Here is a 72,089-nt window from a genome sequence, read left to right as displayed (position 1 = left end):
CATTCAGGCCACTCCTAAAAAGATTTTTTCTTTATGTTTCTTAGGTATCAAGACTGAAGGAATGAGCCCCTTAAATGTAGGTCACATACTAGCCAGCAGGAATAGAGAAAATTAAATATAGGCATGGATGCCAATGAGTTGTTTCTGCTCTCCACTCTATCCAGTTAAAAAATAGTAAAGGATGAAGGGAAATGGACTTAAATCAAATGGACTTGCTAACATGCCCCCATTTTCTCCATTTCCTAATCCTTTTATAAATTCCATTGAGATGGAATTTGCTTTTAGACTGATTATGTGGCTTACAGATCAGCATAATTACAAGATATTTGTTGAAAGGAAGTTCCTCATCTTGGCTGTTTGGTTTCCTTTCCAGTTTTGAGTGGTGGATGACCTGGCTGAAACCGGTTCCATCTGGGACCTTTCTCAACCTTCTCAGAGGTAAAAAGAACCTTCCCCATAACCTTAAAGGAGGAAACCTGGACCCAAGAGAAGGCAGATGACTTTCCCAGCAATTCAGTGGCAAAATCAATTGGTGTGTTTTTGTTTTTGTTTTTTATGAGGTTTTTTTTTTATGAGTTCATTTACTAACAGTAATTATTCTTCACATAAAGCTAGGAAATGGGATCTCGAAGAAATCAAATTGAAATATAATATCACAGAGCCAATTTTTTTAACCGTAACATGAATCAGGTAATAAATAGCTTCCTTTGATCCAGAATGGGGCTCTTGACCAAAGAATTTTTGGATATGGAAAGCATAGCCTTCCTCCATATCTCCACCTCCCTTTTGGCCTCAGAATGGATCTTCTGGGATGTTCTAGGACAGGATTTTTCTTGTTCTTTTTTTGGTCCTCTAAAAATTCCAGAATTTCTAGCATCAATCATCATTATATTATCAACAATTATCACTTGTTAATTATCATAAATGACCTTTGTAGGGGCCTGAAAGAGGAGCAAGATAAAGTCTGTTTTCACAAAGCTTCAGTTTGAATAACATGATCTAGGATTAAGGAAAACATTAATAATAATAATAATAATAATAATAATAATAATAAATTGTACTGAGCCAAATGTTAAGTGCTTACTCATTTGTCTTTTCTAATTCTCACATTAAACTTCACATCCATTTTACAGATGAAGCAACTGAGACCTGCTTACAGGTAACAGCCTTAGTGACGACAAATGTATTTCATTCCATAGTGCATGCACTTAGAAATGAAATGGTACTGTTTCCCATGGGAGAATGGGTGGGAGAGTGGGAATATCTGAGAAAAAGGAATAATAAGCGGTCTTTCCTCAAGGAGGGCCCTAAAATGTTATGCATACAATTTTATAGTTCTTACAATAATTATACAACCTAATCTTACACCCCAGAAAATAGGAGCTTTTCTCAGCAAACACCCTCACTAGAAGACAAAGCCCTTTTTCACAATACCTTTTCGAGCTGATTGACTATTTTAATGTATTAATGTTCCCTTCATATCCATCAAAGAGGTTTTTAAATTTTTTAAATGTTCTTCTTATTCTTAAGTAATTTACTGAATACATACAACATTTCTGAATACCAAGCATGCTTCTAATCATATAATCCTTACAATGATCCGAAGAGGAAGGTACTATTATTATTATTCTCATTTCACAGATGAAGAAACACAGAGACACAGAGAGGTCAGACAACTAGCCCAAAGGTACATACCTAGTAAATCATGATCCCAGATTCAAACCCAGACAGTCAAGCTGAGTCCAGACCTTAACAACTATACCACATTTCCTCATACGTACAGTACAGCTAGCTGTCCAGGAAATGTTAGACTCTAATTCATGCCTGTGGGAAATCAAGATGCTTTGCTTTGTAGAGTTGTGTAGAGTTGTGCAGTTGCTTATAAAAAGTGGCACACAAGGGCCATTTTCTAATTGTTCTCACTCTTGTTGCCTCCTCCATGGCCCTTTATAGAGTTTGGGTGTACAGTTGGTTCTTAATAAAGAGAAGCTGAACCAAGTGAGTCAAAAGGTTTGTGAAGGTCAATTGTTGAAAGAGGTGCCCTTCAGTGTTTCCTTTTGCTTGTTTCTTCTGGAAGTAAACAGACATTTGGATCACCAAAGCAGCTGAGAATGTGAACCAAGGACAGTCAGGGTGCATAGAAAAACAGCATTCGTGAGTGTTTTGGGTTTTTTTCTTTTTTTTCTTTTTGAAAGGAAATTTACAAAATAGGTTAACGTATAGTCAAACAGAACGATTTTCTCTTTATTCCATTGTAATGCTTCAAATTTCCCAGTTGGTTTCTGATCATTCTTAAAGGTTTAAAATCATTTAATCTTTATGGAAGGAGATTTTCTTATAAATATTTTTAATCATCGTGACTAATTTATTTTTATATCTTTAGAAAATGGCTTTACAGTGTAAACCAGCTTTACCAACAATTAGTTGACTGGAAGATTTTGTAATTATCAGACACTCATCAAACATTGGAGCAACATTTAAATATATTTTCTTTACATTCTAAGTCAACTAAGAGAGGCAGTGGGGAATCAGGAATGGCTGGTTTTCTTTCTAACTAAGCCACAGACTCGCCAGTACCTCAGGGATAATAATTCTTACCTACTCCCTGCTTTATTCCCAGGATGCTGGAAATGACTAAGGTATCAGACAGTAAAATACACTACTTGGAAAGTTAAACAGTGACTTGTATGTGGAGACTCTAATGAAAAATGGACAGAAGCACCTGAGAGAGAATCTACTAGGGCAAGGCCTCACCTTTTTATTGGCTTTTCATGAGAAAGGTGTGGAATGGGGAGAGGTTTTGGCTTTAAGTGGATGCCTAAATAGTTTTAGCCTCAGCAACACAACCAATGGGGAATTGAATAAGGAAGTGGGGTGAAAGAAGCTCAGATAATAGTGTACAATTTAATAAATATGAGGAGGAATAATATTTTTTGTAATATGTAGAATTGTGAGGGGAAAGATGGGCTTTGTTCAAGACTATGGTTGTGGTAGATTGTTTGCAAACATGGCTGAGATCATCTCTCCCTCTCTGCTCATACTTGTCATGTTAATTTGCTACTCCTCTCATTGAGAGGTGAAGTGTATTTCTCAACTCTTTGTATCTGGGCCAGACTTGTGATTTGCTTTAACCGATAGAATGCAGCAGAAGTGACTTTGTACAACTTTTGGGTCCAGGCCTTGAGATGCCTTTCAGTTCCCCCTCTTGCCCTCCTGCAATGCTGTCCCTCTAGTCTCTTTGAGCCTCAGAGACTAGAGGGACAGCATTGCAGGAGAGAAGGACCCAGATGCTAGCCAACACCAGTCCCAGGCACGTGAATGAGGCCATAAGATTGAACAGTCCTAGCAAACCTGCCATCTGACTGCACGCAAATAAGTAAGCTCAGGTGAGACCAATAGAAGAACTGCCCAGCTGAACCCAGCCCAAATTGCTGACCCACAGAATTGTGAGCAAATAGATGGTTGTCATTTAAAGTCACTACATTTTGGGGAGGTTTGTGATGCAGCAATGAATAACTGATATAGAAGTTGGTACTAGAAATGGGGTGTTGCCATAAATAACCCAAAACAGGTGGCATTGGCTTTAGGACCAGGTGAAGGGTAGAAGCTGAAAAAACACAAAGAAATCGTTAGTGAACTAACTGTACTAGAAATGCAGTAAGGAAACTGCTATAAGAGACAGAGGGGAAAGCAATATATTTGATGTAGAGACATAAAAATGTTGCCTGCAGTAACTTGGAAGATAGAAAATGTACCCAGTGAACTATGAATCTGAGTAAGGAGAGTCTGTCTTGGAGAAAGATAAGTTCAAGAAGGAGCTATTCAGTCTGCAAGCAGAATTTAGAGGGAATATAGAAGGCCTAGTATGTGCTTGATTAAAAAATAATGTCATTTTTTATTTTCAAGTCTCTCCAGCGGGCGAAAGAATCTCAGAGTAAGAAATACCTTCAGGAAAAGATAAAACCAAAGGTGTAGCTCAAAAACCCTCTGTTAATACTTCAGAAAACGTAGTAGACGCTCCTTGATGGACAAAAGAATTCTCCGAATTTTAAAGGTACTTTCCTACAGCTGCTTGACTTGCTGACCAAAGTAAAGAGGGGTCTATCATCCACTGGAATGGACTACAATCTGATATATTAGAAATCCACACAGTTTTTAAAGGAGTTGTACTGTATTAGACTAAAAGGAAAAAAGTCAGTTCAAAATGAAAAAAAAAAAAAAACCCTTATGGGTCCCCAACTTTCTATGGGCAGAAAGCAAGCTAAGAAAGCTATTCAGCTGAAAACCCGGGCAATTCTTAGAGAAAAGGAAATAATATCTGAGAAGGTGGAGCCAAGAACCCAGAAGTCAGAACCAAGAGTCAAGGAGAACAAGGGACTAGAGAACTCCTTACGGGGAGCAAAACTGGGTTCTCATAAGGAAAATTCCATGCCCTTAAAGTAGAGGGACCTGAACATATGTGTCCAGTGGCGTTTCAGATTGTCATGGACTAATGACTACTACGTGTCTCCAGTTCTTCCCCTTGCTAAATTTGAATGTCTACAGTGGTTATCTGGTCTCTCTGTCATCATAGTGTGTTTAGGGTAAAAATACAAATGCTCTGCACCATTCTTCCTTAAACATATACTGTGGTGCTTTTTATGATGTACCAGAGGAACCTCATCCAGAGGTGGACCAAATTTTAATGAGTGTATCCTGGATATACTCAAGCCTGATGCCCTAATGGGGTGAGCCATTGGGGTGAGCATGTGTTTTTTATGGAGAAGGGATGTGAATGGTTATGGTCATAGATTATTTGCAAAAATGGACACAATAATTTCCCCTATCACTGTATGCACATCCCTTTGTGGTTAGACTTAGCTCTTTTTCCCCCGTCAAGAGGTAGAGCCTAAAAAATAAAAATAAAAATAAATTTTAAAAAAAGATAGAGCCGATTTACCCACATCTTGAATCTGAAGAGGACTTCAGTAGCTTGTGACAGAAATGCAGCGTTCAAACCTAGGCTTTCAAGATGCCTTGCAGCTTCTGTTCTTGGAACGCTCCCGCCTTGTGAAGAGTCCAGGCTAGCCTCCTTCGGATGAGAGAACACATGAGCAGAGATGCCCAACGAACAGCCAGCACCAACTGCCATACACATGAGTGAAGCCAACTGAGACCCCTCATCCCAGCTGACCCACCAGTGGACCAAGTCAAGACCAGCAGAACAGTGTAGCTGAGCCCAACACAAATCACGGATCTACAGAGTTATGAGTAAATAATGTTGTTTTAGGCCATTTTGGGTTAATTTGTTACACAGTAGTAGGTAACTGATATAAGGGGAAAATGTCTATCACAACAGTAAATGTCTTTTCTCCCTTTCCTGCAAAATAGCTCCTGGCTCACTATGAAGTAGGCAAAGTTAGGAGGGGCTCGGGCCTGGATAGCAGGGCGACCACTGTGTGTCACATGTGGTTCAAGGTTCTCTGACTCTCCCTGGGGGAGGGAGGAACATATGAACATGTAGGTCTCTGTTAACTTCTTTTGGACTTGCGAATTCCTCAGTATTGGGTAATGATAATAATAACAACCTGAGCACTTATTAGTGTCAGACAGCACCAAGCGATTTCCTGAATCATCCACTTAACAACGGGTCTGGGTTTACTTCAGCAGCACAGATACTTTAACAACAGGTCCTATTGTACCTATTCTCAGTTGAGGTAACTGCACCTTAGAGAGGTTATTTTTCTGGAATTCGAACCTCGTCTCACCCCAGAGTCCTAACCACTGTGCTAAAGCCCCAGCTTTGCTGAAACACAGACACAAGCATTAAGGCAGATAGGAAATAGTGATTGGTGTGGGGTTCAGAGGTGCTGAGGGTTTAATGTGGAAAAAATGTTTACATGGTTCTTAACTTAGGTCTTAGGTCTTCTCCTTCCTCCAGACTGTTATACTTCCAATCTGGTTGTTTTGCCAGTTTTCTGCAGCTGTGACATCTTTTGCAAATTACCTCTAAAGATTCACTTCAAATTGAGAAACTCTGGGGATCCCTATTATAGCCACAAGGTAAAGAGAATTCAAGTCAGCCTGAATTGTGGAAGGAAGATAACTGCTCATTTATTTCTCCAACACAACCTCACACTTTTGGTTCTTTTGCTCCTTGCCAACTTACCAAAAACTAGAATGACAGCCGCCTCTATTTGATTAGCAGCCATTAAAATCACGTGAATTCAGAATTCAGAACAAAAGCAGAGGCTTGGGCACATGTACTACACAAAACTCCACACGTCTCTCATGCTGGCAGGCTTCATTTTAAAGAAACATGATATAGAGTATAACTGATGCTTCTGGCTGTGCTCTGGGTCAAGTTTAAGTTCTCTGACTTAGAGCTCCAGGAGAGAGTGACTAGAGAAAAATGAATAAGAAGGAGGAAATTTAATAGTTGAATTAGGAGAAATAGAGAAAAATAAAAATTAGGAAATAGAGGAAAAGGAGATGATGGGAGAAAAATTAAAGAAGATGGGAGCAGAAAGGATTGATTGTTTTAAAAAGGTAAAATTAAGAAATGAGAAAAATATGGAACACTAGAAGGTAAGGGAAATAAAAACTGGGCTTTGGTAATGTGACAATTAAAATATATTTTTAGAAATAAGTCATGACGATGCACTGTACAGCATGGTGACTAAAATTAACAATACTGTATGTATATTTGAAAGTTGCTAAGAGAGTACATCTGAAAAGTTCTCATCACAAAAAACAAAAATTTTTGTACCTATGTATGGTGATGGACATGATAGACTTATTATGATCATTTCATAATATATATAAATATTAAATCATTATGCTACACACTAGAAGTTAATATAATAAATCAATTATATCTCGATTTAAAAAATATTTCTAAAAACTCTCTTTTCCACATTTCTTCCTTCTACCACAAAGCATGAGGCTAATACAGATCTCTGCGGAATCAACATCTTCCGCTACCAACACATACATACTCATGCACACACACCACAAACCATACACACGCCACACATACACCATGCCACACATACACAGCATGCCCTATATACACCACACACACACACACACACGCACATCATATACACATACATCAGATCACACACATACCACATATACACTCCACACCTAACCACATACCACATATGGATACCAGCTACACACACACACACAGCACACAAAACACACCCAAATACACATATACACAGAGTGATAGGAAGGGGTCAACAAGCCTATATTCTCTGCAAACATATTTTGTGGTCTACTATACCCTGGTATTCCCTTTTCCTCCCAGAGATCTATAGCCTTCCAGGTCTCCTTAGCAAAGTGCAAGCACACTCATCTCTGCTGAGCCTTCTGATGCTGCCACCACCGTATACCTCAGATCTTACCTTTCTGAGGCTTAGAACAAATGAGAGAAGATTCTACAATAGCTATAAAAGACTAACAATTATTTTTTGATAGTTTTAAAAAGCTATTTTTGTCTTTTCTCCTTAAAAAAGTGTTTTCCCAAAATAAATAAAAAAGAAATACAAAGAGTTATATACTAAGCTAGAGAGCTAAATACCTGCATCTTCATCTTTTGACTTTTAATGCTGGCAAAGTTTATATACTTTTCATCGAAGTGTAGGTTGTAAGATATTTAAGTTACATACATTTTTTTAAAACTCCCCAAATGTCCAGAATATACACCAAACAAAATAAGAAAAAACTGCAAAAAGCTATAAATTTTCTTGGTATCTATTTCCTTTGTCACACCACCATTTCCCCTAACCTCCATCTCCAATCCTGGCTTCACTATAGTAGACAAAGACAAAAACACAAAAACAAAAATAAAAAAACAAAAAAATGGTCTGAGTGTTGAATGAGATTCTGCCTTTGCGATCACAGCAAATAGAGAAACACCAGCACCATCTGGGTTCTACCCAGAGTCATAACTTGAGATACTTATGTGATCTCTAGGTTCCCACTGGCCTCAGGAAACACCATCCTATTCAACATCATGCTCATGTGAGCAAAGGGAGCAAGACCATAAGGATCCTCTTTTTTCCACAGTTGGCAAAAGAAGACAGAGTGGTAAGGAGCCGTATCAAAGGTCATGCACACAGTTGGAAGCCCAAACTAGTGTCACTCTTAGAGAAGCTATGTGTCCATGACTCCAGAGTACCTGGCACTGAAATGAATGATTGCTAAAAGAATCAAGGTCTCCTGCTACCTTACAACAAATCCACACCTTAGGCCTCATTGCCTGTTTCATCTCTTCAATGATAAGGTACTATGACTTCAGAGTGTCCATTAACTTAAAAGTAAAAAAAGAAGGAAAGGAAGAGGGGAGGGAAGAAAGGAGGGAAGACACTGACATTTTTTCTGCAAGGCTTGTAAATTTTCCCATGCCATATGAAGCAACTGTTTTGTGTAATTTTCCAATGACCTTGATTAAAGATGTTATGTAATTCAATATAACTATAGTTTGAAGAAATTAAAGGCCATTTCAGGCTTATCAAATGTTTGGACCCAGCTAGAGATATAGAAACATTAAGCACTCAAAATGTTGCCAGCTTATTTCTGTGGAGTCTGTTTTTTTTAGCGTCTCCCCTCCTTTGCCTGGTATGTGAGGCCTTTTATAATCTATCCTGAATTTAACTTTCTCACTGTCAACTTGCACGTATCATTCATTCCAGCTAGCCTGCTAGTACAAGACCACCACAAAGCTTCTATGCAGTCTTCTCACCCTGTTTTCAGCTCTCTCACATTTCTTGTTTATCTGAATCTGCTCCTTCTTCAGAATCTGTGGACACACTTATTCTTGGAGAAGACTTACTTTACCATCCTAGTCCTCTAAATTCTAAACATTGTCCTAGTCTGGGTCAATCTCCTGACAGAAATAGATTCAGGCAGTGTCCCTTTGCCAGCTGGTAAGCTGGGTATGCCCTTGACCTCTCTCAGCCCCTATTCCATAACACAAAATCACAATACCCTCCTCAATGAAGTTTTATGAAGTGTGGTAGTCCACGTAAAGTATCTAGCACAGTATCTGGAACACTGGTGGGTCCCCCGTAAATACATTTTCTCATCCCCTATGCCAGGCACAGGGAGAGGGCAGCATGGGGCAGGGATGAGTTTCCAGTATGTGCCCGAGATTGCATATGGCCGATGAATGAACTCATGTGACTTTGAGCAAGTTTTTTCATTCCTCGTCTTGAAAACAAGTTATTGATAGTATCTTCATTATAACCTATATTATAAGCTTAAAAGAGTTGATGCCTAAAAGGGCTTAGAAAGTTGCCTATCTGGGCCATACTAAATATTCACTAAGTCTAAGCTATAATACAGATGTGGGCTGAGGGAAAATCGTGATGAGCAAGACAGATGTGGTTTCTGTCTTCATGGAGTGAGTAGAAGTTAAGGCATAAATACATTTGTTCATAATACAACTCCTTTGGCATTTGGCATATGTTATCTTGAGTTGCTAGTTATCTACTTATATGTATGTCTTGTCCCCTATCAAGACAGTGAATTTACTGAGGGAGGAGAGCCTGGATCTGTTTCTGCTGCATCCCCTGCACCTCCCAGAGTGTCGTGTATATGGCAGACATTCAATAATATTTATTGTTAATTGCCTAAAAGATTGATCTCTCTCCCACTATAAAAACTTTATTATGAAGACCTTATTCATCAGTGAGGATCTATGGCTTGTTCTCAGTATGTTCAAAGCAACGCGTAAAAAATTAACACTTAACCACCACCTTGTGGACACCAGCACCTCCAAGTCTGTGAATTTATTGTCATTTGGTTCACACTCATTGAGCTCAGACACCATTAATCTACAGCTAAAGTTAACCATTAGTCCCCCAGAACCTCATTTTTCCATTAAGTAACAATAATGACACATTATAGCATTTAACCCTGACAATACACTATGAAGCAGAGACTCTTACTACCCACATTTTATAGATGGGGAAACTGAGGTTGAAAGAGCTGAAGTTATTTGCCCAAAGCCACAGGTGAGTGGTGGAGCTGAGATTCAAGCCCAGGAAGTCTGGCACAAAGTGGGGAGCATGCAACCTTATGCCAAACCACCTGATCTGGTAAGGAAAAGATAGCTTGGCCTCCTCTAACAAAAAGGCAGTGGCACATAAGAACTAGTAGCAGGGCATAGGCCCAGCTGCAAGCCCCCAAAGGAAGATCTTTATGGCAGAGACTTCTTTTCTCACAGCCATGGTGAGAGATATAGCCTATGTCTATGGGTGGCCGTTTTCTCATGGGCTTATAGTAACTGAGCTGCTCATGCTTGTCTGGCGAACATTAGCTCCGGCTCTCGCCCTGGGCCCTCCCGAAGGGCCCTCAACCTAAAGCCTCCTATCCAGTGTCCTCTACCCAAGACCCCATCCATGACCCCCATGCAAGGCCCCTCACCAAAAGCTGTTAGCCAAGACCCTTTACCCAGGGCTTTCACCAAGGGTCCCCACCCAGAGTCTCCCAACCAGGGCCTCTACCCAAGACAACCACTCAGAGCCCTCTGAAGCAAAAACACTGACCCACTTCTTCCCTCCTTCCTCTTGTTCGGTTTCTTGTTGGTGATTTTTTTTTTTTTTCAATTTATGATTTTCAGCCCAGCCGGTTGTTAGCCTGCTGTGTTTGGAAATGGTAGATGATTAAACCTCCTAGCCAGGTGTAAATGCAACCTTTGTCATCTGGAGGCTGGGAGAATTACCTCGTTGGGCTGCAGCTCTCTGGCTTCGAACTTTTTGCTCCAGCAGACCCTCTCACAGGCCTGCAAACCTTAGGCTCCCAACAAATTTCCCTGCTCTGAACCCAGCCCAGAAGCCAGAAAGTTCAGATATGCCAACATAGCCACAAAAACCTGAAAAGACTCTAAAATTTAGTAGAAGCATCGGTCTCTCTCTCTCTCTCTCTCTCTCTCTCTCTCTCTCTCTCTCTCTCTCAGGGAATTTTTACCAGGTAAATAATAAAAATATATAATCATTGACTAGGCTTTAAAACTGAACCAAAGATATGTTTGCATTTCTGTTGCCAATAAATATCACCCCTAGTTTCTTACTTTGCCTCAGTAGCCACCCTGTGGCCCTCAAAGTCCACCCGTTTACTCAGACACAGTGTTTGTCTTCAGTCCCAGGGAGACACGAGAATAGCCAGATAGAGGGGCAAGAACCAGCCCCAAAACAGCAGCTGTAGGAGGCCACTTCTAGAAATGGGCTTACAAGCTCCCTCCCTCAAGGAAGCTGCTACAGTTAGCACCAAGTGCTGACCACACACAGGCCTGTGAGAGGGAGAGGCAAGCCAGGACTTTGTGTTCCGTGAAATCACTAAACTGAGGGCAGGAAGTTCTAGATCTGAGTTCAGGGCACCAGCAGCCCAGTGCTCCTAGAGAAGCAGCCAGAAGCCTTCTGTTGACTTTTTCAGGCTGAGTTCTCACCAACAGACATGTGCTTCAGAAAGGTTATTGCTGAACAAACAGCACATAGCAAGTGTGCTTTCCGTGTGCGTTTCCAGTGTGCCGAGCTTGGCCACTGCTCTGAGTGAGCTGTAGGCAGCAAAACCTGTTCTCAGGCTGCTCTTTCAGGCCTGGGTGCCTTACATCAATTTTCAGTGTCATTTGGGCAGAGAAATAAAAGTCTACTTGGGAGTTCTCTGCAGGCAGTAAATAAATGTTTGTCGAAGACAGAATGAATAAATCAATAAATCAATAAACGTGTGTTCAGCAAGAATCACCCTGAGGCCCCCTCCCCCATTAACTTGCCGTGGGAGACTGATGACCCTCCAGCAGCAGCAGACAGATTAGGGAGACAAAACTAACATCTATTGGGTCATTTGGAACAACCCTTCACATAGAAATTTGCTTTAACTTGTTCTATTTTGAGTCTTTGACATCTATGTACTACAGATTACATGGCTCTGTGACTTTTGCAAAGTCTTTTGGTGGAAAGTAAGACAATTTTAACCAGGAATAAGATGACAATGTTCCGCAGCAATGACAGGCATGTCTGATATGCAAGCAAAAAAGGAGACATGAGGATGGGTTAGATGGCTTGTTAGTGGATGGTAAGATGCAGATAAATGGAGAGGAGAAAGGGTGATCTCAAGCAGTTGGGAGGAGAGTTGGAGGATGGAGGCTGCCAGAGACTGGAAAAGGCTTCGCAAACTACAGTGAAAGGTTTCTTTCAGCACGGAGTGAAAAACAACTATGTAGAGTAAGGAGGAAGTGCATCCAAGAGGCCCTAAGGGGGGCCTCTTTAACTGGAAAGATGTGTTACTAAAAATGTGTATTCGGAGGACCAGACTGTGACCTTATGCAGAATGCATTATAGAAGAGAGAGATCAGTCTTAAGGATGTAAAGTGATGGGGTGGAAAAGAAAGGGCCGATCTCAGAGATAGTTTAAATAAGCAACAGACAGAATAGTGACAGGCAGGATGTAGGAGATAGTGGCAAGGGGAAAGAGGATGACACACTGACTGTCCTGAGAGATGGTGGGGGGATGAATAGAATCGGGAGTGATAGAAAGGGATAACAGCAAGCAATAGTGGACGCGTCACTAGCCATCTACTGAAATCTCCACCCTTGGTGGCCTCTGAGCGGCGAGAAGCACTCTCTACTCCTGCTTTCCCCTACTTTTGGTTTCAGGATCTCCTTTTCTCTTGGTTTTCAAATTTGCCTCATTTACCCCAGATTTCCATCCTACTCAGTCTTTCCTCCTCTTCAAATGCTTGGTTATTTATTTTTAAGGAAGAGATGATATTGCTGAAAAAAAAAAAAAAAGGTACAGTCAATGAGATTTGTTCTCAATATGGAAAACTTGGACACCACAGGGAGGTTCGTCTTTGAAAGTTTCAATGAGTTGTCTCTAAAAGACTACCCCATGGAGCACACCAGATTTTTATACAGGGGAAATTTGAATAAAAAGATAGACAAGCGTATTCTAAAGAAGGAAAGGGAAGAGGGGAGAAATAACGTAAGGTTGTGTTCAGGAAGGAATGTGAAAGCATTGACAGCACTCGAGAGAGGAGCTAAGACTTTATGCTTGGTACACTGCCCAGGTACACTGCCTGTACTAGGAGCATGTAGTTTAGAAAAAAAGACACCAGTCTGGTAGTGGCTGATTGGATGGATGGATGGATCGATGGAGTGAGAAAGGGAGTGGCTTTAATGCTAACACTTTTATATTGATTCAGGCATATTTGTGTCAAGCACTGTGCTTGGATGGAGGGCATCTATGAAGAAAAAGAAAATACAGTCCATGTATTTTGGGGACCCAAAGGTTTATGAAGAAACATAAAGACAGATAATCTTAACAATGCGAACTGTCCTGTGAAAGAGGTATGGTAGCAAGAAACTAATTCTTCCTGGAGGAGCTGGGAAAATTCCATGGATGAGGAGACATTTGAGCTGGATCAAGAAGGGGAAATACATGTATGTGCACATGCCTGCACACTCACGAACACACACAAAAACACGTGCATACACACAAATTCGCATGTGAACACACAACAAAGATGCGCACACACATGCATACACACATAAATACACATGCACACACAAACACACACATACATAAATACACACAGGAAAAAGATGTATGCAGAACACGCCAAGTCAAGGGGACATGGAAGTACATTACAGGCTCTGGGCTTGGCATGTACAAAAGCAGAAAGGCACGACAGTCTCTATTCACCACCTATCTCTTCATCCTCCTCCCAAAGCAGCTTGAAAGACCCCTCCACAGCCTTGTCACTCAAGCTACATTTTCCAGAGAGCAAAATGGACGATAGAGCATGAAATAGGATTATTCCCACAAGAGGGTTTCAGATGCTTGGCATTTTAATTTACGGCCATCCTTCATCTGGAAAATGACTCCAACGTGGTCAGTATTCACTACCATCCTTAAACATGGCACTCCTTATCTTCAATTAAAATTATTATGAGACTCTGGCAAAGGGGAAACATTATATTCTAATATATACTATAAATTCGATAAGTAATGGTGGACATTAAACAAATATTTGTCAAATGAATAACTGTAATGACTTCATGCCAGGCCCTGTGTGATACGCTACAAGCAAAATACAGGCCCTGCCCTCCAACACTTCTCAGTCTAGTGAGAAGACAGGTGTGTAAACAAATTGTTACAGTGAAATTGCTGCCATATAGGAGAAAAATAGACATATAATAAGAGCTCTTTATTGCTAATGTACAAGGGGCATGTGGCCCAAGCCTACAAAGGGACAAGGGTGCCAACCTGAAGAGTCTGATCTTTTTCAGGGAGGCAACAAAGCCACAAAAGAGTTTTAAGTTGAGGAGTGACATTTTCAAGGCTGCATTCTGGAAAGATCGCTTTGGAAATGCAGACAATAGCTTAGTTTAAAAAGACTGAGTAGAAGGTAGGCCGGCAGGAAGGATATTTCAAAAGTCCAGATGATAGATGTTGACTTTCTGAAACACGGGAGTACTAGGAGAGGACCAAAAATGGCCCATAATTAAAAGATGTTCAGAAGGTAGACATAATTGAACTCGGTGACTAATATGGTACAGGAAGTGAAGGACAGGGGTGTGTCTGAGGGCTCTCCTGGCTCTTGTTTCAGTAGTGGTTAGTTAGTGACACATTACCAACAGAGAAGACTCAAGATGTAAAACAGCTTGAAATCAGAGGTGAAGGGCAGCAGGGAAAAGAAGGAATTTCGATTTGGACATGATTGATTTGAGGAGCTGAGAGTCACATAAATAGAGGGCTGGGGATGCAGTTGGATATTTGAGACAGCAGAAAACAAAAATGGGCCCAGAGAACTCCACTGTTGCTTAACCCTGAACAAGCGTTTGGGCCTCTCTCAGCCTCACAATCTTTTTCTGAACAAAGATAAAGTCCAGCAAGGATGGAAAATACCTCCATGTGGTGCCAGTGGACCCTACAAATGAGGTTTCCTTCACATCCATGGGAGGGGCCCAGGTCCACCAAACCCTTCTCATATTTTTCCACACAAAGTAGTGTTTTCTGGAATGTCTTTCATAATACCCATTCCCAGGCCCCCAAAGCCAGCCTGAAGATAACACTCAGGATGCTAAAGCAGTTCTCACTCATTTCTAATGCCATCACTAGCTCCCACACTGGCCCTCAGAACCCTAAACATTGCTTGTTCTTAGGTGCCATGTTTCATGAGCTTCTAAAGGGTGCTATCTTGGAGTCTTGTTTCTCATCCTTCAGGTAACACTACTTAACAAGAGGAATGGTAGTGAGCTCAAGACGACTTCTGTGAAGCCAGAGCCCTTCAGCAGCCGCCTCCAGGCCCCATCGCCTCTGTACTACAGCATACATCATTTACATTTTTTACTGATTTATTAAGTATTAGAAGTCCTAAGATGTATTTATATTTCAGCAAATAGAGCTGAAACAATTGCATATCCATAAACGAACAATAAAAAAAAGAATCTCAACCTCTAATTTGCACTACATACAAAAATTAACTTGAAAAGGATCATAAACCTAAGAATAAAACCTAAAACTACAAATATTCTAAAAGAAAGCATAAGAGAAAAATCTTTGTGACCTTTGGTTAGGTAAAAAATTCTTAGGCAGGACACAAAAAAACACAAATAACTTTTTTTAAGTTCAAAAATTAAAATGTCTCCTCTTCCAAAGATATGGTTTAAAAAATCAAAAGATGAGTAACAGATTAGAAGAAAATATTTGCAAAAGACACAGCCAATAAAGGATTGGTGTCCAAAATACATAAAGAACCCTCTCAATTTAATAATAAGAAAACAAACAACCTGATTTAAAAATAGGCAAAATATTCGAAGACATCCTTCACCAAAGATGCTATATGGGTAGCAAATGAGCACATTAAAAGATGTTCAACATCATTAGTCATTAAAGAAATACAAATTAAAAGCACAATGAGATAACACTGCACACCTATTTGAATGGCTAAACTAAAGAGAGAGCGGAGAGGAAGGGAGGAAAGGGGAGGAGAAGATGAAAAAAAGAAAAGGAAAAGAGAAGAAAAAAAATAAAAAGAAAATTGCCAGTATCGAGTGCCAGTGAGAACGCAAAGCAACTAAAACTCTCACACGTTGAAGGTGGGAATACAAAATGGCACAGCCACTTTGGAAATCAGTTTGTCAGTATTAAGTTAAACTGCATTTACCATGTGACCTAACAATCCTCCTGTTAGGTATGTCTAGCCAAGATTAGTGAAAACATATGTTCACAAAAAAATATGTACGAGAATGTCTGTAGTGGCTTTTATTTACAATAGTGAATAGCTAGAAACAATCTATTCAACTAGTAAATAGGGGGGAAGGGGAATGGTGGTATATCCATGCTCACTTCCATACTACTTATATCCATACTACTATAAAGAGGAACAACCCCTGGATGGCTGCAGTATGATCAGGAATCTCAGACGCATTATGCTAAGTGAAAGAAACTGGACTCCAAATACCACATACTATAAGATTCCATTTATTAAAAACCTGGAAAAGGCAAAATTATAGGACAGAACATAGATCAGCAGTTGCAAGGGGCTGGGGATCAGAACTTGATAACAAAAGAGCATAAAGGAACTTTTAAGACTGATAGAAATGTCCTATATCTTAATTGTGGTGGTGGTCACACAACTGCATACATTTATCAAAATTCATAGAACCATAAATAAAACAGGTGAACTTTACTATATGTAAAGTATATCTCAAAAAACCTGACTGAAGTGACTGGGGAAAAATGGCATAGGTGATAGAGGTTTTGTTCATCTTTCTTGTGACCAAATCAAAGTTGTGGCAGAAAAACAAAGCAAACAGCAAGCTGGGTCACAAGGAATCTAAACATACAGAAGCACTACAACTAGGGAGAGAAATAATTAATCAACCTGCAATAGTAAAAGATAGGAGGGGGCGAGGACGCGAGGCTGCCTGGTCCCCAGCAGTGGGACGGAGGCTCAGCAGCCAGCAGCTGCACATGCCTCTTAAAGAGCCCACATCTGCAACTGGACTTTCGTGTCAACAGAGCTGCTGGCTCTGATTATCAGCACCCTGTCGGCTGCTCAAGGGGCACCAGGGACTTACAGGGGGACACTGAGTTGTTGGAGTGAGAGCCAGAGGCGAGGATCTCTCCCGGGCAGAGGTGCCAGTGGAATCCATTGTTCCTCTGTTGAGCCCTCCCACCTCCCAGTGCACAAACTCAGCACCACCATAGCAGAGAGGTCAGCAAACTGTATAACAGAGGTTGCTTCACCCAAAGGATTCCCTGAAACTCCACCTCCCCCAATTCACTGGTCTAGCCAAGCCACATCTAGTTGTGCCTTCAGTGAGTCCTGTGCCTCTTGCTGAACAGAGCCAAGATTCACACTGGTGACAGCTGGCCTTGGCTCCTGGCATATATATCTTGAGGCAACAATAAACACTGCATCTGTGAATTGCTAGCTGAATCTTAACAGGTGGCCTCAGAGGGGCACAGGCTGGGGCTAAACGTGGCCTGCAGCTGAACCCCTCTCAGAATTGTGCCACTGGACACAAAGCCACACAAATAAAACTGGGAGACTTAGGAGCTTTGCTCAGTACATAGAAACAGACACAGAAAGGCAGCCAAAATGGAAAGACAAAGAAGCAGAAATCTTATGAGAAAACAGAATAGAGATACAGGGATAATGGAGTCAAGCAATCTAAGATGCAGAGTTCAAAACACGGGTTAAAAGATGCTCAATGAAATTAAGGGACATATAGATGAACTCATTGAGAACTTCAACAAAGAGATAAAAAACATAAAAATGGAAATGAAAATTATAAAAGGGAACCAGTCAGAAATGAAGAACGTTATCTGAGATGAAGAGTATATTAGAGGGAATCAACAGAGTGGATAAAGAAGAGATCAAACCACCAATATAGAGGATGAGGAAGCCAAGGACTCTCAAATAGAATGGCAAGAAAAAAGAAGCCAAGACTATAATGATAATTTAAGGAGCCTATGGGATACAATTAAATGTAAAAATATCCATGTCATAGGGGTATCTGAAGGAAAACAAGAAGTTGAAGAGGTATTTGAAGAAATAATGATGGAAAACTTCCCTCATCTAGTGAAGGAAATAGACACACAACCACAGGAAGCTCAGAGAGTCTCAAGAAAGAGGAACTCAACAAGACCCACGCCAAGACACATCATAATCAAAATGCCAAAAGTTAAAGACAAAGAGAGAATCTTAAAAGCAGCAAGAGAAAAGCAGTTAATTACCTACAATGGAGTATCAACAAGACTGGCAGCTGATTGCTCAAAAGAAACTATGCAGGACAAAAAAGGGCTTGGCACAAAATTTTAGACGTGATGAAAACCCAGGATCTACAACCAAGAATACTTTATCCAGCAAAGCCATCATTTAGAGTCAAAGGACAGATAAAGAGCTTCCCAAACAAAAATAAGCTAAAGGAATTTACCAACACCAAGCAAGTATTATAGAAAATCTTGGAGAGACTTCTTTAAAAAGAAAAAACATGTATCAAAATCATGAATTTAAAATGGTAAAAACTACATATCTATCAATGAGTGCCTCAAATGGAAAAGAATTAAGTGCTCCAACCAAAGGATAGGGTGGCTGAATGGATAAGAAAACAAGACCCCTACATATGCTGCCTACAAGAGACTCACTTCAGATTAAAAGACACACACAGACTAAAAAGAAGGGGATAGAAAAAGACGTTGCCTTGATGGACCTAGGGAATATTGTGCTGAATGAAATAAGCAGATAGAGAAAGATAAATATCACATGATTTCATGTACATGTGGAATCTAAAGAACAATACAAACAAACAAACAGAAATAAACCCATAGATACAGAGAATATTTTGAGAGCTGCTAGATGGGAAAAGGCTGAGGGGATGGTAAAAACAGGCAAAGGGATTAAGATGTACAAGCGAATAATTACCAAATAGAAATGGAGATATAAAATATAGCATACGGAAAATAGTTAATGTTGTAATAAACATGTATGGGAGAATAGGGGTACTAGATTTAGTGGGGTGCTTTGTGAGTTATATAGACCTCTAATCACTATATTGTACAACTGTAATGAATATATTACTTTATGTCATTGATTGTACAGTGTAAATATGAGGAACTAATTGTCTATTTAAATAAAGCGGGGGGAAAAACCTGACCTAGGTGGAAAAAAATACATCAAAAAGCACTCTTCTTAGATTTTCTTTTTCACTTCCAAAATAATGTGTTTATGTAAATTGTTCACTAAACTGTCCATCATTTGAAACACTCAGAGTTTTATGTACTTCCTCGCACCACAGGCTGGACAAACAGAAAATTGAGGTCTAAGCGTCAAACTCCAAACAAGGCTCACCACAGCCCATTCCTCTTAGTTTGTGCCTCACCTTAATCAATCATTTGAGGAAACCTCAGATGTGCATGTGCACATGTGTGTGTGTGTGTGTGTGTGTGTGCACACACTCACAAAGGGATTTGGAGCTAACAGCCAAGAGGTGTCTTTATAGTCCCTCTCGTGCACTGCTATTGGAAATGTAAATGGGTACAGAGATTGTGAAGGGCAATTTGTATTAAAATAACTAAAACAGTTCAAACATATTCACCCTGAAATTTTAGCTAGGGAATTAATCAGAGAAGTGTACAAGAAATAATAGTAAAAATGGTAACTTACAAGATGATACTTTATGAGGGTATCAAAATGCATAAAAGCAGAGACTCAAAATAAACCAGCTGATTTGATTGCAACTCTACCAGTTACTAGCTGTGTGACCTTGAAGTAAGTTACTGAACCTCTTTGTGCCACAGTTTTATTACCTGTGAAATGGGGATAATAATAGTACCTACATCTTAGGGTTGTTAAATAATTAAATGAGACAACATATGTAAAGCAATCAGCACAGTTCCTGGCCCACGGTAAGCCTTCTGAAAATGTTAGCTATCATTATGAGCTGAATTGTGTCTCTCAAAATTCAAATATTGAAGTCCTAACTCAGAACGTCACTGTATTGGGAGATAAGATCTTTAAAGAAATAGATAAATTAAAATGAGGTCATTAGGGCAGGCCCTAATCCAGCATGACTGGTATCTTTATAAGAAAAGGAAATTTGAACACACATGGGTCCAGAGGGAAGACCACGTGGGGACACAGGGAGAAACCAGCCAACTACAAGCCAAGGAGAGAGGCCTCAGAAGACACCAACCCCACTGACACCTTTACCTTGGACTCCTAGTTTCCAGAACTGTGAGGAAATAAATTCCTGTTGTTTAAGTCTGTGGCACTTTGTTACAGCAGCCTAGCAAACAAATGCAGCTATTATATTACCTAATAGGGGAACTGGCTAAATATATTTTGTATAGTCATAAAATTATGTGTTATGCAGCCATTAAAAACAATGTTCTTGGTATATATTTATTGTTCTACCAGAGAGTGTTATTATTGTGGAAAAATAGCCTATAAGATAATATGTATAGAATAATACTTTTTTGTTTATATATGTATGTGTATGTATAAACAAATGTAAGAAGCATGATTATCTTTGAGATGGAGAATCATATAGAATTTCTTTTTTGCTTATTTGAAGTTTCTAAATTTTCTATCATAAACAAAGAGTGCTTGCACATTACACATACACACAAAAATGAAGGTGCTTTTGAAGCCAGTCATCCTGAGATAGGCCAGAGCTGATGTCACTCAACAGCAATCCCCAGACATGAGCTGGAGAAGACAAGAGTTGAGTCAATGGGTGGGTATTCGACTTCAGAGCAGAAGGATATGGGCAGGTCATCCCCATTTTGGAAAAAATAAATCCATCAATTCTGGAGAATTCATTTCTGACCAAAGATTTCAGCACAGATTCAAAATAAGGCTGCTCCTCATTCTTTCACTGACACCATCCCCTCCCTCCTCACGTTCCTGTCTTTCTGGAAAGTCCATGGTGTTATAAACACAGTGTGCCAGGCTTCAGGGGCCAGGAACGGCCTCCAAGACATTTAGATTTGCCCCTACGATTAATGACTGCTAGAAGCATTTGCCAGGAACTCTTCAAAGCTGGAAACAGAAGCCCTGGAGCATTAAATATAAATAAATACTTAGTCTATTGGTTTCTTCCTTGCTTTTCAAAGGATACTTTACTTCCTGGATTATCATTACAGTAGTCTGCTCTACAAAAAACCAGGATTATTCAAGTGCCACAGCTCAGGGTTGGGGCAAAAGAAAAAAAGAAATCTTAAGATCACCTTGTTATAGATCTGCTGTGTGCTGTATTTCCTTTTACTTAGCCTGCCTCTGGAAGGGCAGAAGCAAAAGCATTATTGTTGTGTGTGACCCCGCCTAAGGCATGTTGTTTTCCACTGCAGACCTGTATTTTTCTCCCTTTAAGGTACATTAATTCCATCTGAGAAAAAACAAATAAGCCCAGTTTCTCCATGTTAACAAGAAAGCAGCTGTCCCTGTAGCTAAGGTGGGGTTTCAATTCAACAAATATTTAATGAAATTCTAGAATGTGCCAGAAACTGTGCTAAGGCCAGGGGATACCAAGATGGGTACCCACTGTCAAAAAACTTTCAATCCATTGTGCAAACATGAACAATACAAGTCAGAGGAAATAGTTATCACAATGGCCTAAGTTTTTAACTAAGGCCAACAAATGGGCCCCTGGTGTGCAACTTGCAGACTTTACTGGCAAAGTTTGCATGAGTATGCCTGGAGATCTGTTCAGAGGAGAGGTCTCACACATTCTTTGAGTTCTCAAAGGGCAGTGGAACCTGCAAGGTAAAAGACTAAGGGAATAAAGAGTAGGGAGATGCCTTCTGCCACCTTCCCTTTTCCCCTATAGCATCCTGGTGGTAAAGTGAAGAATTTTGAGGCAGGAAGGAGGGGAAGCTGTTCAATTTCATCTCAGGAAGAGTGCTTCGGTGTTCTGATAGAGCCCCTCACATTATCACCTATCACCTCCCCACAGGCAGTCTCAGGGCTGACAACAGTAGGTCTTGCCTCCTGGCAATGCACTCGTGTTAGTGTTGAAAGACCCTGGGAAAGTTTTTAAAAGGTGTTCCAGACTCCCATGCAGCATCATTGCTGCTGAGGAAGGTGACTAAGTAAGAATCTGAAGGCCCAGCAGGCAGAGAACTTTTCATTCATTAGAATGCTATTAGATCCAATTGAAGTGTGTCCTTGCCCATTATGTGCCATGCTTTAAATCACAAAAGTATGCTATGCAACTTAGAGACCATCAAGGTCATTCCCTGCCCCAAGACTCTAGATTTCCCTTTATTTTACTCTACCTTTCCCCCATTTTCCACAGCACTTATCTCTTTCTGACTACTATGAAATTTCCTTATTGATTATATTATTGTTGTCCATTTTCCCTTGCTACTTTACCACATCCATGAAGGCAGGGATCTTGGTTGACATTTTTCACCGATGGATCCCAAATAGATACTAGATATATAAATGATGATTTACACATGTAGATTATATAAATGGTAGTCTAGGAAAGACAGATATAGAATTCTGGCCAATAATTACACTAGCTCTCCCTTTCAGCACAATTGAAAAATGTGCCTTCTATATTTTCACTCAAGTTGCTAATTAAGGTGTTGGAAAGTATAAGGCTACAAGCATACTGATGCACATGCTCCAAGGATATTCATGGTCACAAAGTTGGCCATAGCAGATTATATGCACTTGCCAATCGATAGAGACCTGGTATGTTCATGTACTAGACTACCATGCACTCGTTGTTTAAAAAGAATGAGACAGATCTATAGATACTGATTTAAACGTGATCACCAAGATGTATCATTACATTAAAAAAATGAATTCCCTTAGAAGTAAAACTGTCATTATTTGCAAAGGACATGATACTTTGTAGAAAGAACCCTAAAGTTTCCACCAAAAACTATTAGACCTGGTAATTTATTCAGGAAAGTAGCAGGATACAAAATTAACATTCAGAAATGGGTTGCATTTTTAAATACAAATAACGAACTATCAGAAAGAAAAATTGCAAAAACAGTCCCATTTACAATTGCATTAAAAAAAATATCTAGGAATAAATTTAACCAAAAAATTAAAAGACCTATACTTGGAAATTATAAGACATTGAAGAAAGAAATAAAAGATACATGTAAATGAAAGCATATATCATACTCATAAATAGGAGAATTAACATCATTAAAATGTCCATACTACCCAAAGTAATCTAATCAATGCAATCACTATCAAAATGCCAATAGCATTTTTCACAAGAAAGAACAAAGTTGGAGGTATCATGCTACCAGATATCAAACTATACTACAAGTCTATATTAATCAAAACAGCATGGTATGGCCATAAAAACAGATATATGGATCAATGGAACAGAATAGAGAGCCCAGAGATAAACCCACAACTATATGATCATTTAATCTATGACAAAGGAGGCAAGAATATACAATGCAGTAAAGACAATGTATCCAATAAATGGTGTGGGGGAAACTGGACAGATAAATGCAAAATGAAATTAGACCACCTTCTTATACCATATACAATAATAAACTCAGTGAATTAAAGACTTAAATATAAGACTTGAAACCACAGAACTCCTAGGAGAAACAGGCAGGAAACACTCTGACATTACACTTAGTAATAGTTTTTCTAATATGTTCCCTCAGGCAAGGGAAACCAAAAGAAAAATAAACAAACAAGACTACATCAAAACTAAAATGTTTGGGCATAGCAAAGGAAACCATCAACAAAATGAAACAAAAACATCTACAGATTGGGAGAAGGTATTCACCAATGACACATCCAATAAGAGGTTAACATCCAAAATTCAGAAAGAATCCACACAAATTAACACCAAAATACTAACAATCCAATTGAAAATTGGGCAGAGGACCTGAATAGACATTTCTCCAAAGAGGATGTACAGATAGCCAATAGACATACGAAAAGATGCTCAGTGTCATGAACCATCAGAGAAATACAAATTAAAAACACAATGAGCTATTACCTTACTCCCGTCAGAATGGTCATCAACAATAAATCAATAAACAAGTGCTGGCAAGGATGTGAAGAAAAGGGAACCCTCATGTACTGTCAATGGGATTGCAAACTGTTGCAACCACAATAGAAAACAGTATGGAGATTCCTCAAAAAATTAAAAATAGAACTAACTTATAACCCAGTAATTCTACTTCTGGGTATTTATCAAAACAAATCCAAGACACTAATTTGAAAAGATATATGCACCCTTATGTTCATTACAGGGTTATTTACAATAGTCAAGATATAGAAGCAACCTAAGTGCCCATCAATAGACAATTGGATAAAGAAGTGGTGCTTATATACAATGGAATATTACTCGGCCATAAAAAAGAAAGAACTCTTGCCATTTGTGACAACATGAATAGACCTAGAAGGTATTATGCTAAGTAAAATAAGTCAGATAGAAAAAGACAAACATCATATGATCTCATTTATATATGAAACCTAAAGAACAAAATAAATAAAAATGGAAACAAACAAACAAAAAAGAAAGAAACAAACAAACTCATAGACACAGAGAACAAACTGATGGTTACCAGATGGGAGGGGATTTGGGGGCCTAGGTGAAAAAGGAGAAGTGATTAAGAAGTACAAAATGATAGTTACAAAATAGTCATGGGGATTTAATGTACAGTATAGGGATTATATTCAGTAATTTTGTAATAACTATATATGATTCCAGGTGAGTATTAAATTTATTGAGGGGATCACTTTGTATATTATATAAATATCTAACCACTGTACTGTACACATAAAATTAATATAATATAATATGGAATGACAATTGCAATTAAAATTAAAAATTAACTTTAAAAAATGTATTTTCTTCTTTTTTATGACTTATTAAATTCTGCCTTTTGTGACAATGTGGATGGACCTTGAAGGCATTATGCTAGGTGAAATAAGTCAGACAGAGAAAGATAAACACTGTATGACCTCACTTGTCTGTGGAATCTAAAAAATAGAATTTACAAAAACAGAGTAGAGTGACAGTTACCAGGGGCTGGGGGTAGAGGAAATGGCAAAGTTGTTGGTCAAAGGAAACAACCTTCAGTTATAAGATGAGTAAGTTCTGGGGATCTAATGCACAGCATTGTGACTATGGTTAACAATACTATGTTATATTCTTTAAAGCTGCTAAGAGAGTAGACCTTACACATTCCAGCTTCCTGGCTTCGAGGAGCCTGGCTAGCTTATCCCTTCTGCCCTGCAGGGGCGTAGAAGGATGAGGTACTGTCACAGCCCTGTCAGAGCTGGAGTCGGCAGGTCTGTCTCTCACCTGCCCATGAAAGAGAACCTAACAGACATGCACATCTGCCCAGGTGGAAGAACTGCCACCAGCCCCAGAGGACATGCAGGAGACCTGGTACTGGCCCATCCCACGACCCCCTCCCCCTCAACAGCAGTGGGGTTTCCTTTCCTACTTCAGTGCTTCAGGGAGGAGACACGCCTCATCCCATCAAAGCAGCCTCGATATCAAGGCAAGCTCTGTTATGTCTAAGGCAGAAGGCTGGAATTTAGTTAATTTTATCATTTTAGGTTATTCGACTGTTTTAATGAACAGAGGGGACCTTGGGGCTGGTAGCGTCACAGATAAGGAGTGCGGACAGCAGCAGCAGATGGATGACCTTGTTCTGCTTATTAACTTCTTTCCTTCCCCTCTGCCCTTCCACAACCCCTCCCCTGATTTCATTTTCGAGTCCAAGGTTTTAGCACCAGCAGGGGAAGGAATAATTAGCACAGCCAAGCCTTGGGAAAATGCTGTTTCAGGGCAATCCACATGCTCAGCCAGACTGGTGGCCTTCAAGCAGAGCCTGGCTGGACGCTCCCCAGCACCAGGCCTAGTGTCCACAGGAGGAAGAGTTGGCCAGCCTGCCACACCTCCCACCCTCTCCCCAGCCCCTCTCCCGACCCCCACAGGGGCTGAAGATAAGGGCGTCTGCAGGGCCAGTCCTGCTGTCTAGGCCAAGGCACTCCAGGCAGTGTGAACCCAGGTGGCTCAGGAAGTGAGGAAGCACTGCTAATTCTCAGCCATGCTAATCTAATCCCACTCTACAAACATTTATTGAGTGCCTGCTATGGACCAAATTCTATGCTAGAAACTGGAGATTGGAAGAGGAGTGAGACCCATCCCCACCACCCACCAAAAAACCAGACTGAGTTTTTGGGTCGACAGAGCCCAAAGGGTGGCCTGCCTAGGGACCAGAAGGAAATTATTGGAATAAACTAAGCAAGAAAAGAGCCCGAGAACCCAAATTGGAGGGACCGCTTGGCCCTCTGAAGCCAAAGGTCTGGTTTGCTCAGATAACGAGAAAGAACAATATCAGACAAGAACTTGGAGAAGCTTGGAAGGTCTAAGTTCTATATTGTAAATACCCTATCTCATTATCCCCTTACAGACGTCTGCATTTCTCATCTGATAGGTCCTACTTTGTGATTTTAAATATGTTCTCCTGAAATAAATGCCATGTGACGTGTGTGTGTGTTGTTAATATGCATGAAAATCTACTGTTTCGAACCAGTTTCATCTTTGACTTATACCCCAAGGAGATTATTCACCACACACTTCCGTTAATTCTAGCTATCAAATTGGAAACTCACTGTGCAAAGTTTTGAGGGTTCTGTACCTGACATTTTAAAAACATGACACAATTTCGTTGGCTTATATGTAAGAAGATTGTGATGTACTCTAAAAGCATTTTTCCAAGAACAATCATAGCCCTTAGGTAAATAATTTTTCAAATCATTGTTGGGGTAAATCCCTGGAAATCTGCAAAGAAAGGCATTTCATTTATTTGGCATTATTGGTTTACAATCTGTTCCACACAAGTGCCTGCACAAAAACTGTTTTAACTGAATTATGCCTTCTAAAATAGAGCATGCTGCCTCTTCCCTGCCTTGTAAAATAGAGTGTGCTGAACAACATCTCAATAACTCAGGATAGTTTAAATTATTTAATGATTATACTTCAACATTGTACAACATGATGCTCCCAAGTGCTATTAAAGTGTATCAAGCCGATTTGCTTCACACTGACATGGAATTTATTATTTTTAAATTATATGCTTTTTTGCCTCTTTCCCTCAGTGCTAGTCTATAACTTTTAAAAATCGCTTTTAGCATTCTAATTTATATAGCACCTACTTTGCTGCTGATACTGATCAATAATAACATAATGCTAATATTAATAGCTATTTAATTGGGAGTTACTATGTACCTGACCCTGTGCTAAACACTACAGGAATATTTCTTCATTTAATCCTTATAAGTTCCCTATGAAGGAGGTACTATTACTACCCTTAGCGACAGAAATTAACTTGCCCTTCTTCACACAGCTGGAGGCCAGAGGGGAAGTCATGCTGTCCAATCCAGAGTCATGCAACCGGTTAACCACTCCACGGCTATACTGACTCCTGCTCTGGCCTCCTCTACTAGACAATCAAAATGAGTTACTAATGTTTCTAAACTCAGAGTTCCTAGGTGTCAAGTAAGAATCTATAAAGCTTTCCGATTTGTGAAGTCCCTGAGCATTAGTGGATATCCTTTCTTTTCTGAGTTATTTGTCCTCAAGCACAGTTCAAACAGCTGAGATTGCTGAAAAAGGGAAGCTGACCAACTAAGGTGTTTTGTTTTGTTGTTCTGGAATAATACCTTGCTTTTATATAGTACTTATCCTACAATTTGTTCCAAAATATATATATCAAGCATCTTATTTATCTTTACAACATCTCTGTGATATGCTCTTGTTAGCAGACATTATTGTCACAGTTCTGCAACTTTTTAAATGAAGTTAGAGAGACCAAATGCCAGATGAAAATCCACACGAAAGCTCATTCTGACCCCAACATTTCCTTGACCCATTGTCTGTCCGTCCCAGACTATAGGACCACTTGGCTCTCAGAAGCCGAGGATCTGTTCAGATACCATTAAACAAATATTTGCTCTCCTTTTCTGTTCCTTTTCACTTTTTTCCATTGCTTCCACATGGCCTGCTGACAGTGCGTGAGGCCCTATGCCAGATGCTAAAGGCAGCTTTCTTCCCTTCCACTCCTTCATGTGTGTAGCTGCTGTAAAGTCAGAAGAAAGTCAGAAGATTTGGTGCATGAGATAATTTTATATCTTAGCCTTCTCATCAAATGGCTATTCCATCCTTCTAGTTTCTCAGGCCAAGCCCTTGAAGTCATTCCTGACTACTCTCTTTCTCTCATACACCACATCTAATCCATCAGAAAATCCCTTCAACCCTATTCTTCAAAATATATCCAGAATTGGATGCCTTCTTACCACATCCATGGTCCCACTTAGACCGAGCCATCATCACCCCCTACATTATGGTAATGACTTCCCAGGTGGCCCCCTGCTCCAACTCACCCCTACCTCCAGTTTATTCTTCAACAATAGTCAAAGTAGTTATTTTAAAAATTAAGTCAACCATGTTACTCTTCTGCTCAAAACCTTCCTGTGGCCCTAGTTCATGCAAAACAAAAGGAAGTCTTTTCGAAGGATTGCACCTCCCTCATCCTCAGGTTTTTGGAGTTTAAAAAATATTTTTAACTTCAAGCTTTCGACCTGAAAATGAACACTGGAATGCTATAAAGAGCTGCCCAGGGGTCCTTAGAGGCCTGGCAGTGCTTGGCTTTCCCTTGGCACCCAACGAGGCGGTCCGACTGGTCACTGGAGGGTTCCTTGCATCAGGCAGGTGTGTTCGCCCTACCAGTGCCCCCACCCCCGCCGCTGCAGGCCACAGCAAACATTGGTGGCGACAGTAAGGGCACACTTTCCTTTTCTATTTGCTATAGGTGGCAGAATGCCCAGGATCAGCCCTGCACTGGCATTTCAGGGAGAAATTCTATACTGAAGAGTCACCTAGAGAAAAAGAGAAGCATGGAAACCCTTACAGGCTTCAACAGTTATCCTTCAAAGCAGGCTGGAAACAGGTGAGGTTAACAGGAGGGCTTGAGGGCTAGCATCTAGCTGGGGGCCCTTTCATTGAACAGCCCCCACCAGGGGTCAGCATCTGGGTGCCCAAGCAGTTTTCTGCCTGCCAAGGTCAAGTTCCTTCTCCTGCCTCGCCACTTCCCCATGTCCAGGGTTAGGAAAGGGTTGGTGAGCCGACAGACCAGGTCTTCTCCAGTTTCATATCTTGGCTACATCACACAGCACCTGGCACACAGTAGGTGCCCCATGTGCGCCTGCTTGTGGAAGGCTGAGTTAAAGCTGGCCCTGCTTCCTGCCTACCTGCTCCAACCCCCTTCTCTTCTGATTAGGAGCCCAGGGGACAAACACCCTCTGTGTTCTCAAGACCCATTCCTCTGGCTATGCAAATACCCACTTCCCCTTCTAGCCTTCCATCCTTTTGGAGTGACAAAGGGGCTCTGCTCCCAGAAACACTGTCTCCTGGATTCAGGAGAATTCCTAGAATGGGCAGGGACCTCCATTGAAAAGGAGAAAGGAGAACTCTGGGTGAAGGCAGAGGAGAGCAGGGGCAGATCAAAGAGAGCCTGGACAGGGTCAGGAGTAGGGAGGGCTGGCAGGGAGACAAATGAGGCTCCCCCAGGGGTCAGCTGAGGGACAGGCGCGCCTATACTCAGATGCACAGTGACAGTGCAGGAGCACTACTGGTCATTGCAAGGAGACAATAGATGAAAAAGATAAGGGAAGGTGTAAATTAATGGAGAAAAGGATTGCCAGAGATAAGGGTGTCTCCCTGTAATTAAAAACGTACAGCCTTGCCATCTCCAAGGTTGATGGTGTCCCAGACTGTCCTGTGTCTGAGTTGCAGTGGAAGCTAAGGCCCAGGACGGGCAGAAATCAGTCTGGTTAATGATTAGCTCTCAGCTGAAAGTTTAAAAGTTGACTCATCTTCATCAAGTCCCTGACAGGAGGAGTGCATAGGCCAGAGTTATCTGAGGTGAGGTGAGTAACTTGCCCAACTCAGGAAGAGCCAGTGGGAACCTCGAGCTTTTGACAGGGATCCTGACTTCTGAGATCAGCCAGGGTAGGCCTTTTTGATTTTCAGGTTTTTGCTGTTGTTTGATTATTTGCGATAATAGTGGTGGTGGTGGTTTTTCATTTGGGTTCTAAAATTATAAGCTTTATCTCAAATATTGATTGTATTTGAACTTGATCTTACTGGTTTCACACCCAAAAAAGGTGCTCGATGGCAATTTCTGGCAAGATTCATCTGCCCACAGTCAGAGCTAATTAAATAGCAGAATGAGAAAGATAATAGATTCTAGAATCCGGCTGCCTGGGGTCACATCCTGTCTTGTCCACCTATGTGACTGAGGAGGAGATACCTGACCTTTCACAGAGGGTGGTATGTGCCTGATACATAGCAAGCACTCAACAGATGCTAGTTATTATTATTATTATTATTATTATTATCATCATCATCATCATCATTACTATTATTATCATCATCATCGTCATCTCCATTTTAATTATCATCATTTTTCCCCCCACAAACCTGGTAGCAATAGCCTGAAATAAGTACAGATCTCTTTTCAAAAATGTCATTTCCTATCTAAGCATTTTAGAGTATTCCCACTCCATTGGTACACATGCATGTGGACCTATCCTAGAATGGCCATTTCAGAGGATATTACAAGGATACCAATATCTCAGAAGTAAGTTATGGGTGCTGGGGGAGGTGATTAAAGGCTCCCACACGTACTGTCTATAAATTTCTGCATTCTTCTCCCTCACCCCTCACATCTAATCCTTCACAAATCCTGTCTGGTCTACCTCCAAAATAAACCCTGACTCCATCCACTTCTCTCTGTCTCTACAACTGCCCCCTCAAGTCAAAGCCACTTATCATCCCCCAACTGACTGTTGCAATAAGCCCCTGACTATCCCCCAACTTAGACTCCTACATGCACCCCCCAATCTATTTCACACACAGCATATACAGTGATGTTTTAAAAGCTATGACTACAGAAACCATGTCACTTATCTGCTTAAACCTCTCTCCTCCTCCCCCCTCGCCCAACACCAATGGCTTTCTATTGCACTTCAGATAAAATCTCAAGCTCTCAGCTGGCCTAAAAGACCCTGTATGACTAGCCCCTGCCCAACTCTGCAATCTCATTGGAGTCACCACACTCCAGCTTCACTGGCTCCTCCTAGTTCTTTAAACACCCTTTCCACCTCTTCAAGGTACCAACTCCTTTTCAAGCCTTAGCATCAATGACATTTCTTCAGAGAAGCCTTCCCTGGCCACTCTCTCTAAATACCTCCCTAACTTCTCTCTTTTACTCTCTTTCACAGCATCATATTCATTTTCTCCATTGTGTTTATTTCTGTAATTAGATATTTGCTTGTTAATTTGCCTTTTTTTTCTCTCATTTTAGTTTCTGTCACTGTGAAGACACAGGCTTTGCATAAACAACAAAGAGCTGAAGAATATGAATAATTTGATCTCTAGTATTTTGAGGTCCTGGATGGGAGAGGGTGGGTAAGAAAAGAAAGGGAAGGAAGAGGGGGAGAAAGCTATTAATTTCAAAAATTTGGTTTTAAGATGGCAGAAGAAAGACATTTCCATTTGCTTCTCTTCTCAAAATAATTTTTTTAAAATTCTGAAACAATGAAAATAAGAAACTAACACAAAATTAGAAATTTAATGAAACTAAAAGATCTGTAACCTCAAACAAATATACAGGAAGGGCAAAATTTGATGAAAAAGTGGTAATTGATTCAGCACAAAGGAGGAAGATCACACCTAAGTGTTTTGCGGGATATGATATATTGGATAGACAGCAATACAATTAATTCTGCAAAATGCTCAAAATGTTCAAGTATCAGAAACAGCAGTTATGGAATAGATAGGGATAAGAGAGTAGTGCTGAACACAGAAAGATTGCTTGAAAGTCTGTGTAAAAAGCAATCAGTACCCCACCTCTACATTACACAGTCAGGCATATACTCCTCACCATCACCATTCCTATGCCCCGTATTTCTCCATAATAAAACAAGAGAGTCATTTTCTGGAGAAGTCCTGGTTCCAAATACAAGGAATTCCAGAAATATGTAAAAAAGATCTTATCTTAGAGATAAGATCTTTGAAGAGATTATTAAGTTAAATGAAGTCATGAAGGTAGAGCCCTAATCCAATATAACTGATATTTCCTGAAAAGAGGGAGAAACACCAGGATGCACATGCACAGAGGATACAGCGAGAAGGCAGCCATTTGCAAGTCAAGGAGAGAGGCTTCAGGAGAAGGCAGCCATTTGCAAGTCAAGGAGAGAGGCTTCAGAAGAAACCAAACCTGTCAATGTCTTGGTCTTGAACTTCTAGCCCCCAGAACCATAAGAAAATTAATTTCCATTGTTTAAGCCATTCAGTGTGTTATGACAGCCCTAGCAAACTGCTACAGAAAAGGGAGGAAATTAACTATATATATATGAATATGAAAGTTTTAAGGACAAAAGCCTCTGGATTGAAAAGTCCAACGCATAGCACAAAGAATGAAGAAAGATCCATAAGACACAGCGTCAGCAAACTTCACAAGTAACTTAATAGAAGATTCTAAAAGCTTCCAGAAAAGAACTCTAGGTTATTCTTAAAGGGTCATACATGAGAATGGAATCAAACTGTTCGATACCATTATTGAATGACAGACAATAATAAGAGAATATCCTCAAAATTCTGAGTATAACATTATTTTCTACTTGAAATTTCATACCCAGTCAAATATCAATCATGTGTGAGAGTAGAATAAAGATTTATTTTAAATGTTAAAGGAGAATAAAAAATGTACTTCCTTTGCACCCTTTCTCAGGAAGATACTGGAGAATATGGTCCACAGAAATGAAAAAGTAAATCAAAAGAGAGTGAAACATGGATCCAGCAAGCAGGGAATCCATCAGAAAAAAGAAGGAAAGGATTTCCTAGTATGAGAGTGAAGGGCCATTCCATGACATCAGTTGTTTAACCACAGGCCAAGCAACCATTTCAAATGGAAACAGAAAGTCAAAAGCTCCAGTAGAAAATGTTATTAAAAAGTACTTAAAATTAAAAGTAAAAGTGCTATTGATGAGCAGGGGACACATAGACATTTAAAGAAAACTAAGCAGATAAAATAAACCAACCATTATCAATTTCAGGAAAAACAAAACTTGAACAGGAAAGGAAGTGTGAGCAGAGTGCACAATTTGGTTTAGCCATGAATAGGATTTATAATTCTGTAATAATGAAAATCTGAATATGAATATAATCAGAATTAGGGTATAATTATATTATGAGAATAAGGATAGGAAACAAAGAGTTTTAAAAAGCTATTATTCCATAATGGGAAGCCAATGGTTAATGTCTAAGATTGATGAATCAAGTATACCCGTATTAATTAGAAATATAAATATAGAAGACAGGCTTCTAGTTTGGACACAATTGACTAATAAGTTTTAGACTTACTTTATAACCTTAAACAATTATAAAACTAAAAATATGTGAATCAACTCTTTTAAGGATCAAAAAATAGCACAAGGATATGGTCCTTGAGAGAAGGAAAATATGCAAAGAAAGTCCCACATTTATCCCAGTTTTCTGCTGGGAATACCTTCCAAACCAAGGGAACGGGAAGTAGAGCCAAATGGAAAGCAACAGTCTTTCTATGAAAGAAACAGACTGGAATACAGGGCTGCCGAGCAACTAGAATTTATATAGAAGGATAACAGAAGTAACTGTGAGCCAGGAAGTTCCATAAATCTGTGAAAGGGTGTCCTTGAGTCTTCAGCTGAGTATTAAGTCATATATGTACAGAGAGAGATTCTGCGAGATATAGCAGACAAACAGTTCTGGGGCCAGAGTGGGAGTGAGCATGTGAGCTGAACAGATTGATTCTGGAAATTGGGTAGTACTGGGAGAATTGGAGTTCTAACCTGCAAGATTAGAGAGGTATCTCAAATATCACTGGATATCTCAAGCATTCAGTTGAAACTCCAGAAATATCACACTTGGAAAATCGGCTACTCTATCCTAAGAGTAAAGGCTTGCCTGGGCCTACCCTAACAAAAACTTAAACTAAACCTTAATATGATCCAATTTATCCACCAGGAAAGTAAAGCATTCCAGAAAAAAAATCCAATGCATTTTAAAATAAAGCAAATCTAGACTATCATAAATAGAGCACATAGCGTCCAGTAAACCAACAAAAATTATTAGATATGTGAAAAAACAGAGAAGTGTAATGCATAACCTGGAAAGCAAAAAGTCTATGGAAACAAACTGAGAGATGACACAAAAATTGGAATTGGCAGGCAAGCACTTTAACCCTTTTCTTGTTTAGGAAAAAAAAAAAAAAAAGTGCAGCTAGCTGCCAGCATTAATTTAACATCACACATAGGAATGCTACATTTTCTAGGAGTGACATTTTCAGAGGTTGAAATTTTATATTTTGTAAATGGAAATACCACTACTAAAAAAAAGAATGTTATAAGTAGAATGATGTCATTTGTTTCCAAAGACTATCGTTATACAAGAGCAACGCGAAAATAATAATAAAGCAAAATATTTTGTGGCTACTTTGGGGCTAAGGTTAGGACTGGAATCCATGAGTTATCTCGGAACAAACACTGCAGCCTCAAGCATCCCCAGCAAATATTCTCAGGGAAAATGGGAAATGGGTTGAAACAATTGTTATAAATATGTTTAGACATTACAAATAAAAAGCTGGACACAATGAGTGAATAGATTGGGGAGAATCACAGCAAAAAATAAAAATTATAAAAAATAAGCAAAAATTCTATAACTAAAAAAATTCATATGAATTTTGAAGTGGAAACTACACTGGAGTTTAATAACATGTTAGAAACTAAAAAAATGAAGCATTAGTGAACTTTAAGATATGTCAATATAAGCCATCAATACAGAACAGAGAAAAAAAATGACTAAAAATCATTTTAAAAGCTTCTGTGACCTGTGGGACAATATTAAATTATCTAACATACAGGTAATCGGAGCTTCAGAGGTAGAAGAGCTATCAGGAAAGGAAAAAAAAATTTGTGAATATCGAATGACCAAAAAATTTCTAAATTTGATGAAAAAGTCAACTGACATATCCAAAAATCTTTACAAACCCCAACAAGCATAAAAAAGAAAAGAAAGTCACACCTAGGCACATCATCAACTTGCTGCAAACTAAAGCTAAAGAGAAAATAAAGCGGCTAAGGGGTAGGGAGAAATTATACACAATAAACAAGTGAACAACAACTTATCATAAAAAAATAAAATGAGCCAAGAGACAACAAAATGGCATCATAAAGTGTTGAAAAACAAAACCTGACAACCCAGAATTTATATCTAGTGAATACATCCTTTAAAAATGTAGGTAAAGACATTTTCAGAAAACAGACCTGTTTTCTTCAGGTGAAGGAAAATGATACTTGATAGAAACAGATGTAGACTGAGGAATGAAGTGCTCTAAAAACGAAACACTTTTATGTGGATAAATATAAAATACTTTTTTTCCTCATTAAATTTCTTTAAAAGACAATTGGGCATTTAGTGTAAAAATAATGATAATGTGTTGTGAGTTTATAGCATATGTAGAAGTAAAATATATACCACTATATATAGTAAATGTATAATAAATAGCAAAGAGTAGAAGGAAGATAAATGGAAGTTTACTACTATTGTAAGATTCTTTCATTATATATAAAGTGGTACAATATTAATTCAAGGTAGACATAAGTTAATGTTGCATAACAGCCACTAAAAAGTAACACAAAGACTTATAGCTAAAAATCCAGTGGAGGAGATAAAATGGAAAATTTTACATAAAAATATACTTGATTATTCCAGAAGAAGTCAGAAAAGAAAAAGATAAAAATAACAAAAACTAAATGAGATAACTAAAAACAAATTATAAATGTTGACCTTAAATCCAATCAAATCAATTGTTACATTAAATGTAAATAGACCAAACACACCAATTAAAAGGATAGAAAAAGCAAAACAAACTGTATGCTGTTTACAGATATATATATATATAAAACATAAGAATATGATGGAATTACCAGAAGAGTAGAAAGTGGTTGCCTCTGAGGAAAGAGAAAGGAAAAGAGAAACTATTGGTTCTCAATATAAATATTTTTTACTTTATGTGTGCTCTTAAACCATTTGCTTGTAATGACTTAAAAAATAGTTTTAGAAACTAAAGGAATTGTTCTGGGAACACTTATAAGTTGGATCTTATCCTTTATGATTTTTGAGGCATTTAAAAATTGCAACAAAAGTACAAAAACAGAGGAATAAAACCATTCTGCCCAGAAAGGCAGATGGATCATGATTATAATACTACTTACTCAAAATTTCTAGGTAGAGAGGTTGAGATACAGGCTAACATAATGACCTCACCAGAAGCACATAAACCCCAAAACAGAAACCAAAAATGTTTCTTCTCCAGTTCCTCATGCCAGCTGGAATCCAGTGGGGCTCAGGCTGTAATCACAGGTGTTCTTAATTAAGCCCCCAGCTACGCTAGTGATGACAATGTCTTACAGACAGTAGGGTAACGAACAGTTTTTGAGTACTCATCATATACAAGGCCCTGGGCCAGGCATTCCCTGAGGGTTGGGGGGGCGTGTAGGGGGGCGGGTCACGAAGCATAAGACACAACTTAACGAGGCTTTCCATCAGTCTCATTCATTTATCTTTTATCTCGGTGACACAGAATACAATACATCCCTTTGCCAGTGATTGGATGATACAATAGATTATTACAGTAATGGTCCCCAATCATGCATCCCCGTGTCCATATCCTTGTAGTTGTTCATATCCTTGTAGCTCCTTGTACATCAATTCTATGCTTGGACATGTGGTTTGCTCTGGCCAGTGGAACACTGGCAACATAATATAAGCAGAGGCTTAAAAGGGGCTTGTGCACTGAGATTTGCACCCTCTGTTTTACTGCTTTGGGAACACACAGAACATGAAGGACCCCAGGACAGTTTGCTGGGGATACATGACTCAGCCCGTGACCAATACTAACCATGTGACATGTGAGTGAGTTTATCTTAGACAATCTGGCTCCAGAAAAGCTGGTGAATCAGCCTAGGTAAGACCAGCAGAATTGCTGCCCTTTTTGACCTAGCAAAAATTGTCGATATACAGAATCCTTAGTAAATAAAATGATGGCTGCTTTATTCTAATAAAGGTGGCTGGTTGGTTAGGCCATGAGAGTTAACTGATACAAGATGATCTGGCTGTCACAGGAACCTAACAACATTCCTTGGAGTCCCATCTTTTCTCTTAGGAGATTGCTCATATGAACTGTGACTTCCCCAGCAATTGTGTAGCAGCTTTAACTTTCCTAACTTGAATGCAAGCTTTCTTCCTTCAACATCTAACATGATCTGAATAGTAGGATTCAGTCTCTGACTTTTAAATCTCTTCTAAATTTTTATTTAATTTTTGAATGGGCAATGTATGAATGTGTTTAAAAATCTCAATCAGAGAAGACGAATCATTAAGAGATATACACATACATATACACACAATAAGGAATTTATATGCAATTGTAGAAGCTAATTATGTAGTCTCTGTAGGGCTATTGTCTTCATATCTGTTGTTATAGCTTGAAGTCCACAAGAAGATGGATATAAAGCAGAGGAGAGCAAGGACAAGTAGGAACTCATAAGTATGTGCTAGAACCCATGAGGATGGACTAAAACACGTGTCTCTGATGTTGTTGTCCCTCAGGAAAAGCCGTGCTTTCATCATGCAGCTAAACACAGCATTCAGAGTTGGCCCAGAAGTCAGAAAAGCTGAAAAAGGGACCAAGGGAAGGTAAGCCATTGTAGGCTTGGCTGCTGTCCCATGCCAACAAGAACAGCTAAAGATAAGCAACAACATATTGAACTACAAAATAGTTTCTGCTTCACGTCCACCCTCCAAAGCTCACATAAGTAATCTCTTCAGAGGCATACTCTAACTGGAACATACAGAAAGGAATTCTGAGAAATAAAGTTCAGCCTAGCCAAGGTGACACACAACAAAGCTGCCACCCATACAAAAAAGTTCCCACTGGAAAATGTCTCCCTCTCCCCCACTCTCTCAGTTTTCCTCTCCTAAAAAAAGTTATCAGTACCAATTTCTTGTGTTTTCTTTCTGAAATATTCTATGCACACGTAAGTATATACAAATATCTAGTACTTGGTGTATTTTACACAAAAGATCACATACTATACCCATTGATCAACATTTTGATTTTTGTGTAACTGAACAATATATCTTGAAAATGTTTCCATATCAATATAGGAATATTTGCCTTTTTTTCTTTAACAAATGTATAATATTTTACTCTGTGGCTGTGCCATGATCTGTTTAACTAGATCCTTATCAATAGACATCTAGATTTTTTTTGAAGTTTTGCTACTTTAAATAATTTGACGAAGACTAGACCGCACATTCATAAATGTCCTTATAATAAATGCTCTTTTTCAATCTGATGTGGTACCAAAACAGGCCAGAATGAGAAACTGGTGATGCTAGTCAGGGCACATGGGCTGCAGTTGCAGTGAAGTTCCTTTCAGATACTCAATCCACTTTAATGTCCATCATTTATAAATTCATTTTACACCTTCTGTGCATTCATGCCTTTTTCTGTCTGTGTCTTTGGTCATGGCTGCATCTGAGACTGTTTGTTGTGTGAGGGACTGGTGAATTTAACCATCAATTTCATCTTTTTGGGATCACCTTCTAAAAGGCTCATCAGTAAAAATGTTCTTAATGATACAGGTATAATCATCTAAAATAAACTAATATAGAAATCTATTAATAGATAAAACAAGTGGTTGACAAAACTGAAAAATCATTCATTGTTCTGCCATTTTATGTTCCATTTCCCATGTAGCTATAAGATGGAAGAAAGTTGTTTGAGCAAAGAAATGTGAGATCCACAAAGAAAGACAGATTGGCCAGTTTCTTTTCATAAGAACATTTTCATTGATTTTTTTTCATTATTGAATGTTGGCTTAAAGGCTCTTTCACCCTCCATCCGCAAGAATTTTATAAACATCACATTCACTTCATTCATACTTTAGAGATCTGGCCTTCTCCGGAGAGGAAATATTTTTCTTTTAAGTCATTGTTTTAAAATATAAGCACAGAATGTCTTGACTCATAGCACAGTGGCAGGGAGGATAAGACACGTACGCAAAAGAAGAAACACAGAGTCACTGGTAACAGTACACCCACCCCAAAGCAGTTTGTTGTTTTGTCCTAAGAAAATCCCTCACAGGGCAGTGAGAGATCTGAGGGGGTTGCCTCGCTGTCCTGGAGTGTCCACCTGACCTCCTTCTGTCTCCAAAAGCCTATGGTTCTAGAAGGCATTTGCTGGACAATATGTCAGAAGGTCCAGATCCCAGAGAGTGAAAATTGTGAGCCAAAAAGGAAAGTAAAGTCCCTTTTGGCCAGAACAAAATATAGAAGCATGAAAATAGGGCGAACTGGGTTGGAACGGCATTGGAGAGACCCTGAAATGTCAGATTTGTAAGACAACTGTGAAATTACTCCACACACCATAAGAGTGGCTCAATAGGAAAATGCCTGATTGGGGACCTTGGGGAGGAACTAATATTAATAACCATCTTATAAATGGATACACTCAAATCTGGATGAGAAATATTAGAATAAGTACTTGAACATGGCTGATTTCCAGGTCTGTGCTTAAGCAATCTAGTGAGCTGGGCTACTTACAGAACTCAAAAGATTTACAAACACATTAGGAAGGCTCGGCAGAGCCAAAAGCCAGCAGTGCTCCCCGGTCCCAGGCTCGAGCTCCTTCATGGAAAGGCTGCAGCAAAACTGAACCATTGGCCCCTGGCCACATAATGAATCAACTATAGTGAGACTGCTTCATGAGCAGAGTCCAAACAAGCTCCCAAAGGGGCCTACAGACCAGCTCCTAATTAATAGGCTCTTGGCCCACAAGTAAGAGTAAAAATGTTTGCAAAAGGGAAACAGTGATCACAGTGGGGGAGGGGGCTAATGAAAAAAGCAGAAGGGAAAATTAGGATGGAAAGATGGGTCCAGGTCTAAAGTTAGCTGACTGAATAATAATTCATACCTTTATTTATTTGTTCAAGTCAGATGTGAACAACTACATAAATTTGATTCCTAGTTTTGAAATGCAGTCTACACAATAGAATTTAAGAAACAACAGTGTGAACACATTTAAAAAGCCAAAGTGTTAACCAAAAAGAAGGCAACACTATTATTTCTTTCGATGCTCACCACAACTCCATGAGGAGGAAGTATCAGATGGTACTATATCCTCCATCTCCAAAAATGAAAGCTCAATAAAGCGAGGGTGCCCATCCAAAGCCAAACAGCTCTAAGATGCTGAGCCAAGGGCCAGACCCAGCTCTCCAAAGGGTACATATATAGCTGAATCTGTCAAATAATATTTTGGGAGCGCCAGCTTGCTGCACTACTAGTGCGGGAGCCACTACACAGATTGAGAAGCAAGGTGTCTTACCTGGACAAGATGACTTCTGGACTCCTGGAACACTAAGATTTCTAATGCATGAGACTTGTCAGAAGTCTTTTCTTCTTATTTTTAGAGGATGCAGGACCACAGACCATAGAGGGCTTGGGGTTGGTGTCTAAAGTGCTGGCAGATTAGAAGAGAGGATGCCCAGAGCATGAAAAACAAGAGACCAATTCAGAATAATCAGGAACCAGACTTCGAGAAGTTTGGACTCTTCCATTTGTTTTTACGTTTGATGTTTTCCTGTTGCCCACCTTTTAGCTTAAGTTTTAGTACCCTCCAGCCCAATAATGCCCTTGCGTACCAGAGAAATTTGTAATAAGGAATGTTTGTCTTCAGAGACAGCAGTATAGACTTTGTCAACAATTGGTAGGTGTTCTTAAATGTGTAAGCTGCCTTTTTTGGAACCTATAAAACCTCTCGTAACAGAAACAGTATAACAAATGGAAATTAGGTCCCTGTACTATCTCATAAAGCCTATTTAATATCGTGTGTGCATTTGCAATGAAAAACATATAATATTGGAAATGGCTTTTTGACATTGATGAGTTACACTTGAAGTAAAATTACAAAGGCTACCCTGGGAAATTAACTTGTAAAAGTGTTTTTAAGGCAAAAGGTGTTTTGATTTGAATTCCATCTTAGAACTTGAAACTTGGGAGAAAGTTACACCACACACACACCATGTGCTACAGCAGAACATGCCCAGTCAGAGAGAATAATTCTTGTTCTGGAGGACCCAAGTGGGAGAATAAAGCTGGTGGTTCTCACATATAGGATGTTTCCACATTAGAGATTTTTAATTTGGAAAAAAATATGTTAAATTTCTTAAAGGGTAAAGGAAAATTTAAGTCAAATTCACAACTTCCCTATATTCCATCCTCAATTTTATATTACTACCATGCTGGCCAGGTTGCCCCTTCCATTAGGAAGGATGCTGGGTCTTGCCCCTGGCTCAGGTCCTTAGAGCTGTGTAACTTTAAATGGGCACCCTTACTTCCCTGAGCCTTCAGTTTTTGGAACTGGAGGACAGTCCATCTGATCCATCCTCCTCACAGAGTTGGGGGGATTACCAAATGAAATAATAATACTGCTTTCTTTTTGTATAATACTTGGGCTTCTTAAGTGTGCTCACACATTTTACTCTCTTGCCAACTCTGGAGGAAAACTAACTCTTAACTTTCTCCATGAGGCCAAAACCGAAGAAAATATGGAAGAGTCCAAAGGCACTTGGCCCTTCACACAGCCCGGCACCTCTGCCTGCTCCCACCCCGTGTTGCCCTAGTACCAGCTGGTACCAGGAAAAACACTACTTTTGTATTTCTTTACTCCTAGTGAAAGTTTATAAAGGAGCCCAAAGTTTTGTCGTAGAGAGAATTAAGCAGGATATTATCCTCATTCAAACACTTTTACAGATAAGTTTCCCTACATCTTCGGTGATACCACTGTCTAAACCAATTATATGTATTCGGGTACTGTTGGTCTTTTATGGGTCCCTGTCAAATCTAAGAGCCCCTCTCCCTTTACCCAGTGAAAATATGCAAGGCTTCCCTAATGCTCATGCTTGATTAATTTCTTGCCTGACTTTCTCTGTGGTCACTTTCAACTCACACCTTAGTGGAGACACACCAACTATAAAAAGGAGCCATGACTCAAACAGTGGGCAGCGAGACCAAACTCAACAGTGGAGCCACTTAGTTAATCATAAATCATCTCTATTCTCTCCTACTCTTTAAAACCGGAGTTTGCCCTTCCCAAAGCAAGTCTACATCCTCCCTTTGAGTAATGGGTTTGAAAACCCCAATTCAAACACAAGCCTGCCCGGGGCACAGACTTATCAGGGCTGCTTGGAATGGAAGATGGAGGGCGCAGAGGAAAACAATGGCGCCCTGACTGGAGGGGCGGGCGTTATCGGCCTGCCATCAGAACAGGGCCGGCACTTGTTTTCCTTTCTGTTGAGCATGCAGGCTGGTTCCAGTGTACAGTACCAGGCAGTGTAAAAGGCTGCTGCTGGGCCCCTCTGTTTGTGAGAGCTATTGACACAAGGCGGAGTCCAGGTGATGTAGGCTGATTCCCGCCCTACTTTTCTGATAGCCATAAAATGAGAGAAACTCTAAAGGCAGCGCCCTTCGCCCAGAACCAGGGGGAGTCTATCTTTTTGGAGATGGAGGCTCTGTACATCCTGGGAAGAGCTGTGTTTTCCCCGTCAGTTGAATGATGTGCAAGCTCACTGGAGAGAGCACATTGTGAAGAAAAGGTGTCTTAGTGAAGATTACGTACAACTGGTACCAAAGAGAAAAGGTGGTTAAGAACTTAAGAACTGCTACAGAACTTGAGGCTATGGCCCTTTAGCCAATTCCTCATCTCATCATGAGACTGCCAGACAAACTAAAGAAGGGCCTGACCCTCAATCCTAGACTTTAGCTTTAAGGCCAGAATATGCCTTGAAATATCCCCCATTCCCTACAGTAAGTAATTCACATAGCCTGTGGATTTGTGAGGGATCCCACTGAAAGCTGCTTGGATATTTCTGCCTATTATTCCTCTGGGAGTAATAAATATTCCAGTTCAATTAAAGAACTCTGAGAGCCCACCCCACATGATCCAGGGCTTTCGGCAAATATTTTAGCAACTAACCTTGTTCTCTGCCTAAACTTCTTTTTCCTGCTCAATTTTCCAGTCTCTGTTCAGGTGCATATTTGTAAACTGCTTGAAATTATTGGAAATGAGTGGACCATAAGTCAAAAATAAAATTTTTTAGAAAGAAGCTTTATGCGTCCTTCCAGGATGAGATTTCAGACAATTTTAGGGGAAGTTTCTTCAACCTGTTTGAAGACTATGATGAAGGAGTTTGGAGTTGGAACCAGGTTTTGGAGACTTTGGGAAATAGGGAAGGGTGTGCATTCCCTTTAGGTACAATTCATGAACCAGGTCTCTTCTGAGCTAGTCGGCTTTGTTCTCAGGCTGAAATTCCATCTTCTTCGCTTACAGACTTGTAAAGTGGGAAAAGGACTGAACCTCTCTGAGCCTTGGTTGTGCCCTCTCTGAATATGCAGGTCACATCCACAGAGAACCTTGAGCATTCGCGAGTTCACGCATGTGGCTGCACCTGACCTAGCACACAGTGAACCAACAAATGTTCGTGTGCTTCTTTCTTCTGTCTTCAAGCTACTCTCTGTTCTTCATCCTGCGGCAATGTATTTTCTTTAAAATATATCAGAGCATCGGGCCAGAAAACAAACAGCACAGATATTGTCACCAAATAGAAAGAACATTTTGTTCTTTTTTTTTTTTTTTTATCATGGGAGCTAATATAGTGGTTAAGAGAACAATTTATGGAACCAGTTGGTCCAGATTCAAATTCCAGCTCCATTTATCAGCTCTGGGCCTTGGGCCAATTACTAATCTCTCTAGGCCTCAGTTTCTTTATCCATAAACTGGAGGTAATGCTATAAAATTATATATGTTTGAAGAATCAAATGAGATAATCCAAGTGAAGTACCTTATTTAATGCTTATAATAAGCACCCAATTAGTGTTAGCTATGGTTGGTATTTATAACATTAGAATTATTTTTGTGGTTAGTGTTGATTTTTTTGTTGTTATTATTACAAGCATCATCATTATCCAGATAGGTATCAACAAGAAATTTATTCAACTACTTGAATCTCAAACTTATGGTCTTAATATTTATTAATAGTAGTGTTATTGATAATGGTTTTCCTTTCTCTACCTCCTGCAAGTCATCAGCTGTGACAAAAGTATATCATTTAATTGGGGTCAGGCTTGTGTTAGGGACTTTCCATGCATTATCTCATCAAATCCTCATAACAACCTATGAACTCAGGTACTTTTTTTTTCCATCTGAGAAAAAACGTTTAGTGAGAGATCATTTAACTAGATCACACTGTAGGTGGCAGGTATAAAAAGTCCTAAAACTACATAGGCTTCAGGATCAAAAGGGTTAGATCAATGACGATCCCTATAATTTTCTTTCGGCGTCAACATCTATTATTCGAAAATGACTATAATTTTGCTTTATTATCATCTGTTGTAGTTGTGAATATATTATACTGGATCAAGTTTAATGTATAAAGGTATCGTGATTTTTATCAAAGTTGTTGCTCTAGCAAATTCTATGTAAATAGACTAATTTCAATCTGTCTCTCTCCTCCTTTTGCTCCAGGGCCTTTAAAGAACTCTTCCTCCATCTCAAATACCCCAACCTTTCTCATGCCCTTCTTGCCTTTCCAACTTTTCCCTTCTTCCAACAGTCCACAAGTTCCCCTCCTCTCTCTGCCATACCCACTCCCAGATCCACCTCGAATTCCACCTGCCCCCAAGTCCTAATGGCTATTTTTCTGATCATTAGCAAGACCCAATTACAACCAGCAACACCTCTCTGAGTACAAAGTCACTTCGGAAAGGCTGAAAATAACTCTACAAATGCAAGCTGCTGCTCTTATCTTCTCCACATAGATACATACACTGATTATAGCAGCTCCCCCTTATCTGAAGGAGATACATTCCAAGACCGCCAGAGGATGCCTGAAACCCTATATATATATTGTTTTTTTCCTATTCATACACACCTATGAAAAAGCTTAGGAACGGTAAGAAATTAACAACAATCACCAATAATAAAATAGAACAATTGTAGCAATATACTGTAACAAAACCTATGTGAATGTGGTCTCTCTCTCTCAGATCTTACTGTACTTTACATACAGGGCAGATACTCTGGACAAAGGGATGATTCACATCCCAGGTGGGAAAGAGCAAGACAGTGTAATATTTTCTCACACTACTCAGAACGGTGCCCTATTTAAAACTTATTATTTCTGGAATCTTCTATTTAATATTTTCAGACCACTGTTGACCTCAGGGGATTGAAACCAAGGAAAACGAAACTACAGATAAAGGGGTAACTACTGGATTCCTTCCTTTAAGGACACAGATTCTAAACTTTTAAAATGCATGAAAATTATCTGGGAATCTTGTTAAACACAAATCCTGTTAAATACAGATTCTGATTCCTGGCTCTGGGGTGGGACCTGAGATTCTGCATTTCTACAAGCTCCCTGGGGATGCTGATGGTCTCTACTGGTCCCTACTGGACACACCTATCTCAATTATGCCTCTTTCAAGGAAAGCATATAGTTCACATCTTATAGATGAGAAGTGGGCTGAGAGTTTAAGAGACAGACCCAAGGTCCCAGAGCAAGCAAGTAACAGAGGAGGGATCTGAAACTAGCCAGATCTTTCTGACTACATGCAAAAAAAAAGAAGAAGAAGGAGGAGGAGGAGGAGGAGGAGGAGGAGGAGGAGGAGGAGGAGGAGGAGGAGGAGGAGAGGAGGAGGAGGAGGAGGAGGAGGAGGAGGACGAAGAAGAAGAAGAAGACGCAGACGACGAAGAAGAAGAAGAAGAAGAAGAAGAAGAAGAAGAAAGAAAGAAAGAAAAAAAACATGTGTGTATATATATACATGCATATATATGTGTATGTATATATTTTATGTATATATAATCATATTAAAGATATTTAATTGTCCATCTCATTTCAATAACATGAACACTCACAAACAACAGGAAAAAACTTTCAGTTCTGTACGTTGTCAGCACTTAATAAACATTAAATCTGTAGGTGTGAGTAAGAATGCATGAGGACCTGTTACATGGGAGTACTGTTCCTTTCATTATGAGCAGGCCCCGTGGAGGCCTTTCCAGAGGTTTTTCTTTGGAACCCCACACTTTACTTATGTTACTGATTAAAGTTATTGACTCTAACACCTTTCTTTCTCTAGCAACCCAACCCATGGGGAAGCTCATGAAGACGGGCATTTCATAATTAATTTGAATTATGACAGTAAGAGTGTGAATAACAGGAATCATTAATGGTGAGCTGCTGCCGTCTCACAAAGCCGGAACAGGGTGTTAAGTAAGCAAGAAAGGGGCAGCCTTTGCCTCCCTAAGGGGGAAAATCCTCTGCAGCAGCCACAAGCTAGTTCTGTGCCAGATCCCTATAAACTAGTTGGAATATGTGTGTAGGGTGGGACAGAAGAAGAGGAAGATACAAATTAAACAGAAAATTCTGAAAATAAAGCAGTAATTACACAAAAGATTATCAGCGGCAGCACTCCTGTGAGTGGAGACTGGATGCCACAAGAGCCCACAAGAGCAGCTCCTGAGAGCTGAAGTGGATGGGAAGGTGTGGTGGGCAGGCAGGGGTCTGGCTAGACTTGAAGGAAAAATAGATTCTGGGGCAAATGGCATGCCAGACAAAGTCCCAGGGAACCAGGGAATGAACCCAGGGCATTCTCAGGCAGGGAAGGAGAGGAAAGAGGGATCTCTGCCAAGGGACAGAGCAGAGAAATCTGAGGGCATTGCCTGCCAGGTGGAAGGCTTATTACCTTGGGGTCTTTGCAAGCCAGGCCAAAGAGTGTGGTTATCACACAGTAAACGAGTGACTTTGGAGAGTTGGCAGGCAGGGTAATAAATGCTAGACAGGCCATCTACAGTCAGAAAAAGTGGCTTGAAACCCTGGCGCCACCATTTAATAGGTAAAAAATATGGGAAGAATCATACCTGTTTGATCCTTAAAACTATCACCTATAACTTGGGCTTAATAATTGTTTCTCAGGCCCTAGTTTAAAATAATAATAAATAAAAGGACTAGGTATAGGGGATGCTAATGGCTTTGGCACGTAGGTCATTTTCAATTTGGCAACTCACATCCTGGTCCCAGAGCTGATCAAGGGGACACCAAGTCAGCTGCCCCATGGCCAGTATATGCCCAAAGTGTAGGGGTGGGGAGAGGGGGTAGAATTGTCTAGGGTTTTATCGGAAGTGACAAGCTCTCTAGTGACAAGCTTTCCATAGGGCCTTTCTGGGGCCCTGCCTGATACTGGAGTGAAAGGAACAAAGTCCGAACAGTCCTGAAGAGGCAGAGGCACCAGACGATCTCCCTAGGCACCTGCCACCACTCCCTGCACAACGCCTTCCAAAGGGGACCACAGAGGAATGAAGACAGGCAAAACGACTGGCCACTACAAGCAGGACACCTTTCTTAGTGAGTCATGAGGCAGGGATCCAAGTGAAGGATACTCAGTTTGTCCTTTTTTGCTGATAGCTTAGATGATCAAATAGCACAAGGCCTCTCAGAACAATGGGCCTAAGAAAAGGCCAGGTCAGATAGGACGAGAGTCCAGGGTTCCTGCTCCTAAAGCAGACCAAAGGCCACATGGGTGAAAGGTCTGTGACAGGGCTGGGAGTGACCTGCAGCAGCTCCTTCCGGGGGGGATTTCAAAGGCTGCTCCTGGCCTCCAGGCTCAGACAACTATATGCCTTCAATGATTCATTATTCAGTAAGAAGTCAGATTCTATTTAGAAAACAAACATTTTCTGCATAACTATTTTTGCATAATGACGCTGCTTATCATCACAACAACACTGTCACTTAGGTATTTTTAATCCCCATTTTACAAAAGGAGACAGTAAAGCTCTGAGAATTTACTCCTAGTTCCAGGATTCAACTCCTATTCTCTCTCATGCCCAACCCACCATTTTTTCCAAAATGCCACAATCAAAGTCCTTGCTTCCTCTTTTTCATAGCCATAAGCAAAGTTTGGGAACTTGTTCTAACATGTTCCATGACACACCTACCATTACTTGAGGCTGTCCACTGTGCTGGTTGCAGCGAGGAATAGTACTTCCATTAGTGCTACTTCCAACACAAATGGCTTTCATTTACTGTGTGTTCAGCATATGAGTTTATATATAAAGTTGACCCTTGAACATTGTGGGGGTTAGGGGTGCTGACCCTCATGCAATTGAAAATTCATGTATAAATTTTGACTCCTCAAAAACTTAACTAGTAATAGCCTAGTGTTAACTGGAAGCCTTACCGATAACAGTCGATTAACACATATTTTGTATGTTAAAAGTATTACCTACTATATTCTTATAATAAAGTAAGCTAGAGAAAGAAAATACTATTAAGAAAATCATAAGGAAGAGAAAATACATCTACAGTACTGTCCACAGTTATTGAAAAAATCTGCTTATAAGTGGACCCACACAGTTCAAACTTATCTTGTTCAAGGTCAACTGTTTAGGACCTTACTTAATTCTATAATTTATGTATTTTATATATTAGGATACTGAAACATGGAAAGATAAGGCCACTTGCCCAAGTACATTCAGGTAGTAAGTGGTGAAACTGAGATTTGAACACATGAACTTTGAGTCCAGGGCATGTACTTTTAAGCACGGAACTTACACACAGCACTCCTACCGGTTCTCCCTACTTCCTGTCTTGATCATTTTGGAAATGCTCAGAAACGACAGGAGAATGACATTTTGGAAATGATCAGGGGAAAAAAACATGTGACAAATAAACTTGTCTCAGGGTCTTTCTGTGGAAAATGGCATCACCATCTACTAAGTTGCTGCAGCCAGATACCTAAGTCATCTTGATTCAGTATCTTTTCACCTACTGATAATTATGAGACAGGCAGAGCATTATTTAAACTAACCTGTGATTATGCTATGCAACAGAATTCGAATCCAGTAAAATGGTGATTATTCTTCCTGAGGCTGTAGACATTAGTCTCTATTTGTTCTTTAGCCATGAAACACATTATACACGTCATGCTAAATCTAATTCTCTGCCCACAAGCTCGGTCCCTCCTCTGAATGAATGAGTTATGCAGCCTAAAATAAATAGAAACTTTTATGACTAGCCACATTGTTTTTACTTCTAAACAAACCTACAGGAAAGAACGCCCATTACCAACATATTTGTCAATTGTAAATTGCCATCATTAAAACCAACACAGTTTAAAACTTTCAAGTGCTTGGAGTTTAGAATTTCAGAGTTGGGATGGGGATTGGAGGAGGTGGTGGCATCTTTAAAAAGCGTAGGAAAAGAATAGCCCTCTAATCTAAGAAAAATTTCCTAACTTTTAAGGAAAGTTAGGGTCAGCATGAGGGTCAGCACCCCTAACTCCCACATTGTTCAAGGATCAACTTTGTATATAAACTCATATGCTGAACACACAGTAAATGAAAGCCATTTGTGTTGGAAGTAGCACTAATGGAAGTACTATTCCTCAATGCAACCATGTATACCTTAGAGAGAACAGCAGAATGCAAAAAGTATATATGTTATTCTAAAATTTATTGATTTGACATTTTCATGGGAGAAAAAGAAATGAAAACCCTGGCTCATCTATCACTGGCTTAGATCCCCAGTTTGGCCAGTGGGAAGTGTATTCCTAGTGTCCACGTGATCTCCGTGGCATGGCTTGAGGCTAGCAGTGTCTACCCAACGACAGCTCTCAGCATCACAACCCCCTTGAAGTTTCCAGGTTCACCCTCCACATCCTCTACAATTTCATAGATTGATAAAAAGACACTGTTCGACTCTCCAGTACCCTCCCGTCAGTCTTTCTGTGTTTCCTTTCATCCGTATTGTAAATATTCCCTTTACTTAGCAGAGACCTCTCCATTTAAATTGTTCGGAGCCAGGCAGCCTTCTGGTGTCAAAGACCCTAAGTGCTAGAAGAAGCTACCAGCTTCCACTGAAACAAGTGTGGTCATGGTCTGATTCTGAAAAGCTCTTTGGTTCATAGCTTAAGAAACCCTCAAAGCCTAGGAGAATGGAATGGCTAAATGGAATGAAAACAGCAACTGTTCTGTGCTGTGCGTGACACCACTGTTTGCTCTGCGGTTCTCCGTACCCTGAAATGATACGCACCACTCAAAGCAGCAAAAGTAGCCAACCTTAAAGTCTGCACAAAATCGAGTTGCTCAAGAAGTATGTAAAGTTTTTTTTTTCCTCTGAAAGAAATGCTTAAAAGTAGTTATCGAAATACTCTTCAAATTTTTTAAACTTTGCAAAGCTATTTTCACATTACAGAGATGTTCGCGTTAACAGCGGAAAAGCACTGCACCCTGTAAGTTGTTGCTCCACCAAATCTGTTGCAAAATACTTGACCATAACTTTATTTTAAGAAAATATAAGGGCCTTCTCCCAAAAAACAACAGCCGTCTTAAAATGAAGATAACAAGTACTCCATCCACAAATAATCAGAATATCAGTAGGTTTTACAGGTATTAACATTTCAATCCTTTCCTTAATGCTGTTTATTTGGCTGAAGGCATATGTTTCACGTTTCATTAACATATCAAAAAGAGGGTTGTTTGTTTTTCAAGTAGCACAGTGATGAATTCCACATATCCATTAGTTTGTGTGGGGGTTAGGTTGAGTAAGGTGTAGTGGAAAGAGGACTGGTCTTGAAAACAGAAGGATCTTACTTCAAATTCAGATTTTACCATTTCACTTTGTGGTCCGGGCAAGTTAATTTCATCCCTTTGAGCCACATTTATTTTTCTTCCAATTTACATTGTAGGTTTGGAGTGGTGATAACGTAAAATATGTGTTGGAGTCTGCCATGCAATGGAAGCCCCACACTTTTTCTAAGCCTTTCTTGAGGTAAGCATTCCTAGTAGCCCCACCTAGTTTTGGAGTCTCCTCATCACCCAGACGCCTCTGACTGGGACTTTGATTCACATGAGAATGATCACTCAGGGCATTGCTGGCCAGGCCCAGCATTACGGAGATTCCTTCTATTATTCCCAAATTCTTCTCATTTTTTAACACTCTTTGTCCTTTTCCCCAGGTCAAAGGAAAGGGTATGATCTCTACAATAAAAAACAGACTTATTTTTTCCATTGACCTATGAGTATTTCCTAATTGCGCCTCTGCGTCCTAAGGAATGATGTAAGCACTCTGAAGGAAATTCTCACCCAGCATTCTTACCTTTACTGGCTGAAATCTGGATTGGTTATTATAACTATTTTTGTGGAATTTAAAAAAATAAGATCTGAAAAATGAATATATGTTTGTGCTGTCCTTGGTTTGTTACAGGTAAAAAGAAATCGTTGGTTTTAAGTTACATATTTCTTGTATCCTACCCACCCTTCAAACGCTATCTTTGATATTTTATAGACTACGTGATCCGACCTATTGACCCAGGCCCCGATGTGCCCACGGTCAAGCCGGAAGGGCCACCCTTCCCGCTGGCTTTGCAATCAGGAAGCTGACAAACACCCAGCCAGACTCCCGTCAAAGTCCCTGCTGGTGACTCTCTCCCCCAGCAAGCCATCTCCCTTCCCCCACTTTCCCAAACATCTTGGGCATCTCAAACAATCCCAATTACACTCAGGTTGTTTAAACAAACAGCAGCACAATTCCCCAGCCCAGAGCCCCAGCTGAGGGATTCCCTTGGGCCCACTCTCACCACCTCCCTCCCCCACCCCAAGCCACTTTCAGGCAAGAGCAGCCTAAGCAGAGACAATGGCTCTGCGTCCACAGTGGGCAGTTTTACGTGTCTAAATGTTTGCAGACACTTGGTAAAGTGTCCCAGGCCAAGTTTCCAAAGGACAATACCTCCACGCTGCGTTTGTTTAAGCAGGCAATCCCAGATAAGAGGCAGGTTGCCTCCCTTCTTCAAAAGCCAAGAATGCAAGACAGAGGCTGGAGGCAATGCTGTAGGAGGTTGGGGCAAATTCCACTAGACCGGGAGTACCTGAATCCCTCTCTCCCCTCCCACCCTCCCTTCAAAGACTGGACTTAGTCTACAGAGAATGTGAAATCAGAAAGTTGGTGGAGTTTTTAAGGTACTTCCCAAATAAGTCAACCGGGACAGGAAAAGGTACAGTTTTCAATTCTACAGCTGGACTGGACCTAGGAGATTCACAGGTCCCTGCAGAAGGACTGACTGCACCTTCCTCAATGGGTAGCCCACATCCTGTAGAATCCATCAGTACTCAACACCTTACATTTCCTGTTGGCACGTTGAAAAGAAGAAGAACCAATCATTCCCACCTCCAGGTCTCTCCAGGCCACTTCTGGAAGGGCTGCCACCAAACCTGTCAGAATCAACTGACAGTTTGATGAGTACCATCTACAATTCATTGATCACCCTACAAATATTTATAGATTACATATTTAGACTGAATCCATGATAGTACAGGGATTGGGGACCAAGGTGAAGTCTAGACACTCAGGTCTCACATATAGAAAGTATTAAGTATCAAAATCAAAGAAAAGATGAATTCTGGCTGAACAGAGGTGAGCTGATTGGAGAAAGCTTCTCAGGGGTGAAGCTATTTGATCAGCTACCATTGGTGTAGATGGGAACCAGCTCTGCTAGTCTAGCTACAGACAGGCATTTCCCTACCTATTTCTAATTCTTGCTACTTCTTGATTCTTCATCCATTAAAACAAAAGTTCTTAGATTTTGTGAGTCACAGACTTAGAGAAATACAGTTGTCACCGCTTTGTTTATTTAGCCATTCTGACAGGTGTCTATGACGTTTCACTGTGGTTTTTATTTGCATTTCCTTAATGACTATTGATACTGGCCATCTTTTTTTATTGACCTTCTCTTCACATGCTTATTGACCACCGTATATCTTCTTAAGTGAAATGTCTCTTCTTGTCTTTTGCTCATTATCTAATTGGATTGTGTGATGTTTTTACTGTTGAGTTTGGGGATTCTTTATATATTCTATATACTAGCCCTTTATCAGATATGTACTTTGCAAATATTTTGTTTTAGTTCCTAACTTGGTCTTTCATAGAGTAAAAGTTTTTAACCTTAATGAAGTATGGTTTGTTATTTTTTTATAGATTGTGTTTTGGGCATCAAGTCTAGGAACTCTCTGTCTGTTCCATTAATCTATGTACCTATCTCTCTGACAATACAACACAATTTTCATTACTATAGCCAAATAAGTCTTGAAATCAGGTAAACTAGTTCTTCCCACTTTCTTCTTGTTTCAAAATTATTTTAGCTATTCTAGTTCCTTTGTCTTTCCACTTAAATTTTAGAATAATTAAATCTTACTGGATTTTTTTTCTATTAATTGTATTAATATTGTATTTCAATTTGGAAAGAATTGAAAATGTTGTGTCTTCTGATCCTTGAGCATGGTATATCTCTCCATTTATTTAGATACTGTCTGAATTCTTTCATCAGCATTCTGTAACCATCAGAATACAAATCTTGTACATATTTTGTCAGATTTATATCTATTTCATTCTTTTTTAAATAACTTTAAATGGTATTGTATGTCTTTTATTTTGTTTTGTTTTGTTTTCGATTCTTTGTGATTTTCTATAGAGACAATTATGTTATCTGCTAATAGGGACAGTTTTACTTTTGTCTTTTTTATCTTTGTGCCTTTTATTTCCCTCTCTCACCTTACTGCACTGGATAGAACTTCCAGCACTATGTTGAATGAGAGTGGTCACCACAGACATCCTTACCTTGTTCTTGATTCTAGGGAAAACACATTCAGTCTTTCACTGTCAAGTCTGTCAGCTGTAGGTATTTTATAAATTTTCTATAACAAGTTGAGGAAGTTCTCCTCCATTTCTATTTTTCAGAGAGTTTTTAATCAAGAATGGGTATAGAATTTTGTCAAATGTGTCTTAATACAATTGATTGAAATATCATGTAATTTTTCTTTTTTTAGCCTATTAATTTAGCAAATTACATCAGTTGATTTTTCAAATATTGAACCAGTCTTGTGTCCCTCTAATAAATACCACTTGGTCATGATGTATAATTACTTTCATACACTGATGAATTCTATTCATTAACATTTTATTAACAATTTTTGAATTTATATTCATGAGGAATATTGGTCTGTAGGTTTCCTTTTGTGGACTATCTTTATTTGGTTTGGTGTCAGCTTCCTGATTGGCTTCATAAAATGAAATGAGAAGTATTACTTCTTCTATTTTTTTCTTATTTTTATACCTACAGCACCTGGTCTTTCTAGGTGGTCTCCCATCCAAGTACTAACCAGGCCCAACACTGCTTAACTTCTGAGATTAGACTTCAGGCTTGGCCATAGACCATAATCTGTGGCTCCACTGGGGTATGAACCCAGGACCTTCTGCATGTAAAGCAAACGTGCTAACTGCTACACTATGGAACCTCTTCTATTTTCTGGGGAAAAAATTATGTAGAATTGGTGATAATTCTTTTTTAAACATTTGATAGAATTCTCCAGTGAAACTATCTGAACCTAAAGATTTTTTTTTTGTAAAAGGATTAATTTTTAATTCAATTCCCTTAGTAATTAGAAAACTATTTAAAGTATTCCCCATTTGGATGAGTTGTGGTAGTTTGTGTTTTTTGAAGAATTGGTCATTTCATCTAAGTTGTTGCAGATCTAAATGTACAAATATACAGTCGATTATAATATTACCTTGTCTTTTTATATCTTCAAGGTATGTAGTGATAGGCCCTGTTTTACTACTAATATTGAAAATTTGTTTCTTCTCTCTTCTTTATCTCTCTTACTAGTGGTTTGTCAATTTTGTTGAACTTTTTTAAAGAACTAGTTCTCTATTTCATTGATTTTCTCTACTGTTTTTGTTTTCAATTTCATTGTTTTCTATTCTTATCTTTATTATTTCCTTCCTTCTGCTTGTTGGTTTATTTTTTCTTCTTTTTCTAGTTTCTTGAGGTGGGAGCTTAGATTATAGATTTGAGATTTTCCCTCTTTTCTAACATAAGCATTTAATGCTATAAATTTCCTCCTCAGCACTGCTTTTGGTGTATCCCACAAGTTGTAATATGTTACATTTTTATTTTCATTCAACTCAATATGTATTTTTTAAATTTTTCTTTGAGACTTCCAAAAAAAAAGCTTTCCTCTTTGTGTTTAGTTTCCAAATGTTTGGAGTTTCTCCTGTTACCTTTCTGGTATTGATTTCTGGTTTGATACCATTGTTGTCATAAACACTCAGTAGGATTTCAACTCTTTTATTTCTGTCTTTATAGATTTCTCTACATGTTTCCATAAATGCATATTTACATATGTATTCAATTGCATATTTAATGTATTATGTATTTTGTAAATATATAATGCATTACATATTTACATTATATATATTTGAGTTTACTTAAAAGTGATCTACCAATATCCCCAAGAGCTTATTTGTGAGTACTTCTGGCTTTGTTTATCTGAAGGCACTAGCTCCTTTATACTTCATTAGATAAGGCTACTTGTATTAAAGTCTTTTTCATCAGTGATCTTGAAACAAAAAATATCATCAACTCTAAATGTCCATTGTTTGAAGTCACATCTTCCTGCACCTGATTGTTCTGCAGATGGGAGAGAATTGCAAGGTAGCTAAACAGAGAGATCGTCACTTTGAAGATGAGGGTCTTCACTTTGTTAAGTTTCAACTAAGGAGGTCCATAACACATACCCTTACTTTTACATTTCTACTAATCTTAAAGAGCCAAGCACAGGGGGAAAAAAAAATGTTTAGAAATATTTTCCAGGAAAATTGGTAAGATCAAAAAAAGGGATAGGAACAGTAAACTTTCCCCATTTCTTCGATTGGCTTTTCTAATTTTAACTGCCACAATTTCATAACAGTATCTATTAAATAACTCTGGGCTCTGCAAATCACTTGACTGCATCTGCAGCTATGGGAAGCCAGCCCCGCACACCCGGTAATCTGTATTTCAAAAAGAACTTGTTTGTTAATACCAATAAAGAACACAAGCCTGCACCTATTCCCTTTATGGGATTACTCAGAGTGGGATGGGTACTGATTCACTTCCAAAGGCTCTGATGAGCAGGCCAGGAAGATTTTCTCAATAGAAACCCAACCCTCTGCCCCCAACCCCTCCTGCTTTTCCCCTCCCAGAATAAACACAAAGCAGAGACTAAGCTCCCAGCGGGATGACCTATAAGTGACCCTTGGACTGACCTAACACTCTGGTCACTCTCACCGACAGATTTGTTTATCTTGGAACCTCGGAGCCTTTGCACCCAAAAGCTTCAGCTCTAGACTCCAAGTCCTCCCAAGTGAGCTGTCAGTCACAGCTTAAGTGCGTGTGGGACAGTTGCATTATAGCCTGAGTTTATTTACCAAAACCTGATGTTTATGCTGTCCAGCAACAAGTAGGGACCATGGGCTGCTGAATTTAGCAATCAAGGTCCCAAGTAAATGTCTCCATCAGGCACTAGCTTCACACTACAGAATTATCAGTGAACCCTGATAACACGTCTCTCCCTCAAATTAAATGTCCCAGATGATCTGAATTTGGCATCTCCAAAGGAAGGGTCTGAGGTCAGGCTATTCTCCTAGAACTTATTTTAACGAAATGTAAGGGGCACAGCCACAACTGAGGCGAAAGAGAAGCCTGGCCTTCTGATCCCAGCTCATCATCTTGTGGCTTCTCTGACAGGACTACGGACAAATTTATACATGGCAGTGATATCTCGATATTTACCTAAAGAAAGATATAAATGTTGTCCCTGGTTTGGGCAGTGGATGGCATGATGACTAAGAAATGCAAAAACAAAAATGAGTGTAAAAATTTTACTAAATTATTTTTTAATAGTTTTTATTTTCCCAAATATGATCACTTAAGGAACCCCAACCACCACATAGAATTCTGTACTCCTATTCACATTTCAGTGGTAATACCAAGAAGATTCAGCCAATTCAGAGGACTGAATTCATTCTTGTTCAGACTCATCCCTACAGTTTCTTTAAGGATGCCATTTTCCAAAGGCTACGGCAAACATGAACTTTTAGATAAATTAAGGTCAAACCAAGAAAGATGACAAGGTTGATTACAGAAATGGGCTTCCCCCCACACCTCAACCTAACAGAAGATTTCAAATAGATCTGAATCTTCAAGGAATGCTTTTATTTGGTTGACCAGATGAGGAGAGTGAGAACTGTCCCTTAAGAGGGCAATGTAGAAAGAGAGCTGTCTTCCCCTTTTATCCCATTAAAGTCCTGCTGGTCAGTGACTGAGAAGGCCCCTCTATTATCAGCCTTGGCTTAAATAAACCTTCTGCCTCTGCATCCAGCCACCTCTCTCCAAGCTGCAGGCCCCATCCATCACTGTCACCTTTGCAGAGTGGCTGCCATGACAGTTCATGATCATTAACCAGCCCTGGTGTGCTTTGTGTTAAAGTTAAGACACATCAAACGCAGAAACTCTACAGTTCCTTAAAGTTACAGGAGAGAGGGATGAGCTACAACCAGTGTTGACCAAACTTGACACACAGGTTTGACAAAAGGTGAAAAATAAGTCTTGGTAAAGATGCCTCAGTATCCCTTCTCACCCCACCCCCCAATTCCACTCTAAAGGGTTAGAGACTGAGTGGAAAAAGAGCAATGTGTGAACTGGGCCACAGAGCTATGACAAAGGAATTATGAGCAGAGGACACAGCAACACTGCTCATGAAACCGCCCTCCCCTAGGCTGCCTGGTGAAGTGCCCCCTGCTCAAACTCCCCTAGTAGAAAGTCCTGCTCCCTGAGAGAATGCTCACAGTAAAATAACTCCCTGCTCTCCTTGACACTCTCATCTTCTCAACTATTTCACAAATCTTCTTACTCATGGGCTCAAATCTCTAAAAGAAATGTAGGTTGAACAGTATCTCTTTCCACTTCACAAAGGTTTATAATATATAAGTAACAGAGTGCACGAAAGGCATTTGTGTATTGAGGTGATCTTGCTTACATCTCATGATTTCTCTGTGGACCCACTGTTTAATTAAAACATTTGTTTTTCTTATCATGGCTTTTCTGCAGCTTGGGGAAATGACCTTGAGAGGCAGTTTGAGAAGGAATGGGGAGTTGGCTCTGCCAACTAGCATTTAAAAATTAAATAACAAAAAGAGAGAAAAACAGAATAAGCCAAAACCACCCTGCTGTCAAGGAGGAGGAGAATGCATGCAATTCTTCTATCCCCTCATTCATTCAAATGACATAATTTAGTCCCACCCATGTGCCCAGTACTGTGTTATAAGCCTCAGGGTTATAAAGAACAAAAAATGGATTATAACTCTTGTAGATGAAAAAGGGATTCTATGGACAGTAACTTCACAGGATGATCTGATCATAAATTCCTAACTGGGCAGGTCATGATAAGTAGTCACGCCCTAGGCATATAACTCCTTTAGTAAAAGCCTTATCTTTGCCTTAAACTAGCCCTGTCCATTGTTTCTGTTCATATAGGTTAACACACTTTTGAAATGCCCTGTTTCAGACCCCTCCTTCTAAATTCTAACCACCCTTAAGAGAGCACATAATCTTAACTATACTATAATCCAATCTCTGCCTTGTTTTCTCCCACTTTCATTTAATCTTCCTTACCTTCCTGCCTTAATTTCAAATGCATAAAAGAAACTACACAACTGTTATTCTCCCAGCCATTTGAGATCCTGCTTCCTGGCATAAGTCATTAGTCTGGGGCTCAAATAAACTCTCACAAAAATTCTCTACAGGTATGGACGGTTCTTATATCTACTCTTATAAAGAGCTTAGAGTTTATAAAGATAGACAAATAAAATATCTATAATGGAGATAGGCACTGGCAGAGCAAAAAAACGGAGGGGGATTAGGGCAGGACACATCAAGAAGGGAATGGGGCTAGTTGGCCGGGTCTTGAGGTATGAACAAGAGTTCGACAACTAAGGAGGAGGAGTAACAGCACATACAAAGGCACAAAATTAGGGATAGCTAGCATTTATTCATCACTTCCTAAAATCCAAGCAGAATGCCTGGTGTGTCAGCCATTGGCCCCAGGTAGTTCTTGAGCACTTGGAGTGTGGTTGATTTCAACTGAGAGGTAAGAGTGAAATGCACGAAGGATTTCAACAACATAGTATCAAGAACAGAATGTAGCATATCTAAGTAATCATTTTTATATTTATTTGCATGTTGAAATGATAATATGTTGGACACAGTGGGTTAAATAAGATATATTATTAAAATTGATTTTGCCCATTCTTCTTCTTTTTTGAGTAGCTACAAAAAAAAATTTGAAATTATATATGTGGCTCCCCTTACACTTCTATTGTTGCAAACAAACTCTCTTTAATCTTCGCAACAACCATATGAGTTTTATGTCTTCATTTTTTGGATGAGGTAATGAAGGCCTGGTGAAGTTTACTGTGCCCACAGCAAACAGCTAGTAAGTAGCAGGAAAGAGGAAACTTTCAAGGGTTTAATGCACGCTGGCAGTTCTCAGGGATGGAGCATACAATATGGAGTTAGACGGGTAAGGAAAGAAGCAAGAAAGAAAAAAACAAAGTAACTTCATTTGATATATTTATGTGTGTTTGTTGTTTGAAAATTCAAACAATTTAAAGGAATAGAGTAACTTGTAAGGATCCCTCTAACCTGACCCATTTGCCACAATTCTCTTGGTTTCCCTGAGACATCCTTAAGGCATAACAAATACATAATATATATATATATGTATTATACATATAACCATATATATATGTGTGTGTCGTCATATAGTTTTTATATTATATATAAAACATGTATTTAATTGATATTATATTTATAAATTTATATTGTTTTATATTAAATTATGTAATATAAATTTATAAATTATAATAGATAATATTTATAATTTAAGTTATATGTATGTAAAATCTCTCATCTTGTACAAATGATCTGGCTTATTTTTTAGCTCTTTTATATATGTGGGACTAATAAGACTTTGCTGATAAAGAGTTCCTTGCCTTTAAAAACACTTTTAAAACTACTTGTTATATAGTCTCTGAGGCCCCTTTGTGTTCAAAAACCCTTTGACTTTGGAGTATAATTTTACCGTTTGAGTCTTCTCTTCCACTGTATTATTGGTCATCTGTTTGATATATTCGATGTGAAATTCTTGGCCAAGAACAAGGCCCTTCATTACAACATTGCTCTCATGGGGAATTTTGATTTACTTTACAATAGGTCATTTGAAGATACAGAGCAGCTAGCTTGGACATAAAATGTTCAGTTGTGTAGTGTTTTTGCTTTACGTATTTATGAAACAAGTTTATGAAAGAAAACAAAATTATTTCTTTTCACTTAAAAAGAAGAATTAAGCTTCCTGCTGAATAGCCGCATGATAGTTTTGCTTGACTCTGTGTGTTAATATATTTCAAACCCCAGCCTCAGCCCCTTTTAATAGTTCAGTGGCCTTAGTTACATTTTTTAACTTTATCTTAGTTTTCTCATCTAGAATACGGGGATAATAATATCTACCTTATAGGATTAGGAGAAACAAATGAAATAAAATGTGTAAAAGGGTTTAGTTTAGCTTCTTAAATATAATAAACACTAAATAAATATAAATTACTTCCACTGTAGTTATTATTATTTCTGTACTGATTTTTATAGACTTTACTGTGTACATGACATGTAAAATGGGTAAACTTGATTGTTTATCTCAATGGACTATTTTGTGGATTAAATGAAATGATACATAGTAAGCCTTTTTAGTACCAGGGGCATAGTAAGCATTCAGTATTATATTCTTATATATAGTGAGCTAGAACCCTAGAACTTTTAAATTATAATGGTATGATGTCATGGTTGTATACTTACACTATTAAATATAAAAATTAATTATATTATCAAGCTTACATTATTAATGTTATTCTAAATTATTGTTACTCTATGGGGTTATTCTAGCATCATGTTGTGTTTCTATGATCATAAAGGAGGTATTTAATATCCAAAGAATATTTGAATGCTACTTTTCCATGCTGCTCTAAGTCCTCATGCATAGCACCTCCTTAATTAAAACCCTCATCATACCTCAGACCAGATCATTTCCAGACACTGTTTTACAGCCAGAAAGTCTGAGGGTCTGGGTCATCTATGGACATAATTTAAATCTCCTTCAACAAGCCCCTCACCCCACACCTCCTTCACCTCAGTCCTCTAGGCTTAGAAAAGTGGTTCTTAAACCCCGTCTCTGGTTTGTAATTGGCCGTTAAAACAGCCTGGTTGTGGCTCATAGTGCAACGGGGCAGAAACTGGAGTCATTCAGGGAGTGTGAGTGGAGGGCCACAACAGGTCCGAGCAGGCCCTACGAAGCCACTGCTCAGCTCAGTGGCCTGTGTGTCAACCTTGCCAAGGGTCATGTGGTACAAAGAGGCTTGCATAACTAGTTCCTGACTTTGAGTATTATGTTATTCATCAGTGGGAAAATAAATTACTGTACTATATTCTACTCACTCTATTTCGAAAGGACAAAACTGGAGAGAAGAATCAATTGCCCCAGTCTGATGCCTCCAGAGACAGAGGGGGCAATGGGGTCCGGGAGGATTTAGGACCTCATTGAGGTCCAGGTAGGGACAGTCAGGAGGGGCCAGTGGGCAGTAGTTAGAAAATAATGAGGATCTTTGCCTCAAATCTTAATGAAATATTACCCAAAGAGAGGCATAACTCCATGGTAAGCAAGATATATGGACCTTGATGAAACTGGTAAAAGGTGGAACAAAGGGAAAGTTTCTTTTCTTTTTTGATGTTATACTGCAAACACAGCCAAACAAATGAAAGCGAGCTTCAGGTAGAAAGGCTTCAACCAAACCTGGGAAGTCTGAATCCAAAGGAAGAGATGTCGAGTTTCTCTATGCATGATAAGGCTTTTATTGACATTGTGACATTCTATTTTGTGTACCATCATTGATGGAGAAGTACTTTTAAGTGTGGACTTATATGTCTGCTCCTTTCATTTCACAGGGATTTTCACAAATCCTAGGAGCATCCCCCTGAGGCAGGTGAGGAATGTGCTCGCCGCACCCTTTCCCAGCATTGAGGCACTTTGGGCTGCTGCAGGGGGTGGGGGGTGGGGGAGGGCGGGGGGGGGGGGGAGACAGCACCCCTGCTGTTGCCAAAGGGAAGCACCCAGCCTCTGCTCTTTTTCAACCAGGACACAGAGGGAGAGGTGAAAGGTCAGGAGGTGGCCCTTGTTCATGGATCCATTCCTCGTACCAGACCTGTGCAGAGAAAACGAAGGAAACCATAAAAATGTGGCTTCCTAACATAGCCAGTCACACCCACTATGATGTAATTTTGGTGGGTTTGAAAACAGGTATAACTATTTTGAAAACAATTTGGCAGTGACTAGCAAAATATAAATACATATGCTCCTCAATTTACAATGGGGTTATGTCTGGATAAACCTATTATCAGTTGAAAATATCCTAAGTCAAAATGCATTTAATACGTCTAACCTACTGAACATCATAGCTTAGCCTAGCCTACCTTAAACACACTCAGAACACTTACAATAGCCTGCAATTGGGCAAAATCATTTAACGCAAAGCCTATTTTGTAATAAAGCATTGAATATTTCATATAATTTATTAAATACAGTATCCTAAAAACACTGGCAACACAGTACACTATGGAGTATTGATTGCTTACCCTCACGATCATGTGGGAGACAGGCAGCTACAGTTGGCTGCCACTGCCCAGCATCACAAGAATCTTACAGCATAATGCTAGCCAGGAAAAGATTAAAATTCAGAATTCAAAGTACAGTTTCCACTGAATGTATATCACTTTAGCACCATTTTAGTAGAAAATGGTAAGTGGAACCATCTTTTAAGTTCAGGACTTTCTGTATGTGTTTCTTTTGACTCAGCAATTCCTCTAGTAATTCACTGTACTAGCATATTCACCCGAGTGTATAAGACTATTGTTTCCTCCAATGTTTTATTTACTGGGCATCTTTTTGTAAAAACAAAAACTAGAAATCATCTAAATGCCTATCAATAAAAGAATAAAGTTAAATAAATTATGGTACAGATAAATTAGCAGCTGTTACAAGAAATGAAATAAATCTATAGAGAGACAGGGAAAAATAGTTGAGATTATTCTAAAAACACATTTAAGACTCATAAATTGTACTCTGTTATCCCTGCAGCTACACTATTTTTATGTTAATAGAGGCAAGGTGCCCGAAGCAAAAGAAGTGAATCTCGAGTGAAATTTGCAGATATCCTCAAGCGACAACAGAGGCATTAGTGGTGATAAGACACTCCCATAGGAGGCAGAAACTCCTCAGTGGAGGGAGCCCTTGTTCTGCTGACCCAAGTGAGGCTTCTTTGTTTTCCTGAGGGATTAGGGGGTAAGAGGACATCAGGAGCACAGTATCGGACTGTGAACGAATCATGACCCTGGTTCATAACTCTCTCTGTATGGCTCATGTACCTGCTGTTGCTTGGCTAGTTACTTTTAACAATGTACTGAACACCATCTAGCCCACTACTCAAAATAAAAGCAACCAACTGTACGATAAACTTTGTTTAACCATCCAACCTCATCCTGGTCCCCTTCTAGCCTACTCTAATCCCCTGTTCACTATTCTCTCACTCTGTAAGTAGTTATATTAATTCTATGTATATTTTTAAGTATATACTTAAAGGATACTTTGCTGTTTGTAATTTTTCCCCAGCTTTTTTTGAAGTATAATAGACAATTAGTTCCTCATTTTTACATTGTATAATTCAACACAATAATATATTTGTTTCAGTTGTACAGCATAGTGATTAGAGATCTATATAACTCATGAAGTGGTCACCCCACTAAATCTAGTACTCCTCTTCCCCGATACATATTTGACTATTTTTCTATGCGACTCTTTATATCTTCGTGACTATTTTGTTACTATCCGGCTGTATTTCTTAATCCCTTCACTCTTTTTCACCATTCCACCACCCCACACCTGTCTAGTAGCCCTCAAAACATTCTCTGTATATATGGATTTATTTTTGTTTTGTTGTTGTTGTTGTTTATTTTGTTCTTCAGAGTCCACATTTATGTGAAATTATGATATTTATTCTTCTCTATTTGACTTATTTCATTCAGCACAATATTCCCTAGGTCCATCAAGGCAATATCTTTTTCTATCTCTTTCCTTTTAGTCTGTGTGTGTCTTTTAATCTGAAGTGAGTCTCTTGTAGGCAGCATATGTAGGGGTCTTGTTTTCTTATCCATTCAGTGACCCTATCCTTTGGTTGGAGCGCTTAATTCTTTTCCATTTGAAGTAGTTGTTGATAGATATGTAGTTTTTACCATTTTAAATTCATGATTTTGATACATGTTTTTTCTTTTTGAAGAAGTCCCACCAACATTTCCTGTAACACTGGCTTGGTGTTGATAAATTCCTTTAGCTTATTTTTGTCTGGGAAGCTCTTTATCTGTCCTTTGACTTTAAATGATAGCTTTGTTATATAAAGTATTCCTAGTTGTAGATCCTGGGTTTTCATCATGTTGAATATTTTGTACCAAGCCCTTCTGTCTTGCAAAGTTTCTTTTGAGAAATCAGCTACCAGTCTTGTTGGTGCTCCCTTGTAGGTAACTAACTGCTTTTCTCTTGCTGCTATTAAGATTCTCTCTTTGTATTTAACCTTTGACATTTTAATTATGATGAGTCTTGGTGTGGGCCTCTTTGGGTTTCTCTTTCTTGGGACTGTCTGAGCTTCCCGGAGTTGTATGTCTATTTCCTTCACCAGGTGAGGGATGTTTTCCATTATTATTTCTTCAAATATCTCTTCGACTTCTTGTTTTCCTTCAGGTATCCCTATGACTTGTATATCTTTACATTTAATTGTGTCCCATAGGCTCCTTAAATTATTATTATAATCTTGGCTTCTTTTTTCTTGCTGTTCTGGTTAAGTGTCCTTGGCTTCCCCATCCTCTATATCGGTGGCATGATCTCCTCTTCATCCACTCTGTTGATTTCCTCTGATATACTCTTGATCTCAAATGTATTCTTCATTTCAGACTGGTTCCCTTTTATAATTTCCATTTCCATTTCTATGTGTGTGTGTGTGTGTGTGTGTTTAACATTCTCACTGAGTTAATCTACACTTCCCTTAATTTCACTGAGCAGTGTTTTGAACTCTGCATCTGTGAGATCACTTGACTCCATTATCCCTGTATCTCTGTTCCGTTTACTCATATGGTTTCTACTTCTTTGTCTTCTTATTTTGGCTGCCTTTCTGTGTCTGTTTCTATGTACTAAGCAAAGCTCCCAGGTCTCCTGGTTTTATTAGTGTGGCTTTGTGTAGTAGTTGTCCAGCGGCACAATCCTGAGTGGGGTTCAACTGCAGGCCACGTTTAGCCCCAGCCTGTGCCCCTCTGAGGCCACCTGTTAAGATTCAGCTTGCAATGCACAGATGCTGTGCTTATAGTTGCCTCGAGAAACTACACCAGAAACTGAGGCCAGGAGCCACCAGTATGGATCTTGAAACTTTTAGCAAGGGGCACAGGACTCACTGAGGGCACAATTGGATGTGGCTTGTCTAGGCCAATGAGTTAAGCAAGGCAGAGTTTCAGTAAATCCTCTGGGCAGAGCAACTTCTGTTATCTACTTCAATGAAGTCTCAGCTATGGGAGCACTATATTTCCATACTGGGAGGGGATAGGGCTCAACAGAGGAACAATGGATACTGCCAGTACTTCTACCTAGGAGAAAGCCTCACTCACCTCTGGGCCTTGCTGCCCCCACAATTCAGTATGCCCTTCTAAGTCCCTGGTGCCCACTAAGCAGCTGACCCGGGGCTGGTCCATCACCATGGCAAGCAAGTCCATCACCACGAAAGTCCGGTCATGGACATGGCCCCTTTAAGAGGAGGCTCGAGCTGCCGGTTGCAGATGCCACAGCCTCTGTCCCACTTAGCCACTTGGGACTAGGCAGCCTTGCATCTTCACCCCCTCCCACCTCTTACTGTTACAGGGTGATTTCTTAGATCTCTCCCTAGTTGTAGGGCTTCTGTTCATTAAGACCCCCAGGTGACTGCTTTCTGTTTGCTCCGTGTTTTCATCCCAACTTTGATGTGGTCACAAGAGGGGTGAACGAAGCTTCATCTACACCATTTTACCCAGTACCTGTTCATAATCTTTGAGAACTTATTTCTTTACTAAATAAATGTTAAGATTCATTCACATTGTTATAGTTTAGTTTATACTGTTAGTTTAGTTTATAGTTTATATCGCTATATATTGTTAGTATAGTTTATAGCTGAGATTGTTTAGTTCATACATTTAACTGCTATATAATATTTATTTATCTAGTTTCTTGCTACTGTGAACAGTACTGTTTGATCATTCTTTTGCATGCCTTTTATTGGATAATAAAGATGATGACGATGATGATGATGATAATGATAAAAGAACACTCTTTGGTATATACCATGGAGTAGAACTGCTCAGTCATAAAGTTTATAAATGTTTCATTTTATGAAATAATGTCAAATGACTTTTCAAAGTGGTTTGCTCAATTTCAACTCCCACTAGCCATATGTTAGAGATCCTTTCATTAGCTCTGCATTCTCTCCAACATTTGGTGTTGTCGGAATTTTTTATTTTCGCCTATCGAAAGTATGTAAAATGTGGACTGATTTGCATTTCACTGACCACCAAGAACACTAGATATCTCTATGTATTTTGACCACATGTATTTTCTTTTCTGTGAAGCATCTGCTTATGTCTTTTGCATTGTCTTTTCTTGGGCTGTTTGTGGTCCAAGTAAGTCTTGCTGGTGCCTGCAATGGAAATTCCAGGGAAACATTTTTAAATGCAACTCATTTTCACCTGCCAGGAGATGGGGCCGCAGGGACATAGAATAATAAGAGTTGATTTTTATAAAGTTCAGCAAAAGTCTGAGCATGAATTCCTAGGCAGCCAGACACTAGGAGGTGAGTAGGGGTGGGGGTGGGAGGCTGGAAGGTTAGATCAACTATGTCAAATTCTTCCTCCTTCCTGCCTGGCTACCTACAGTAGCAGCAGATTCCTGGTGCCCTGTGCCAGGTGCTTCCCTACACTTTCCACAGCAACCTGCCAGGAGGTCTCAGCACCTAAATGTTTGGTGTCACTTCCGGGAGAGCAGGACAGCAAGTTCAGATTTCTACCTGTCATTTAGCAACTAAAGTAATAAATTTAACTCTCCAGCCATTAGGAAACAGATTTCCAGAGGTTCTGAGTAGTGAAGGACATACACAAATTTTCCAATTTATACATAGAAAACTGCAGGCCCAGTTCTTTTAAGAAATAGATCGAAATTCAAGATGAGAGAAACAGGAAGCACAGAGCACACTTCTCTCAGGAATGGCCATGTCCAGCTCTGCTCCAGACCAAAATATTTTAAGCATCACAGGTCATGCTCTCGCCTTGTTCTGAGGTTGCAGCTTCCAGGAACCATGCATAGTTTCACCAGAGTGGTGGCCCTCATTTAGATCTGAAAGGATCACTTCCTGTCCTTTCCAAGATCTCCTGTCACAGTCGTATCTCCCAGCTATCATCTTTCTTTAATTATCAATTAATTTTTTTTTTATAACCTTATAAGTCTTTCTTCCCATCCAGGTCCCATGGATTCTCATTTCATTTCTCCCTGTTTGGCCAACACCTGACATTGACTTGTTTTCATGGGCCAGGCAGGGTCAGGTCAGGGTGACCTGCCCTTGACTTAGTTCCTGTGATCTGGGTCAAAGATAGCCCGGGAGAGACGTGAGCCACTGAGAGGCAAAGGGAAGGTAAGGCTGGAACTGACGATAAAGTCTTCGGTTTTCCTAACTTTAAATGAAAATCATAAAAGAAAATACTCTGAGTAGTGCGGGAGTGTGTCCGTGTGTACATTTTTTATTACGGTAAAATATACATAGCATACAATTTACCATTTTAACCATTTTTAAGGGTACAGTTCTGTGACATTAAGTACATTCACATGGTTGTGCAACCAACACCACCATCTATCTCCAGAAATTTTTATCATCTCAGACCGAAACTCTGTCCCCATTAAGAACAACTCCCTATCCTCCCCTCCCTTCGGTCCCTGGCAACCACCACTTCACTTTCCGTCTCTATGAATTTGACTACTCTAGGTACCTCGCGTAAGTGGAATCATATAATAATTGTCCTCTTGTGTTTGACTTATTTTACTTAGCAAAGTATTTCCCAAATTCATCTATGTGTAGCATGTATCAGAATTTCATTCCTCTCTAAAGCTAAATGATATTCCATTGTGCATATGTGCCACATCTTGTTTATCCATTAATCTGTTGGTGGACATTTGTTTCCACCTTTTGGCTATTGTGAACAATGCTGCTATGAACATGAGTGTATAAGTATCTGTTTCATGAGTAATGTTTTTAAACATTTACAATTATGTTTTCCTCCAATATACAAATTACTTTGTGCTTATCTGAAAAGCTAGTAAAGACTAACCAATGGGCTATGCCGCACCATTACAATGAGATCAGTTTTAAGGTAAGAGCCAAGAACTGCGCATTTTGGGTTCCACACAGTTCTCATCGTGCTCAGCACCCGGGGTACATACAATCAATATGGACTGCTGGCGACATAAGCAACACATATCACGTGGGTGCCTGCTACGGCTAGACCTCACAAAGGGCCAGCAAGGCCCAGGTTATCGGTTCTTGCCATGGCCTGGCCTTATCAAAGGGTTATTTAGCCCTCATTTTGATTAGCCAAGTACTTTATAATTATTAACTAATAGATCTTTTCCATCATCAACAGCCATCACGCCATATGTGGAAACGGAGTATTTGGATAGGGAGGGAGCCAACTTCATGTGGGGTTTTATGCAAATATGGGTGCAATCATAGAGACCAAACTTACTTTGCTCTTGGGAAATAACTTTTCAACTTAGCTAAGCATAAATACCAACTTTGCTGTTAAGTTAATGAAGCCAGAGTCCTGAAGCTGGCATGTGGCCCGCCGTACATGACTATGATATTAAGATCCCACCATCCAAAAGGATGGCATTAAGAGCCATGAGCCTGCACTGATTTCTTCCCACACCCTCCCCAAACCTCTTTAGGGCTTAGAGCTTGTACTGGCGAGAGAACAGTGTGGTGAGGAGCATGACCCATAGCAACTGATTCCCCACAAGATGAACCCAGGTAGTATAACTGTTGAGCAACCTGCCATAATAACCTCATAATATCATTCAATAATGCCAACATATGGGACTTTGAGATCTCACTCAAAACTGCAATTTTCACAGCCTTTTAATGATCCATGGTTTGTAGAATTATACACTTTTAAATTCCATTTTCTAAACTGAGATTATATTTTAAATGAAACAAATGTAATACATTTTATTTGAATCATTTTTAACATATAAAACCCACATGTATTGGTGACTATATATATTGTGCCATATATATTAAAATATATGCCTTTTAAATGTGTAAAATATTTCACAAATTTAAGAATAATTTCATGCATTAGCTGTACTTGAAGTATTACTTTTCCATTTTTTGACCACAATATTCCCATTACACAGTTCTATATAATATACTAAATTAGTGAATTTTATTATGAATTCTATTTTCCATCTCTGGCCTAAGAAATAGGGCACCAGAAGGTGGGAAGCAGAAAGTTCATTTATATAAAAATTATGACAGATTCTTGTTTCACTATCTGAAACAGACACTGAAAAGACCATAAAAGATAGTTACCTGGTAACAGAGAATCTGCACTTTGCAAATTATGAGTAGCCAACTCTTAATGACCTCATTCGATACATTCATTTTTTTCATTAAGTATCTATTAAATGCCTTTTATGCATGAGGTCCTGAAGCTGCCAAGATAAATAAGAACCCTGCTCCAAAGAACCTCATCGTCAAGTGGTTCTATACATCAGCAGTTGGCAAACATTGGCCCATGGGCCAAATCCAGCTCAAGTCTTGTTTTTGTAAATAAAGTTTTATTGGAATACAGCCATGCTCATTAGTTTACATATTGTCCGTGGTTGCTTTCATGCTAAAATGGCAAGGTGGGGTAGCTGCAGCCAAAGACCATATGGTCCGTAAGCCTGAAATATTTACTATCAAGCCCTTTGCAAAAAAAAATGTTTGCCAAACCTTGCTCTTAAGGACAGAACTAACTATTGACTCCTTAATTTTTAGAAAGTCCTGCCTGAGAAGACTTGGCCCAATTCCCAAATGCTCTGAAAACTCAGAGAAGACTATTCAAATTGCCATTTACAGACCAGCATTATTTGGGAACTTAGCCAGAATCTTGGGTCCCATCCCAGAACTACTGAATCAGAATTTGCAATTGAACAAAATCCCCAAGTGATTCATATATACATTAAAGTTTGATAAGCACTGCTCGTATTAGTCAGGGCTCTCCAAAGAAACAGAACCACAGTTGACTCTTAAAATAACGTGAAGGCTAGGGGCACCGGCCCCCTGTGCAGTTGAAAATCCAAGTATAACTTTTGACTCCCCAAAAACTTAAGTTGTCCCTCATAATCCATGAAGGATTTGTTCCAGGATTCCCTGTTGATACCCACATCAGTGGATGCTCAAGTTCCCTATATAAAATGGTGTGGAAAAATGCACACAGTCAGCCCTCCACATCCTCAGACTCCCAACCATGATCAAAAACAGTACACCTATTTACTGAAAAAAAATTGCATATAAGTGGATCCACACAGTTTAAATGCATGTCTTTTAAGGGTCAATGGTATATATATAGAGAGAGAGCTTTATTTTAAGGAATTGGTTCATGTGATTGTTGGGGCTGGCCAGTCCGAAATCTGCGGGGCAGAAGGGAAGTCTGGAAATTCCAGCAAGAGTTGATATTGCAGTCCTGAGTTGAAGGCAGTCTAGAGATAGGATTCTCTCTTTTTGGGGGATACCTTAATCCTTACTGATTGAATGAGGCTTACCACTTTATGGAAAAAAATATGCTTTACTCAGAATCTACTGATTTAAATGTTAGTCTAAAGAATATCTTCATAGCAACATCTAAACTGGTGTTTGACTAAACAACTGGGCACCATAGCCTAGCCAAGCTGACACATAAAATTAACCATCACTCTTTTCTATGTGGAAAACTTAGAGAATTTAATCCATCATACTATTGCAGGTGGAAAACTTAGAGGTCAGAGAACAGGGTAGACCCATGACAAATATATGAACTTGGTAAAAGCGAGTCCTCTCTAAGTGTCAAATATCCTTTCTTAGAACATACCTAAGGCATGTGTGTCTCCTCCTAGGCATCATATCAGGAACCTCATGAGGTAGAACAAGATTAACCCTAGACCTACACTATTCCATACCGTAGCTACCACCCATATGTGGCTATTGAGTGCTAGAAATGTGGCTCATCCAAATTGAGATGTACTCTAAGTGTAAAACATACACCAGATTTCAAAAATTTATTATTCTTTAAATCTCAATCATTTAATATCAATTATATGCTTAAATGATAATGTTTTATGTATATTGAATTAAATAAAATAAATTATTAAAATTAATTTTATTTATTTATTTTTTACTTTTTTTAATGTGGCTACTGGAAATTTTTAAATTATATATGTGACTCACATGATATTTTTATGGCTAGAGCTGCTCTAGACCCTGGCTATTTGTTTTAGACTGAGTTGTGTCCCCTGTCCCATTCAAATGTTGAAGCCCTAACCCCTGCAGTGTGACTACATTTGGAGACAGGAATTAAAGTAATTATGGTTAAATGAAATCATATGGGTGGGGCCCTGATTCAACAGGACTGGTGTCTTAAAAAGAAGACACACAGAGAAAAGGCCATGTGAAGACACAGTGAGAAAACTGCTCTCTACAAGCCAAGGAAGAGAGAGTTCTGTCCTGAAATTAAACCCTGCCAACATCTTAATCTTGGACTTCTAGACTTCTGTTGTTTAAGCTACCCAGTCCATGATATTCG

General features: G+C 39.4%; 1 long non-coding RNA gene across 1 annotated transcript; it reads left to right on the top strand.

Moving 5' to 3' along the window:
* The first annotated feature begins 29,931 nt into the window (after nucleotides 1-29,931).
* LOC107497994 lies at nucleotides 29,932-50,997 on the top strand. The gene is made up of 3 exons (XR_001593931.2): nucleotides 29,932-30,023; nucleotides 37,728-37,814; nucleotides 50,928-50,997. It is a non-coding gene; the product is annotated as an uncharacterized LOC107497994 (long non-coding RNA).
* Nucleotides 50,998-72,089: the final 21,092 nt, after the last annotated feature.

This window comes from Rousettus aegyptiacus, unplaced genomic scaffold, assembly GCF_014176215.1.
Source record: "Rousettus aegyptiacus isolate mRouAeg1 unplaced genomic scaffold, mRouAeg1.p scaffold_m13_p_12, whole genome shotgun sequence".
Taxonomy (NCBI): domain Eukaryota; kingdom Metazoa; phylum Chordata; class Mammalia; order Chiroptera; family Pteropodidae; genus Rousettus; species Rousettus aegyptiacus.
The sequence above is the reverse complement of the archived record's forward strand: the minus strand, read 5'-3'. Positions and strand labels throughout refer to the sequence as shown.